We start from the raw sequence: 60,948 nt of genomic DNA, 5'->3' as shown, positions 1-60,948 counted from the left end.
ATATAATATATATATCCGGATATAAACCATTCTGTTCCGTAAATACGTAATATATGGACCTGTAAATTATATTGACATCGGACTTCGTCCGAGGTCAATTTAATCTGAACAGGTCTATGTATAACGTATTAGCTTTGTTAAAGTCCATGATTGATAAATATTTATGCTTTCTCATATTTAGTCGCTCTTATAAACTCTAAATTTATAACAATGAAATATTTGATTACTCTAATTTTACATGTATATCTCGGTAAAAGGCGGTAAAGGCGCGTCATATCGTGGATTGTAGTGCTGTATTCTTATCTGTCACCTGCCTGCTGATAACAAAAGTACAGGTTCTTTTGACGTCTCTTGTAGGAACCGATACATATACTCATTAGTAAGGACAAAGATAATATTCTGCAAAATGGTAAGATTTATAAATATTTTCATAGATGACAATTAATTCAGTTACCGCACTAGGCACTGGTATTTAAGAAGAAAGATGTTCTAGAGAGACGTTTCGATATTTCGTATTCAAATTTTATATACAAAGGTTTAAAAGCATAATATTCAACTATAGCACGCGAGTTGTGACTTGAGATACAAAGTAAAAGTGAGATGATAGGTTGAAAACCAGGCAGTGTCAAATCCAGATGGTTTGGGGTTAAACTCCATCTTTGAAAAATGGATTACTTTCGTGCAAAATTCAGGTAAAATTGAGCAAGAAATTAGCCCGGAACACCTTATTCAAAATTACTAGATCTACCCCTGCATGGAAAAATACATGATTAAAAGAAGCCATTATAAAAGAAACATCACGCTCTAAACCTTTCCCATTTTCTACCTAGCATAATAGATGAAACTTGCTTCATGCATCTTACATATGCATGTTTTTAATTCAGAAAGTTCGAATGGTCTTGACCCTGGTAGCAGCCACTTGTATATACGCAACTGAGTAAGTACATATTACATGTATAAGTTTCTGTCTTAAAAGTTTTATAATAAAATTTGAATTCTTCAATTCAGATATTTCATGGCGGATATAGTTTCTGATAGGGAAGTATTCTATATGTAATGGGGGATTTCAGGCTTTTATGTGTTCATTTTGTGCCAAAATTTTAACAAAAACAACATTTTCCCATAAAATATGTGTTCAGACCGGAACTCTAACCCTTTGGATCTGTTACTGCATTAGACACAAATTTTCATTATCCTCAAATAACAGACTTCACGAAAAACAGCATTAGACACAAATTTAAGTCATCAAACAATGTAACAATTGAGCTAGGACCCATTTTAAAGTACTCCCTTTTTTTATTAAAATATCAACCGCGCCCGCTTAAATCATTAAAATGAAGTAAAAGGCATCAAATTTATTTTTCAGTATTTAATATACGCGCTTTAGTTTTAAAGCCAATCGAAAAGTTTTAAAGTTCAAAGCCGTTTACGTGTATATTTTATATTTCAAGCGTCAAAACATATAGTGTACAAGTGTATATTGTATAATCTCGTTGATACATTTCGTTTTTAGTGTCGTAGATATGTATGGTATCATAAACACACTCTATATGAAAGCAGATAAAGATGGCGACGGTACCATTACTATATCAGAATTAAATGGTGTTTACCAGGGATTTGATACAAATGGTAGGTTTATTTAACACTGCGTCAAGTGTCTGTCTCTGATTCTGCATTATGTCGTTATGCAGGGCACCAATAACTTGAATAAGCACCTGTCTCCCCTGCTTTTCATTTCCCTGTTTACTTTTTTTTGGTTCTTTTGTTTGTTTGTTTGTTTGTTGGTTTTGTTTTTTTTATGCTGTTGCACGTTTTTTTCTTCGAGTATTGTCTGTTGATGTTTTTGGTGCATGTATGCTGTCTTGCCATCTTTTGTGCCTTCGTTATAATTATAATTCCTTATATAGACACAATCATACTGTCCTAGATGTGAATTCTTGTTGTTGTCACAGGTTCAATGTCTATCATGATAGATGTTTATCTGTTTAGACAGTGCTAACTCATCCCATTTACAAGTGTAGGTTCAAATGTAGACTTAACGTGGAGTTTATGCATTGGAAGCGTATCTATCTGCTCAAACTATATTAAATTAAGTAGCATTCCATATAAGAATCATGCAAAATTTGATTCATGAACCCTACATATTTTTATGTTTGATACTTTGTTCAAAATCTTATAGCTAACTGAAATTAACATGTGGCTTTTCATATAAACCGTGCTCTTTGAATGAACTGTAGAATTCAAAATTAAGGGATATAACTCTGTAAATGACACTAAAATACAACAGAAAGCGTTGTATTTCAATTTGGATTATCTCATAACAGCGGATGGATTTGAATAAATAATTACACATTTCATCATATAGACCTGAAAGGCAACTTAATAACAAAAATGAAAATATGTAGACTTGTTTTAGGTGTCACATTTTTCACAATTTGCATGATTCTTACAAAGACTGGTACTTAATAGAAAATGATCATTTATTGACGTAACGCATGTATCTCACAGAGTGACACTGTTTATACATATGATATATATTGTCTTATACCGATGCCTAGATTAAGTTCGTTTGTTACACTAGCTTAAGGGTTGATAATGGTTATTCTCTAGTCTTCGGTGGCCTTTCTAAATGTTTGACTTTCGTATGATATTTAATTATCGCAAAACTTCACACAAATCTTTTTCTTTTATAATTGGAAATTATTCCTATAGGTGACGGAAGCATCACCAAAACAGAGTTCGTCACTCTGTGGCAGTTGCTAACCCACCAAACAAAAGAGCATGCTGAAGCATTTTTCTTTCTTGCTGATCTCACTGACGACGGTGTTATTGACCAGAAAGACTTAGGTCCAATGTACAATGTATTTGATCTCGATGGTAAGTTCAATAAAAGTTGCAAAGTAATGGTTGTAATTTTAAACAAAGGCATGACTTTAATTGGAACGAGATAACCGATTCACTGGAATACTATGTTACTTCCGCAAACAAGTTCAAATATTCATCGATATCTCTACTCCTCCATCGAACTTTACCGATCGATATAATCCATTAAATATACCAAGAATGGATATAGTGAACATGTTAAAAAGACCACATCTCCAGCGGAATGAAAAATGTCAGCTCAAGGCCATCCATGGGTCTTCAATGAACGACGAGGAAAGTTTAAACCTCTCACCACAGGAAAGACTGAAGCTGGACTCAAAACAACAATATACAAAAGTATAACGAAATAGTTGCCCCGATATATTCCAGCAAAACGAAACAGTACATACAGAGGCCAGAAATTCCAGACTTGGGACAAGCGCAATCAAAATGCAGCGGCTTTAAAGGACTTTGATCACATGATCACAACCCTCCCCCTTTTAAATCTGGTCACTGTGGAAAAAAATACTACAAAATAAAACCCACCTAAAGTCATTTTTGTTCATGAATGAAAATAAAAAGGCACGATTGTAATTTTCAAGAAATAAAAATTGCCGGTTTGGCCATAAGTAAAAATAAAATTGCCGAATTGCCGGTTTGGCCATAACAAAAAATAAATATGCAAGGTTTATATTCAACAATAAATTCCGCGCCGAAGAAAAAATGGCAGGACCTGTATTATCTTAAAATATAAAGGTAGGGTAGAAATTTTCACCCTACCTCCGATAAAAATAAGGTAGTTGCTCCCTTAAAAGTTATTTTATGCTTAATTTTAGGAAATGGTAAAGTGACTGCACAAGAGTTCGGGCAGAAATGGCTAGGGGTACGTACATACTAATATAGGTAATAAAGCAGCAGAATTTGGCGCGTTTTTTTTTTTTGTTTTTTGTTTTTGTTTTTGTTTTTTTTTGTTTTTGTCTGAATGTAATATTCCTTTTGGTTTGTTTGTTTATTTAGAAGTAAATGTACTCCAACTACATTGTATCTAACAAAGAAGATGGTTTAGAACAAATCACATGTCTTTGCTTAGTTTAAGCACAGGTGCACCTGGTTCATGCTTCCAGTTTTTAGTGGAGTCCGAGTTGCTCATTTGCTTTTGTTACTTTATATGTACAATTTTAGTTATTCTATGTTATTTGTTGTGTATGTCTGTTTGCCATATCTGGTCTTTGTCCCTGGATTTCATTCTTTTGATTACCGCTATAACATTGGTTCCCTTGGTTACTCTTTAAATTAGAGAAAAATATTATTGCATTCCATCCTTATAATTCTTCTACAAATGAAGATTATTTTGCTTTTAAATTTTTTTTTGCGATCGTGTTTTATGGAGGTTGAGTAAAAACTTGTTATAGGAATAAGCGAAAAAACCTCGACCAATCAAAAAAGGCGTAACATTCAAAATGAATCGAATTTTGCAAACGTTATTCCAGATTATCAGAGAGACACCTTTCACTGTGTTATTTGTACGATCAGATGCAGACAAAGATGACAGACTAACCAGTGCAGAGTTCAGCAACTTATTCATTTCATTTGATACAGACCGTAAGTTCAAGGAAATACAGGAAACATATCCATCTATCTTTTATTCTGAAATGCGCAAAGTTTCAACATATACATGTGGGAGTAAAACTTGCTATAAAATGTCTACAAGAAACGAATTCAACGATTCGTTTTTTCTTATCCATTTCTATGTTTATGTTTATTGGTTTGGCCTGTTCACCTGTTACAATGTTTGTGTTGTTTCCGCTAGTGGTAACGTTCTTTTTTCATATTTTACCTCTTAACTGGTGTTTTTTTTTTCACATTTGTATAAAGCCCAACGTGTGAATGTCATTATCAAGCGCGACACGAGTCGGAATGTAACGGCTGACTAATGAGGTACGTAGCCGCGGGTTTCAACGATGGACAGAAGTCCAACACTTTCAAATTATATAGGAACGAGTGAAGTTGAAAATATGACAGAACCTTCATTACTCGTTAGTACATGTACTCCTTACTGTACAGTTCTTTATGTTTTCATGCTTCGAATACGTTACAGATGACCAGAAAGTAACCAAAGCTGAAACTGAGACAGCATGGTCGACAAACGGATTTGCCGATACTGTTAAAGATGCCGATGTTCTGTTTGCCAAGCTTGATTTCAATCATGATAGTTTCCTGACAGACCAAGACATGAACCATTGGTTTACCCAGTATGATAAAAACCGTGAGTAGAACGACAAAATCTGCTTCGTAGAATCAAAACTTTTACTGTATAACACCCAAATATAATGGTCAATTTACAGTAAAGTCAAATGTAAGTTAGCTTAAGGAGGTAGACCTAGGGTAAGAGACACAACTTTTATAAATCATTTGAACGTTTATATTTACCGTTTTACATCAATCTCATGTATGCATGTAACTTGGACTGATTTCATCTGTATCAAAGGAAAGCTTGAAAAGGCTTTGGTGAAATTGAATATAATACAAACATATCACTGATTTCAAACATATGTACCTACAATAAAAGGAGTTAAAGTTGATAATTTTGATATATTATTTTTACTTACATGTATACTAGGAGTTTTATGAAAAAAAAATTTTCATATTTCCAGATGATCACAAGTTAGATATTATAGAAACAGTCCAGGTGAGTTTATTTTAAAGGTACAAAGGATGGTATAAACATAATGGCAAATAAAAGGAAAATTGAAATTGACCCGGTATAACATATATTTAAATGAAGATTTGCAGTTTACTTAAAAAGAATTGTAATCTTTTATTTGTTGTTGTTGTTGAAGGGTTTCCCTTTCTTTTTGCTGCTGTTGTTTCTGAAGAATTGGAGATGTGTTCCATTAGCTGTTTTTTTTTTTTATTTTGGTAAATTTGACTTTTTAGTTCCCTTTTCATATGGCCGTCAATTTTAATGGGACGTAATATAATGGTATATTGTTTAGTTTAAATATATTTATTTGCTCAAAAATACAAGCAAGTGGGTTGGACTCAAGTTATAACAACATATTATGGAGGTCCTCACCCATACAAACAATCATGATTACAAAGAATGCATAATGACGGCATTTAGATATTGCAATAGAAATGAAAAGGTAATGCAAATTAACATGAACGATATGAAATTAAAACAAAGAAATGGAATAAAAGGGGGACCTGGCAATAGGGCGGGGTGGGAGTAACGTGAGAGGTAGTCATTTTATATATACATGTACATGCAGTAATATTCAAACCTTTTAGTTCGTGTGATTAAATGATGAACACAAGCAAAAATATTCATGTTTTCAGCGTATGTGAGGTTTTCGTCACCAGTCAATAGAAATTCTATTGTTACGTTAAAACCGCCTAACCATGCGAACAGAGAATTTCTATGTTCATTATACAAATTACATTCCACAAAAAAGTGGATGCAATCTTCGAAAGGATGTCCACAACTACAAGATGGGGTTGGCACTACATTTATACGATAATAAATCAGCATTTAGGTATATTGTTGTTGGTCCGTCCGTCAACACTCAGTACAGTTACACCAAAACGCTTTTAGCTATGTAAATAAAACTTTGGTTAATTGCTCATATTGATAGAAAAATGTTTCCTTTAATTTTGCATTAATTTTTAACATTTAGTGCTTGAGTTATGAGACTTTGCATTACAATGTACATGTTCATACTTAGGCTCCCTTTCATTTTATAAAATTTCTGTTTCACGTTTTCAATTTTTTGTACTTTTTCTTGAAAAAGTTGGGTGTTTCTCTGTTTTAGCGTTCTAACTGAAAAATACTTTCAGCCGACGGGCGTATCATACGCTCACTGCGCAGCTCTTCAGTACATACAAAATTGAGTGATCGAACGAAGATTTTAAATGAGTTTACAGTCAAATTGTGGTATACTGTGTGATCAAAAGGATGGGCTTATAGTTCACTACAAATTGTGGTGGAGGAATTTCTGTCACCGCTGCTAAATGTACACCTACATGGATTTTAGCCGATTAAGTGTTTTATGTGGTTTCTTCATCTTGGTTTCTGCATCTTACATGAACTTGTCTTTTAGTTTAATACCAACCGATTCGCAATTTACATTCTTTGATTAAAAAGACAAGTTCTGGAACAATATTGTTAAATGATATAATTTTATATGTACCGTTTCGGAAAAAAAAGTAGGACTGCATAGCATCGGTGTATTTTAATCAATCCATTGTAGATGTCTCAACTGTTACCGCCAGTGAAACTAGACTGAAGCGATCCTTCATTACGTGAGTTTTTTTATTACATACTAACTGATACTACTAACACATTTCACGCAAACTGTGATTTCCTTTGTCTTTTATGGTAAAATTTAAATATTTAGATTGAAGGCTTTCAAAATACGACAATAATTTTTAAAAAAATAGCGTTAAAAATGTCCCCCCGCGAAAAAAAAAAAATGTGCGGAAAACTTTAAATTTACTGAAATTTTCTAAGTCCAAGGGCCATAACTTCCTTCAAAATCATTCAGCCGTAACCAAAGTCGATATTTATCTAATTTTTATAATAAGGCTACATACAAAAACAAACTTATTTGGTAGGAGCATTACAAAAAAAGTGGACGGACGGACGCCCGGCATTTCCATGTCCCCTTAGGGGACAATATAATCTAATAAAAATGACTGGTTGGCTGTAGAAGTGCTTTTAACATTTGTTTTAATGCTAGTCAAAATCATAATTATGAAGTTGAACGAACTTTATTACTCATATTATTGGAGCCGATACCTTCATGTCTTCAATATCCTTTTGTATATTAATTACGATATTTTTTTACAGATACGCAGGTAACCGTCCTGGTAGAAGAAAGTTGGGTTTTTGTAAATGTGTGGAAATATATGTTATAAAAAATCTTCATTTTTGTTAAATTAACTAGTGAAAAAAATTGTGCTATCTATTAAAATCAAAGATTGAAGTCTTCAAAATCGCTAATCGTCAAATATTCTTTGCCACTTGATTTTGGCTTACAAATGTACTTTCAACAACCGAATTGGCACGAATGCGATATGCTATAAAATCGATTGACTTCCGCTAGAATCTTTGTTCCCTTGATATGATTACTCTTTCGTAATCGTAATGATCCGGGTGATTTCAATCAAAACAACTAGTTACCAGGAACCAGATTAAACAACTTGCAATGGCTATACATGTACATCTATATAGATATCGGGCCCTGATAATATAATGTATATGACCTATATAGTCAACTGTAACGAGCCCTGTGTTTGAATCGGAAAAACTGGGTGATATTACATTAATTCAATGCTAACCAATTATTTCATCTTTAAATGTAAACTTTCTGTTCTCATACAAGCCAAAAAACGCATATAGAAACGTGTATGATATTTTTAAAAGAGGTATATTTTAGCGATCTTTGGGTCGCTTATGATATTGACTAGGGAACCAGATTAGGAACCAACTGCCAATTAATATTTATTGATATCGAGGCCCTGCTAATGTATATAACCTATGCAGTCTTGTAACTGCCCCTGTGACTGAATCGGAAACTGGGTAACGTTCAATGCTAACCGACCATTTCATGTTAATTTCCCGTTATCATACAACTTGACACAAGAAACACACGTAGAACACATGTGCATGATATTTAAAAGGTACATTTTATCTGGTATGAAGCTAGAACTATGAGGCTATGGTGGAAAACACGGCACAGATCTGCAGCATAACTTGGAGTTGTAATATATAATCAAATCATATGCAAATCATATGCAAATCATATGCGAATATAAAGTACTGATATTACGAGTGCAAGAAGCCGCAAACAATATTAGCAACTTCAAAATGGTATTGGCTGAATTGTTTTAAACGTGTCATGTCTTATAAGAAATCACAAAGATGTACATTAGGTATAATATTTTTCCTCATGACACAAACAAACTAGAAAAACATGTTAGCAATGTTGAATGAATTGATACCCTTCATTGCATAACATGCAACTTCTGACCACCTAATTGATTTGGATCAAAATCTGAAAAAAAGGATGCACAATGGTTATTTGTAATAAAGATTCTGTAAAAGTTTCATTTGTGTAGAATGAGTAACGGGTAAAGATGGGTACCCTAACGTCAGGGAACAATAAATGTTTGCTGATTCGAGGACCTGCCCCCTAAAAAAACAAAAACAAAAACAAAAACAAAAATAAAAACAAAAACAAACAAAAACAAAAACAAAAACAAAAAACAAAACAAAACAAAACAAAACAAAAACAAAAACAAAAGAAAACAAAAACAAACAAAAAATTAATATCAAAATTCTAATATTCAATTCTTACTAAAAATACTGTGAAGTTTCATTATATTCCATTCAGTGGTGTAGGAGGAGTAACGGATAAGAGATGTCGACATAATGAATACACAATATACCTAGTATGGTATTCGATACATGTATATCAATTATTTTATAAAACTATTTTAATAACTATTTTAAGTGGGTACTAGACTTTTTTCGATGACGTGGCGCCACGTTGCTTTTACAGCGGTTGTGTGCTCGTATAATGCGGTTGATGTTATCGTCAATATAAAATATTGCAAAAATTTAAACCTAAAAATTATTTTAGTCCATATCATTTAACGAAACATATATAATCCAAAATTTCGATTTATTTCATGAATATCCCAAATGTGTTATAATTTTGGTGGTTTTTTTTGTTTGTTTGTTGTTGTCGTTTTTTTTGTTTTTGTTTTTGTTTTTGTTTTTGTTTTTGTTTTTTTTTTTATCGAATTACAGGATATCAGGATATTAAACTGACCTACATGTGTTGCATGGTCTACTTCAATGCATGTGAAGATTTCTATAAAATTCTTTTATAACTGTAAGACTTTCCAGACGACTGCTGTGATTTTACCCTTAATTCAAGGTTTGCTTAACATTTTAAGTGAACTCTAAACCAGCCTAATCGAAGATGCATACACTGTAAAAATGCCGCTTAGAAATTAAACACATTTATTACATGTTTAGCCCTAAACATGTTTAGGATTGTGTTTAAATCCTAAGCGTCTACGCGTTTCATTCGTAAACGCGTTTAGCTTTTAAATGCTTATGATAATTTGTACATACAAGTAGAATACTATAGTAAAGATTAATAATATAAAGTTGGATCTTTATGACAAGAAAAACCCAATAACTTTCAGACATGTTTTTCCATATGTATATGATTTTGTATGTACATCAAGGATTTATATATATAATATTATATATTTAACTCCTTGTATACCTCAAATCATAACTGCATTAATTACAGGTCTATGTTTAAATTATATAACCCATGTTATTTGAATCTTTTTAAAAAAAAGAAAGGATTCATAGATATGGCACATTATGTTTACGGTAATGAAAATCCCATTTATCCTAAATAATTGTTGACTTAAGTAATCTTCCCATAGCGATCGAGGGTCCGATAACAACGGTCGACCGAATATGGAGAAACCGAATATGGAGAAAGCGAAGATGTCTCCCTTTAATTATACAATAGGTGGCGTGCACTCTGTTGTTTTGATAACCGCCAAAATGGATGCAATTTCAAAAGCCTGCAAAGAAATAAGTGATGGATCTTCAACTCCTGACCTAATTACCTTATCTACAGAACTGAATTTGCCTTCTGCCATAATTTCTGCAGTCGAAGTTTCGTATATTGCACGATTTAGTAACTTTTTACGTAGAAACAATGTGATGTTTTGTTATACACGTGAATGTATCGGCGCTATCCATAGGCATTTGTAGAACTTTAAATTTTACTCGTGTAAGCCCAATTTTATGTAGAAAAAAACATTTGTTTTAATAATCCACTGTACATAATTCAGGATTTTGATTTTTAATTTTAAAATAACTCGTTTCTTGAATTATGAACTTAAAAATGAAAAAAAGGGGGTTGGTCCTGCTCTTTTGCAGACCAGTATTTATGTTCAAGGTTTTTGTTGAGAGCTGCTAATGAATCAGTTCAACTGATATTGTTAAATATTTTCATTTAGTGCTGTGAACACTGTACATGTATTTATGCAGTGTTGTTTTGTTTGTGTTTTTTTTGTAAATATTTCAAAAGAATGCCTGTGCAGAATAAATAAATTCATCGTTTATGATTAAGTGGTCAAACTTTAATGAAAAATTGACAGTATTTTTTTTATGCTTTACTTGTTACATTGCACTTGCATGTTTGTTTTTATGTATACATAGTACATGTTAATATGTGCAAATGCATGCTAAATACATGTACGATGATGCAGCTCCAAGAAAATAATATTTATATAAAACCCATTGGAAGGTAACATTGGTTTTTCATTATGATTTCTTAAATTCCAGGGTGATGATGATGTAATGAATGATGACGTAGAAATTCTTCAAATTTTACGTCGTGTTGAGCAAAATGTTAAGTTTTTTTTTCCAAGAGCAAGGAGACAGTTGGATTAATTACTCAAGTTGATGCAAGTTTAATCTTTCTTGGATTTTTGTCAATATAATAATAAAGGAAAAAAAGTTCAATTGTAAGCATAGCAAAACTCAACAGCATGTAGGATTAATTAAAGTATTCAGTGTTAATTACTGGTACATGCACTATTCAAACTCATTTATAACAGTTGTTGAGCACCCCCCCCCAAAAAAAAAAAATAAAAAATAAAAAAAAAATAAAAACCCTCACCAAAGGGTAAGTAACTGTTTTGTTAAACTCAGAATGTATTTATTGTATTTATCTTTCAGGCAAGAAACATCGACCTGAAGTCAAGAGCCAAAAGTTCTCCCCGATCCATTGTAAAATCAGAAACTGGTACTATCAACAACATTTATTTGGTTGGAGACACTATAGACATTTCTAATGGCGATAATGTACGCACAGCCATTGAGAGGCTGATAATGAGATTACGCATTTGATCTATCATATCCAAAATGCTACCAGCTGCTAGGGTTTCTTCAAATTGCATTATTTGGAAATGATGCACCCTTTCACAGGGGAGCAGGATTGTGCAAATTTGAAAAACAATATAACGATTTGAAAAATGTAAGTAATTTCATTACCACTTTTTTGTACAATGTTTGTCTTCATTTAATAATTTATTTGTAAATTGTTTTTTGCTTTTAAGTCTTTGGGCTTTAAGTGCAAAAAAGTGATGACTTACTTACCAGTATCATGAATGCACAGGATTGAAGCTCTAATGTACTGCAGTAGTAAATTTTCCACACTTGTAGTATCAGATGTAAGTTTATGAACTTAGATTTTTAAACATTTGAATGATTTTAGTTAAGTAGCTGTCTTTGTAAGAATCATGCAAAATCTGAAAAATATGATACACCCCAAAAAAAGGCTACATATTTTTTTTATTTTTGTAATTAAGTTGTTTTATGGGTGTATATTATGAAATGTGTATTTATTCATTCCGATCTGTCTGCTCTTAGGGGATAATCAACATTGAAAATCCAGTATATTCTATTGTATTTGAGCGTCATTTACATAGTTATCTCCCTTAATTTTGAAATCTTCAGTGCATTCTATATAATTATTATCTCCTATGAGCAAATCAAATGAAAAACCAAATATTAATTTCTGTTTACTAAAGCATTTTAAACAAAATATCAAAAATAAAAATATGTAGGCTTTCCAACCATGTATCACATTTTGCATGATTCTTAGCTGGAGTGCTACTTAAATTGTCCCATGATTTTTATTCTAATATTCTCCAAATAGAACATATTTTTGTTGTTTGATTTATAATTGTTTATGTGAAATAATTAGAAAAGGTAATTAAATACATTAGGTTAGAATTATTGCTATGTACTTGTTCGTTCGAATCTTGAAAAAAAAACAGTTTTTGGAGTATATTTGTTCGAAATCAAGAAGTGTCTGGTTAAGACAGTTTTTATTGTTTTGGGTAATTCAGGTTTCTCTGTACATGTAATGTTTATTTGTTTTATACTATTGTAGAAACATGCATACATATATATACATTCATTTGTTATCTGAGTTAGAAAAAGGAAATGTTGTATTTTGTATTTTTAAGTAAATGCAATCTGCTTAAAATCAGCTGTTAGGATACGCTACACTGCCTTACGCTCCAAGGCAGTGTAGCGTATCCTAACAGCCGATTTTAATCAGATTGAAGTAATGTAACCTAAAGACTGAAAAGTCATTTGAATGTTTTAACATGAAAACGAAATTGTGATTTATTTCTTGTAGTGCTAAAACTAAGCATTGTAGTTCCAAGTGAAAACTGTATTATTGTCTGACATTTATGTAATTTTACAATAGTTTGCTATTGAAGGAGTTCACGTTTGTATTTCTTAAATAAAACATTATTTGAACAATCAATTTGTTGATCTAATTCTAAACAATACTCAATCTAGGATTCGAAACAAGAATATACCTTTTCCTTGATCTTGAAAGGGCAATGGTATGTAGCATTCATGAAAAAAAAAGAAGTCCTACAGAGTCCTTTACCTCATAACTATGCATTGTATACACATTGCCTAAAAAAAATGTTTATCTGCACAAATATATCTAAGCACTAAAAGTCTAAACTCGAGCTTATCTAAGCGTGAAAAAGGTAACCACGTTTAGGTTCTAAACGTGTTTAGCTTTTTTGGTGTCACCAAAAGCGGGACAAAAATGTATTTAGTATTGTATTTAGATTCTAAACGCCATTTTTAGAGTGTACCATCGGTAAAGTAGATTTTCACTGTGTGAATGAGATGTACGACTATGGCAGATCCAGATTTTTTTTTTTCAAAAAGGAAGGGGTCCAATCCAGAAATTTCTAAATGGGTGTTTAAAGGCTATCATTTGCTTATTTTTCCACACTTTAAACACAATAATCCAACGAAAAGAAAAATCCAATCCTCGGACCCCTCCTTTTGAATCAAGCTGGTACGGATCAAAATAGGTTACAAAAATACATTATATGTGTAACTTTTTTGGGGTTACTTTTGAGTAGTATTTGGCCCCGAGATTGTACATATATAAGGTCATCGTTCATTTATACCCTTCTCACTATTAACATATTCACTCAATTGAATTACAGACTTTTTGACGTTTTTTGAAGGCGACACTGGTAAAAAAGATAAGAGGAGGGTGTTCATAATAAAATAGAAATTGTTCTTTTCTACACGAAGGCGATACATTATGCAAATGAACATGTACTATTTAAGTTTTTAGTTTGGGTTCATACAGCTTATATGCATTCACATACTCGTGCAATGAACGTTTGAAGTGTTTAGACATGCAATGTTTAACTATAATTTCAAAGTCGTTATTCGTTTCATCAAAACAGAAAAATATAAAATCCATCTCCATCCTGCAAAATAATGTATAATCAAACGACTTCGATAAAACCATAACATGCACCTCTAATTTACCTTTAACTATGCAGATCAGAGAAATAAAAGAACAGCATTCCAATGTCCCCCGCATAAAAAGTTTCACTGAAATTTTCAAGTCCAAAGGCCATAACATCTGTACAAATCATTCAACCATAACCATAGTCGAACTTAACGTGTAAATTCTAATAGTAAGACTTTATACAAAACATAAAATCATTTGATAAAAGCATTACAAAAGAAGTGTGGAAAACTTTAAATTCACCAAGATTTCTTAGTCCAAGGGCCGTAACTTCTGCAAAAGGCATTCAACCATAACCAGAGTCAAACTTAACCTGTAAATTCTCATAGTAAGACTTTATACAAAACAAAATCATTTGATAAAAGCATTGCAAAAAAACTTTATATTCACTAAAATTTTCTTTGTCCAAGGGCCGTAACTTCTGTAAAAATTGTCAAACCATAACCTAATTCGGTCTTAATCTGTAACTCTTTGGCTACATACCAAAAACAAACTAATTTGATAGGTGCATTACAAAAAAAGTACAGAAAACCCGGACGGAAGGACGCCCGGCATATCCATGTCCCCTCGCGACGCGTCGCAGGGGACAAAAAGAGTTTGGTTCATGTGTCTTGCTTCATGTAATTTTATAAGCATAAACACCATGACTTTTCATTGTTATTCATGTCGTTAAACAATAAAAATTAACCGTATTTGCGACAACATTTTTGTGCTCTCAACCGCTTTAGACTATCACACCAATCACATTAAAGGCTACATATTGTCGGCCTAGGTGCTTTGATAAAATAATTGTTTATCACTAAATGATTTAAAAACTTGGCATTGATTACGTTTCTAGGAATTGTTTTTTACAAGAAATGAAAGTCATTTTTGTGTTTTTAAAAAATAAAAAAAAAATATTTGTGAGGAGTTCAGAAGCAAAAAAGGAAATTTGTTGCTTTGAACTAGAAGTTCTTTCAATCTACAAGAATTATTTCCATATTGGAATCATTTGCTAATGAGAAAACGCTTAACCAAAGGAATCGTGTAAGGCTTACAGTTACTTGAAAAACAATCATCAGTTTTCCTTATGATTCATATTTTGTACTCCAAGTGTCCGTTTTCGGGAACTTGTTTATCAACCGCATCATTTGCGATAAGCACCGCTTTGGAATGGACGGGGTTACCCGGTGATGACGTCAAACATATCGATCACTCAAATGGACTCTTTATAACGTAATCTCAGTACGACGTTTAGATATAACTATTCTTGTAAATAGATATTGACTTAAAATTTCTATTCATTGGGCCTTGCCGAAAAACACTCTGCTTTACTTTAAAAAAAAGAAATACATAGAAAGAAACTACATTTATCCTGATCAGGTTATTTTGAAGTTGAAGCTTGTGGAGGCATTGTACTACCGGGATTCCCAGTTCCGCTTCCTGTGGCAGCCAATGTTAGAATTCCCCATTGTGTTAAGAACTCATCAATGCTTACATTTCCATCAGCTGTGAACAAAAGATGAATATGCTGAATAAGTAAACCTAGCATTGCTCTCCAAGACACTTAACTTAATATCTTTGTCGAAGTGTGTAAAAAACTAGGTACACACTAAGATATGTGCGGTGACTGATTATTTTGCTCCACACAGATGTGAAATAAACAAATAAAATGCAACTTTGCTGTACATTTTGAATGGTATTCCACCAAGGGAGAAAAGATAGCCTTTTTTGCTACATTCCAAGGATTTAAAATTTAATAAAACGATTGTATGTGTATGAACAAAGAGCCGATATTCCTTTTGCTCTATGAAATATTCACGTTTTCCGACGCAGTCAATATAGATTCTTTTTTTACCCTTTGACCTTAATACTCTTTTCCATGGCAACGCGAGTTATCTGATCGTAGTTCTATTTCCCGGTTGGTCAAATACTGATAACTTAGTGGCGTTCGAAAACAAAGCTATCGAAAATTGAAATTACTCGCGTGTTACATGCTGGGGATGTCAGGCCATAATACAGAAAACCTGACCGCAAACCATAGTGGTGCACCGTGTTGGGAAAGATGCCACGTTCCTCGCATGTTAAAGAACCCTACTGTGGTATTCTTCCGGAGTAGGAACCATAGGGCTCCGCCACAGGAGGCTAAATTGCCCGACCCTACCCACCTCTCCCTATTTCCAGTGGCAATCAAAATTTGTCGACCCCATTGTCCTTGTGTCCCATCCCTTTTTCATTTCATCATCATTTCATGTTCATTTTATCATCAATTTCATGTTCATCGTCTGAATATAGCTGAAATATTGCTGCTCGGACGTTAAACCCCAACAAACAAACAAACAAACAAACAAACAGACTTATGATAACTTATGATATGTTACAGAGACGTACATGTAGCATTCAAAATTGGATTTTTATGGCGAGAATTCTGTGGGGAAAATGTGCCAGATTTAAGATCAATGATTTAAATAGGTACAGTGTAAATGTAAGTATAAATGTAACAACGTAATTTTATGTACTAATTAAGTGGAAGCCAAAAACAAAACTAAACTAAACAAAACAAAGCGAAAAACAAAAAAAAAACAAACAAACAAAACACACACACACACACACACACACACACACACACACACACACACACACGTACATCTCATTAAACCCATTGTTTCAAAACGATTGAGTTTGTGTCAGATCTTACAGTTCGCATTTCACTTAAATATTTTACTCACTGTTTGTATCGAAATAGAGGAAAATAAGAGGTAAATCTTTGCTATCAATAACACCATCATCATTTACGTCTGCATGGTCAAACAGTAAGTTTGCCTCCTTCTGTGTTCCTATCTTTAGAAGAACTACCCAGTCATTATCGAACTCAGCTTTTGTGATGGTACCATTATCTGCATAGAAAAAAATATATATATTGATATGTAATGAACCAATTTTGCCATGGATATACGGAACTACACGGCTAAGTACGTTCACATCTGAAAGAGGAATTATTACTGGATTGGGATCAGATTTGTCAGAAATTGATCTTGTCTAAATTTTATTGGAATAGTAATGAAGTTTTCCCGAACTGCCAAGTCGACGAGTTATTCCAATTCTTCTGGATGGAGGTAAGAACAGATCCCCACTGTACCACTGTAGTTCATACATTAAGTTATGTGTACATGTAACAATATACGATGACATGGATGTTACTCATCTTAATTGGCGAATAATCCCGCGAAAATGTTTTCCCAATATATTTTATGCACAACGGGCCTTAGAAGCCTGAGCAACTCGTCAATTTCTGAAAAATATTCTTTTGTTCTGTGATATATACCTACAAATATGTACGTGCATGTATGACTTTTACTGTTATCTTATCAAATGTTGACTTACTATCAATGTCAAACTTTAAAAACAAGGAGTCTAGTTCTGCTCTTGTCAAATATCCATCAAGGTTTTTATCAACTCTCTCAAATAATATCTGTTCTCTTTGTGGTTCGGAATCAGCAATACTGAAGATAGAGACAATCTATGTTTTATAAAGCAATCTGAAAAACTAAAACGAATACAAGGCAATTCCTGAAAAGGAGGGGATTGGGGTTTTTATACATTACCAGACACTGTTTCCGTCCACTGCGACCAGAATACTTTTTTTTTCTATACGACTAAAACAAGAAAAATATTTTGGTATATTATTTTCCCACGGAAAAATGTAGATCGAAATACTTTTCTTCCGTTGCTGCCCCTGAGCTTCTGAAATATTTTATGCTTAAAATAAATTAGACGATAACTTGTTTGTCTTATTTTTTTAATCTAGGAAAAAAACACAAAAATTAACTTATTTCATTGTACATTTTCAAAAATAATGTACACAAGGTCTTGAGATTTCTTTATGCTTCTAAACGTTTTTTTTCTATGCTAAAGTTCTTTGTTTCCGTCTTCGTGCTTTCCTCCGGACTTCCTTATATCTCGGTATGACTTAAACCAATACTACCCCTAATTACCTGAAACTTATTATTCCTGATATGGGAAACTCAACTTACATTGTTGTGGTCAAGCAATGAGCCACAAGTAAAACAATAATCTGAAATATAAAATGAAAGGTTGATACTATACATTAAACACACATATATACAAGCTCCACGCAGTGGCAGACGTCCGTTTCCTCTCTTACTAACCGCTGCAGATAGGCCTTTCGGGGACACAAGACACATCAATCGTCGTTTTACCATCGGATAACGTTGCGTAAAATCATTCACATTTTCCTGAGTTTGCAAGATTTTTGTATTTTCTCAAGCTCCGAAACAGCGTCTGACATTCGAAATCAACTCTAGACGCTGCAGCCAGCCTCTATTAAAATTCAAGAATCTTTAATCTGGTTCCCCGGTCAATATCAAAAGCGACCCTAGGATCGCTAAAAATAAAGACTAAGTTCCCCCCCCCACCCCCCGATGGATATTCAAAATATTTAAGTAAATTGCCGCTTACGAAATCGAATAAAAACAAAGAAAAAATTATCTAAATTAACTTTAACATGAAAGGGATAAAACCTTTAAATGCTCCCGAAGAAATATATGAATTCAATCACCTTAGTCCTTTCAGAATTTTGTTAGCCCTGTTATTATCAACTTCCAAATTTGTAACGAAATACATTGTAGGGTTTCTCATTGTCCTTATGCATTCTCCTATTGTCATGATCTGAAATTTGTATGGGGAGAAATGTCCAGTTTTAGTAAGGAACTTTGGGTTGTCATGGTACAACATGTTTTTGGGTCGAATAATCCGCGGTATTGATTACGTCATTTTCGTAAGCATTCCTGTGCCATGTGCCACGTTTTGACCATCCCTATCATAAATAAAGGCTCGGTTTGGATTTATATTTAATCATCGAAACTAGTTTATGTTTCCTAGACTGATGTGATCCTCAATCGCATAAACCAAGTATACGAAAATGAAGCTGCCTTTAAACTGTTTTCAAGCTCCCGATTTTACATGCACAAACCGGATATTTATGCTTTTTCTGCCCATTAGTATGCATGACCTAGTTGATAATACAGCTATTTACGCTCCCAAATAATGTACATTTGTATCGAAGATGATATAAGTAATTTGAAAGAAATATCTTGATGTTTCTTTTTTAAATTACATGTAATATTAGAACGTATAAAATGACAATATATCTGCTCAGCCAATCAAAAGACACTGGTGACAAGGGTTATGTTTGAGAGAAACTTGTGAAACGCAAATATTAGCCGGCAGGCTGCAGGTTAAAAAATCTTGAAAAGTCGGGAAAAAGATAATGATTTTCCCGGCGTTATCCGATTGTCAAAGACCTGTCTGCAGCGGTTAGTAAGAGAGGAAACGAACGACTGTCGTTGCGTGGAGCTTGGTATTTTGTAAGAGGGCTGGCTGCAGCGTCTAGAGTGACTTCGGAACGTCAGACGGTGTTCGGAGCTTAAATGTTGGAAGAGGAAACATTGCACACCAACTGAACCATCTTTCTTCATTTCTACACTTTCGGGTACGTTTAAAAGTTTATTACATGTACATACGTCATTTTAATCCATGCATGTACATGTATCCAGTATGCATGTATATAGGTTAAACACTTGTGTAGTATTTTTTTTCACTTGTTTCGAGTATTGTGTAAATCATAATTTTTGCATGCTTTCAAAGGGAGCTAAACAGTAGGAAAGTAAAAATGAAAGTTAAAGATAATGTCTGAGATTTTTTACTAAACCTGGTCCTGTTATACTAAGAGCCCCAAAATTCTGCGAGATGTTAGATTAAAGGGACTGGTACCAGCACTTGAATTGTCTCCAACGTCCGCAATCATCAAGTGAAAAGTTGAAGCAAAAAGGGTGGTATAAATATGTTTCATCGGGAGCAATTCAGGTTTTTCCAGACTATTATTAGTCGTCAATTTTTTAGAATTTGAACAGTGAAATTATATGCAATAATTGGGTCCTAATCGTACCCTCCCAAACAGTGCACCTAAATTCTCTATTTTCGTTTTGTTCTACTTGGTCGTACATGATGATAAGAAAGGTTTCGTCAATGAACATTTAATAACAGAGTACCATATTACATAATTATAGGTTGAGCGCCGTATGTGATTTAACAGAAGGTAAGATTGAATAATTGTGCAGTGCCTACCTTGATCATGTCTCGCCCAAGGTGAATGGTTATCTCTTCTTGTCTCAACTTATATCAAGGTCATGACTTTATCAGTAGGGGACACCAAGTATTTTGATGACGTATAATCATTACAATATAAAGTTGCTATTTGATTAAGAAAAGTATTTTTACAGAGGACGAAGACCTCATACTGGTATACTATGCGAATTGAACCTTTGACCTAAAAAGCAATTTTGCCCGAGAAAGGTATACTTGTCACCTTAATGGATAACATAAGTACGTGCAGTAAAATCCCGGTCGGCAGCAAGTTACATGTATATGACGTATAAAGATCTTCATTTCGTATATTTTGTATATGAAAATCAAAAACACACACCTTTGAATTTTAGAATTTTATGATAAAAAATCCTAGTTAATGTAAAACTGTACAACTTTTTTTTTTTAATGCAAATATTCAACTTCGTTCTCTTGCAGCTTACACTTGCATTATATTACATTTATATCATTAGCATGAATATAGTATTTGTATGGCTAAGAGCGACAGAGCTATTCGAACTAAAATGATGTGGGGTTATGGGTGATGTCTCAACATACTTGTCACATGTTACGTGATTATCCGAAATTTCCTAGAACACATCTTAAATTTTTTTAGAAATACTTCCGATTTACGTACGTCATTTCTGACAGAATGAATTTCAGCCATAATGATTAAGGCACCACTATTTAGTTTGCATAGGGTTGGGACCCCCCCCACTCAAGATAGAATAGTCGGCAGTTTTATTTGTCTGGAAAACAATCATAAACATTTTCCAGAACTGCCAGGATTGCTGCCCAATCCAAATAGTCACTATTCAATGGGGCAATGACAAATATGGTATAGATAATTTAAACAATAGTAGACACATAATAGAACACATCTTTTAATACATTACAGAATTATTACCATAAATTGTTAGCAGAGTGTAATATAAATACTTAAATGCTGGCAACAACATCAGCGACTTTATCGTTAATAAAAAAAAATAAAAATAGAAGAGGACCTTGGATGGAACCTTGAAATATACCAGTATTTAAATGTTTTCATTCTGAGTATTAGTAGCCTCCCTGTAATATCACCTTAACTTTGAACTCTAACTGGACAAAAATTTCGAGCCGTTTTCACAAGGAAGGTAAATATATAAAAATTGGTATTTTACAAAAAGTAATAAAACCTTCGAAATAATGTTTAAAAGATAATGGTAAGCGTCTTTATTACTGTTGGGTAGGGTAGATAGGTCTGTGTCTGTATAGGAATGCATGCTATAAATAATTTATAATGAGTTTCAATATTTTCAGGGAGCGTTGAACGAAAATTCATAAAAGGTATTTTCCCGATCCAGAAATTTAAAAAAGGGGGAGAGTTCCAGTCTTTAAATCTATCTTTTTGCCAAAATTTGCACAAAGTTTACAAAATTTTACAAAAGAGGTTCCCCTGCATTAGGGCAGTTACATGTACTGTTGTTCAAAGCAAGGGCTGGACTTATTGATCACTTTTTATGTATAGTAAATAAAAACTTCTTCGGGGTAGAACCGGAATAATTTGGTTTAAATGTAGGACACTGTGTATATATATACATATAATATATATATATACATGATAAATTACAGGTCAAACGTCTTCAAAAACGCTCAGGTGTTAGGCGCTTTCTCTTCAAGCTAGGTTGGTAAGTTTTTTTCTCTTAGAATTTTGCTCTTTTATTTTATTTTATTGACACACGAAAACGGAGTAGGGAGTAATATGATTACATCGGAAAAAGGAAAGTCTGGTAGGTTTTTGACATGCATGAATCACATCCGGTCTGCTGCTTCTAAGCTGCAAGTGAGTAACGCAATGACGTCATGAGCTATTGTACTTGGCTGGGTTGTCGTCCCTAAATGCGTTAAAGTTCAGGATATTTAATTGTTTTGTTTTGTTTTGTTTTGTTTTGTTTTTTTGTTTGTTTTGTTTGTTTTGTTTGGTTTTTTGTTGTTTTTTGTTGTTTTTGTTTTTTTTGTTTTCGTTTTTTTTTTGTTTTTTTGCTTTTGTTTTGGGTATTTTTCTATTACAAGATTGTAGTCATATTTGATAACTCTGTAAAAACTAGTTTTGTTGAAATCAATTATAATACGTTGCACTTTGAAAAACGATACCTATATCTATACTTTTAACGTATACATATATTGTTATTATTATTATTATTATTATTATTATTATTATTATTATTTATTCGACTGTTTTAAACTCAATTCAAAATATAACCAGGCATATGCTAACATAGATTCAAAGACATAGAACCGTCCATGTCAAGATTTCGAAACCCATTCTATATTTAGATTTATATGGTTACGCCGGAGGTCACATAGAACAGGTGAGCTCTAAGTTTACTTGACAACATAACATCGAATTCTAAAGCTGTATGTTCTTGCGAGTTGACAAAAAATCATGAGGTCATACACTTTGAATTTTACATGAACTACATACTCTAGTATAACTATTGGTCTGTAACCATAAAAAATTCTTTGACACAATTAGGAATAATTTTACATGTACATGTATATTTGTCGAGTTAACCAACATTTCATTATTCAACTGTCTACCGGTTTAAATGTCCACAGTGTCAAATATAGCCCCAGGACAAACAAATGTTCCAACATTTATGAAGTATTAGCGTTTCCATGACAAGTGAGTGTTCGATATAAATTGACGCGTATTCTGTAAATTCATGTATCTCACTCAAATGATCACCAAATGAAGTACCGTAGTTTTGTTCTTCTGGAATAGTGAATCCTCATTATTTTTATTTATAAATTCTACAGGTGTTTTCCTGATAGAGCATATTAGAAATAGAAAACTACATGTGAAAAAAGTATGATTTTTTATGACAGGTGTCTGTAACGCTGTTTTTTTTTCTGAAAACAATTTATATGTAGTCGTATCAATTGATGCAACATGCATATAGAACATGTAGCTTGGTGTTATGAAAGATACTTTTATAATTGCAGGTTGGAATGCCATGGACATTTTGGGTAAGTTTCATGGTGTTAGTCACCTTCGGCTTCGCATTCCAGCCACAGCGATACCCGAACAATATGGAAATTCCGTTCAATCCTAACCAACAACAGATTTTACTTTCATCTGGAATACCACCCCCTTTCATCGGAAATCTTCCAAGTGGCATGACTCCCTCTAGGCAAAATATGAACTCAAGAAACTTACCTCAGCAGCAGTTAAACCAAGGACGCCAATTACCTCAGAATTCAATTCAAAGTAACCAACAATTGATCTATGAAGTCCGTGAAGAAGACGAGGATCGGATACCTTCTCCAATAGATATGTTATTTCCTGGACTTTTTAATGACCACGAAGATGTCGAATGGAAGGATTGGAGTAAGTGTACTTGTATTTTTTATCTTCAAGTATACCGGTATACACAAGGGCAAATCCAGAAGCTTTGGGGGTCCATGGTTTTATTTCCTCATTTTTGCCCAAATTTTGCAGAATATTAACTAAATTTACCAAGAAAATAAGTTCCGACCTTCTGAACCACCTGGATCCTTCGCTGTATACATGTAATATAAAAAATTATAACCCCGTTTTTTTTTTGTAAATTGTAGGGATGACCGTCATTTAGAAAAAAATATCTTTCTATCACATGTATCCCTCTCATGATTTGTCTTAGGTCTCGTTTGTAGCAGCTGCAACTATGCCCCTCCCCTGTATACGTGGAAAGTCTGTAAAGTGTTATGATAAGCTAATTAAAAGTTGGAATCAGAAAGTTCAGCGTTACAATGTATATGAGTCATCTTCAATTTTTGCTTCTCTTGTTATTCTGTATTATTTTGTTATTGCATGTAAATATCTATTCATGGTTTAATGTCTAAATTAAATGTAAGATTCCGGCAACATTGAAAAAGAATCAGAAAAGTGCGTGTCAAAAACCCACCGATCTGACCATATAATTCCACTCAAGAATGCTTTCTGTATTTAAAAAAAACAACTTTTCGATCTCTGCAATCAATTTAGTAGATTTGCTCATAATTTTTAACAATAGAATATTAGAACAAACTAGGTTTCTACCCTTGAAATGTTCATTTTCATTGCATTTCAATGACGAAATTATAACTTAGTTTGCCAAAATGATATGGAAACTCTCGTCTTTATTATATTGATTTTGATGATGCTAATAGTAAAGTTAAACTCTCAAAATGGTGGGTTTTTCATATCATGTTTCACCCACTGCTTGGTTCTGCCAGAGACTGATACTTTAAATATCAAATTGTTATTCTAATTTTGCTATAATGATCTTATCTCGATTTGCACAAATCCCGTTTTGCATGCTATTCTCTATATTTATTTGTACTTTTCTAAATGCATTGTAACGTGACTAATTTAACGTTAAATATCAGATATATTCTTAAATTTAGAAGACAGAATTGAAATTTCTAAAAGCAAACGTGAGAAAGGTATGGTGGTAGCTGTGAATACCGGGGGATATACCACATAGACACACAGCTGACATACATTCTAATATAATCAATAAGTAATCAAATTTATGTAAGATAAAACAAATTGGAAGACCGGTTATGCTTAAGATTTTCAAATGTAATTGGAAATCTATTTCGGTATGCAATTGACAGGGGCGGGTTCAGGTGAGGGCGTACTGGACGTACCTCTCTTTTTTTTCAAAGAAAAATAAAACCGAAAAAATATCGTTATCTGCTTAATATTGTATTGAATATGGCAATTTATCATATTCATTCATTCATAAAACATGTCAGTTTAATAATTTCCTTTTATACTGATTCTTGTAATTATGCATCAATGTCAACATAATTAGACAATATATTTTACCCAGTGGAAAAGCTTCTCAACACAGGTTCAAAATAATCTTCTTGCAAAACGAGGTAAAAATCAGTTTCTTTACTCTTTTGTTATCACGCATGGGCGTCACTGTCTTAATTTGAGTAAAGCTTACATGACGTCGGTGATGGTCATAAAAACTCGAAATTCCCATGAACACAGGTTATATAGTGATAAATGATAGGGCCTGTGCCATCGAGACTGAAAGTGTCAAGAAAAACATTAATATAAGGATAGCAGATACATCCACTTAGAACGTCACAAGTTGGTTACTCATTTACATGTAGTTTTACATGTCACACAAGTCTTTTACGATTATTCACAGTGGAAAACAGCATTCCATTTGGATCCTGTGAAGCATTTCTTAGGGGACTATCTTTTATTCCCGCATTCATGACTACAGGTGTATTTGGAACATGGGCCTTAGACCAATTTTGTCAAGAAGGTAAGTCTTATCTTAAATTCCCATCTTTTAAAAATAATCGACATAAGCGCCACACACCTGCAATTTTACTTACCCATTACTTAATTCGTTATGGGATGATATATCTGAAAACTTCGAGCTGAGCTGTTTGTACATTTATGACGATGAGCCTACTGGATACTCTGGGGAAGTGTGGACTCAGGTGCTAAACACGTTTCAAACATATCCGTTATATTAATATTTCGCAGTGGTTGTCACGATATTTTTAATTTTTTGGTCATGTGTTTATATAATTTGCATTTGTCATAAACCTCATTTGGTGAAGAAGTGAGAAGTGAAATAATAGTGGAGGAATAGGCTCAGACCATTTTCTTCTCGAAAGGAGGGGAAATGCTGGGATTTTTTGTTTAGATTTTTAATTTTTAAGTCGGTAATATTGTAAGTGATTTCTTGCACTCGTAATTTCAGTATTGTATATTCGTATATGATTTGCATAATTATATATTACTACCCGATCTTTTGCTGCCGATCGATGCCGTAGGACCGTCAATTCTAGCATCATACGAAGTCAAAATATGCCTCTTAAATGCCATATGTATAGATGTGTTCTACGTTTGTTTTTTTACTTATATGAGAGCGGTAAGTTTACACTAAAAGATGAAATGATCGGTTGGCATTGATGTTTCTGTAATATAGCTGAGAAACGTCTGGTCTCCGAGTTGTTTTGATTGAGAAACATTCGAGTCATCACGGTAACGGAGTCACCCGATTTTAAACAGAGCATATCGCAACTTCGCTTGAAGTTTGCGGATCTTAGCCATTTGACGAACAATTGCGTTACACAACTAAGTTGAAAAGTAAAGTCGGTGCATAAAAAAAACCATTACAACACAAGCTCATAAGCTTTTACAATGTAAAACGTCCTAAAATGTCAGGTAAATTTACGAAAAAGGAATACACTTATAATATACAAATATCAATTGATGTGAATTAGAAAAGAACAAAAATCTGAATATCTGCTCAAATTTTTTAAATCTCACCTCCCTCCACACTTTTCGCCAATAAATATACGATCCTGCATTTGATGTTTAGTTTAATACCTAAGTGTGAATCTGGTACAGATCGAGAAAACGGGAAACACAACCAGTGTACATAAACAATGTAACGAACCGGATAAAATAGATTACATATGAAAAACTGTAGACATGGAAAACATTACGTGACACAAAAAGCTAAAGGTCTACCCCCCCCCCAAAAAAAAAAAAACAACAAACAAACAAACAAACAAACAAACAAAAAACAAAAACAAAAACAAAAACAAAAACAAAAACAAAAACAAAAACAAAAAACAAAAACAAAATAAAAAAACAAAACACGAATGACATCAGATTATACTTTACAGTTTTCTTCCGAATCGTTATTCCAGTCATGGGGAAAACAGTTGGTCATGAATATAAAGATTGGTAAGTTAAATGATGTCATCTTACATATAGATATAGTTATATTGATACAGTCTGTACGTACATGTAACTATCAACTCTTAAATGAATTCACTTTCATTATTAAAAAAAAATTCTCAAGTAATTTCATTTATTAATGTTCGAATTGCTATAGGAAACCACGGTTGTGTTATTTTCAACTTCCGTAGATTCTCCAAACATTTCAAAACAATGGAACCTCTATATACCAAACCCCTATATGATTGTAGAATCCGTGTAGTTTATCCATGTTCAAAACATATTTAAACTGATATCAAAGGGGATTTTTTAAGTGTCTGCCCTACTAGCCTTACTCTAATAGCGTTATCTTCACGAAACCTACATTTTGCCAATACATTTTGGTTTCATTTCAGGGTTTTCTGAAGTGATTGCAGAGATATGAAGACTTTTTAAAGTAAACTAATTAAAAATCATAAAACTTCATCTTGTATTCATAGTATTTTTTCTAACTGTCAGCATAGACGCGTTTTTTTTCTGTGTGTATAAACTGTTGTACATTGTATACGTAGAGTTGGAAAATCCAGTAACCGTTTGTAGTCAATTCAATATCAGTTCATAGTACTAGGTTCTATATAAAGTTTCTGTATATATGAGCGAATCAATTTTAAATTAAAGAAAATGTTATCATTAAAGATTTGACAACAATATCATAACTGTACCCCTTACGAATGAACTTATTCAACAGTTTGGTTAACTTATTGGGTGAGTATCGAACTTTCCGTATTTTGTGTAGAATATTATCGTAAAACAAGGGGCGAGAGATACCCGCACGCATTAATCCTTTATAAGTACATCTATATTTGAGAGTGAGTTCCTTGTATCGGTTGAAAAAAAATGTGAATGTTTTTAAAACCTTGGTGTAGTAATTTCTCGGTTACATAAAGATCTCTTTCGTTAAAATCCGAAACATTGTTATAAATACGAGCAAATTGAACAAATTATGATAATCACCGTATGATAGTGACAAGGGGGCGCCACCATCTACAAAGGATAGTTGACAATATGGATTTAAAAAAATCGGCCCTTTTATCGTAAATGTTAGTATTACGTTTAACATTATCGATATAAATACTAACATCAAGAAACGGGCATTCTTTATTTCAATATAAGATGCATCGGTTGGGTAAATGTACCTGGTGATATAAAGAAGAATTGGAAGACGAATTTAAACGATTTAGAAAGATTTGTGTAAGCCAAATAAACAGTAAAGAATTGTTTATTCCAAGACGTGACAGAAAGCGAGTACTTACTTTACTGTGCTTGGAGGAGGCGGACCTAGTGTAAGGGATATAACTCCTGAAATCAGTGATATGCTTGTATCTTATTTAATTTCACCAAAACCTATCAAACATTCATTTGAAACAGAATAAAATCAATCTAAGTTACTTTGATGCTTATACGAGATTGATGTAAAATGCTGAATACAAACGTTCCACTGATTTGAATGAGTTGTGTCCCTTAACCTAGATCTCCATAAAAAAGGATTGTAAACTATGTTAAGTCTTTCGCTGCCTTCGGTCAAAGTTACCAGTCATTGAATGGATTCCCGATTCCTCATTTACTCAAGTTTATGTGTGTTAAACAGTCATGCTATAAAGTTTGGCACAAAGGTTTATTAAAAAAAGATTAAATCATATGGTATTTCAGGAAATTTATTTAGTTGGTTTAAAAGTTACTTAGATGGTAGACGTCAAAAGGTAATGTTGAATACAGCATCCTCAGATGATTGCCATCTTTCAGCTGGTGTTCCACAGGGATCTGTACTTGGACCTCTTCTTTTTATTATATACATAATGATATAGCAGGTAACTTGACATCCTTGTGCAGACTTTTCGCAGACGACACTTCCTTCAATTACTCAGATTCTGACAGTGAACAGATCCTCTCTGTAATCAGTCGAGATCTGAGTGAATTGGATGAATGGTCCAAAAAGTGGCCGATGTCCTTTAATCCAGATAAAACCGAAATTTTGATATTCTCCAATTATGAAACTCACAACTTCACGTTCTCCTTGAATGGAATAGACATTCCAATCAAAAACCAACATAAACATTTAGGAGTAACATTTAGCAGTAATGCCAAGTGGAACGACCATGTAGAAAATATTATAGCTAGTGTTAAAAAAACATCTAAATATTCTTCGGAAGTTGAAGTATCAACTTACTAGAAACACTTTAGAGAAGTTATATTTAATATATATAAGACCTTTACTTGAATATACACCTGAAGTTTGGGATAATTGTGGTGTATATAATACCTCCAAATTAGAAAGACTTCAATTAGAAGCCGCGAGAATTGTCACGGGTTTACCTATTTATAGAAAAAATATATCAAGAAGTTAATTGGAAACCACTAGATGTTAGACGCAAAAGAAGAAAGTTACAAATGATTTATAATATTGAACATAAAAATGCCCCATCTTATTTGCTTGATATAATACCACCCAAAGTACAATCCCTTACTAATTATCCCCTTAGAAACGGAGATGACATATTACAGCTATTTTGTAGATTATCTGTAACAAGCGAGTCTTTTTTCCCTGCTACTATTAAAGAATGGAATAAACTTGATGTATCCACTCGACAATTAGACACTATTTCCAAATTTAAAACAGAGTTAAAGAAGGATACACACAAACCACTAGTTCCTAATTATTATTCTATTGGTGAACGAAAACTGAATATTATTTGGACGCAATTATGATGTTCTGCTTCTTCTTTAAACCATGACTTATGTAGAGTCAATATCGTAAGTAGTTCTTTATGTAGATACGGAGATGTTGAGGATGCTCATCATTTCTTTATTGACTGTCCCTTACACGAAAACACTCGAGTAATCCTTATGAATAACATTAGTTGGCTACCCGATGATTTGCCATTGAATGTAAATCTTTTGACTCATGGAAATCCAAACTTAACTTATAATCAAAATGTTCGTTTAATAAAACATGTCAATAGATATATCAAAGAAACTAAAAGATTTTCTGTTGTTTGATGAAATTTGATGAAATAGTGATATGCCCATGTTTTCTTCACCATCACAACATTCCTCTCAACTGTCTTATTTTTTCTTTCCTTTTCTCAAACTCTTCTCTTCTAAGTCTTATTTTTCACTTTATTTTTTATCTAGTGTTTGAAAAATGTAATTGATGCATGCTTTTTGACAAAATATTGTACATTGCTATTGTATATGGGAGAGGACCTCGTAAGTATGTTTTACTTTGGTCCAATCCTTTTCGTTTATTACAAATAAAATATGTTTAAACTAAGTCATGCTATGTTTGTTTCACTTTGTTTTACTGCATATTGAGTTTTTCTCCTGTGTCTTGTGTGAAATGTTTTTGATTGGATTCCTTTGTGACTTGTGTAGAGGAGCTGCATTATTGTTGATAGACTATTACTGAATTTTAATTAACTTACAATATGACGGATGCGGCTAGCGGAACAGAATATTCTTACTCTTCATGGAGACCTTTTTTTATTTTATTTTTGTTATTATTATTATTTTTTTGTGAGAGTTCATATAGCTATAGTGCTTTAGCTTTTGTGTCAGATCTTGTTTTCCTTATCTTTAGCATTTATATGGTTCGCTACATTTTTCATGTAGGTCGTCTTTTTTTCCTGTTCTTACGTTCTAACAATGCACTTTGATTTAGACGTAATAAACAGTTAGGTTTTATTTGAATTGTCCCATTGATAACACTTCGATATTTTTCGCCGATATTGTAAAAAAAACCGGGAAAAGATTAAGTGAAAGTCGATGATGTTACCGGCTAATGGAGAAAAAAAAAGCTTGGAATGCAGTAGTATTTAATAGCGGAAGAAAACAGTAAATTTGTCTATAAACTAAAAGCATGCTTATAAAATATCAGAAATAAAAATTAAAAGCGATAAATCAACGGCCATGTCTGTTAAATTATTGATTACACTTTCCTTTTGTCAGCTTAATATTGTCCAAATAAATTTTCCAGCCTTTCTTCCATTTTCCAACTATGTAAATCTGCAAAAAAATGCGAAAAAAAACGGAAATATTTGTATTGTATGATCGTTTGCAACGCCGGGTATCTTCTACTTTAAAATTAAAAGATCATGAGTAAATGAGTATCCCTATAAACATTCTAGAAAGGATCAAAAGTTTCCTGTATTTCGTTGTTAAACTTATCCACTGGAATTCACTAGAAAAAAAAACAAAATGATATGCCCTAACGCAAACAAAATGAAAATCATAGATTTTGATACTTATTCATAAACGATTTTCTCTGAGTTTTACATACACAAAACATATATCAACTGGTATTTGGATTCTTTCAATTCAAAACTTATACAATTTGAAACAAGGAATATAAAGAATTATTCAGTAAAACTTCAATTAACCGAATCCTTTTCAGAGTGAACTTTTGTTCGGTTAAGGCATGTGTTCGGATTATACAGGTAATGAATGCTCTAGAACTGACATGAACGAGATTGCTGTAATATCGGGTTTAAACAGGTTTCCGGTTTATTCAGGGCTTGGATTAAATAGGTTTCTATATCTGAAAATCAGTCGTAACTGTTCCTATACTTAAGGAGGTAGACCTAGGGTAAGGGACACAACTCTTAAAAATCATTGGGCGTTTTTATTCAGTATTTGACGTCAGTCTCATGTAAGCATCAAAATAACTTCGACTCATTTCATTCTGTTTCAAAGGACAGCTTGAAAGGCTTTGGTGAAATTGAATTTGATACAAACATATCATTGATTTCAGTTTGATTCACTTGAATTGATCAATTATGTGCATTCTTACAAAAAGAAATATCGTTTTATTGTATATGAAATCATAACAAAACTAAAACTTGAATGAAACTTTTAAGAATGTAGAAAACAAAAGAGAAAATCTCATACCACTGGGTCTATCAGCTTCGATATGGTTACTTCTGCTTTTTTAAACCAATCATCACGGTGGTTTCCCTTTCCACGTCTTTTCCAAATAATTTTATACGACTTGTTATAATGATAATCTTCTTGAATAACATACAGTGTGCTTTTACCATTACCCTTTCTTGAATACATGGCGTAGTAAAACTCTAGACAATAGCCTGCAATATCATCATCTAAAAAAAAAGGGAAAATATATTTCGATGTTGATATTGATATTTGTGTATGTGTGGTATTCTTGATCTTAGTTCTTCGGTATTTGGTCAAAGGATAATGCTGTTACATGTATAAAGGACAAAATTAACAGCCGTTCTCAAATCACGAAATATCGACACACCAAAGGCAAAACTATAAAGTTTCTAGAATATAAATGGTGGTTTTCTTTAAAGGTTATAGCCCTCAATTGGTCAATCAGTCTCTGCCCTTAATCACTGGATACACGCAGCTTTGATTAATTCCACAGATTTATTTTTTTATGATACGGTCAATGAAACTGAATATTTTAAAGCGAAAATTTTACAATTTCACTGCTATCAGTAATATGTTTGTATTATATTCAATTTCACCAAAGCCTCTCAACCTTTCGTTTGAAGCAGGATAAAATGAATCCAAGTTAATTAGATGCTTACATAAGATTGATGTAAAATGCTGAATACAAACGTTCCAATAATTTTTAAGAGTTGTGTTCCTTACGCTAGGTCTACCTCCTTAAATACTTGCATAATTTTGGTATACCTTGAAGGGAGTATCTCATTGTTGATAGCACGGCCAATGATTTCTTTTTCTTATAGCCAGGATTCAAAGATAAGGAATAGCTTCCATCGTACACCTTTTCATTTTCACTCTACAAAATATCAGAATGCATTGTAGCACTTCCATGGTTTTACATTTTGTTTATATTTTGTCGATTTTTTTTAAAAGTAGCAGTCTTTGTAAGAATCATGCAAATTTTGTAATAAGTGATTACCCCTCCCCCCCCCCCCCCGAAAGGCTTAACATGTTTATTAATTTTTTTATTAAGTTGTTTTATGGATCTATATGATGAAATGTTAAAATCATTCATTCATGCTCTTGAGAGAAAATTCACACAAAATATTCACTAGATTCTATTATGCTTTAGCGACATTTACAGGGTTATCTCCCTTAATTTTGAATTCTATAGTACATTCCTTATAATTTATATCTCCTACGAACAGGGGTCATATGAAAAGCCGCATGTAAATTTCTGTTTAGTATTACATTTTAAACAAAATATGAAAAAAATATGAAGGCTTTCCAACCATGAATTACTTTTTGCATGATACTTAGATGGAGTACTTAATATCAACAAAATCATACAAATAGCAAAGTGTAAAATCCAATAGGCTCCCAGGAGCCTGAATCGCTCACCTAGTAATTTTGTTGTCTTTCAAGGCAACAACTCTAACACGGAGCTGTCCAACAATTTTGACTCGCAGTAGACTTTAGTAGGCCTTACATAAGGATCATTTCATAAATTGTAAGTTTCATTCTTTCTATTATAGTTTTCAAGATTTTGGCTGAAAACTGCTTAAATACACTTTTGCCTTTCACGGACAATAACTCCAACAAGCAGTCGTCCGATAACTTTGATCCCCATCACTTATGTAGGCCTTGTCATAAGAATCATTTCAGCAATGGAAAGTATCATTCTATCGATCATAGTTTTCAAAATATTGAACCGTCATTTTTCACCTTTCAAAGAGTCGTCTGATAATTTTGATCCCTGGTGACTTTTGTAGGCCTTGTAATTAGCGTCATTTAAAAATAATTTGGCTTAACCTAACGTTTTTGGAGAAATGTGAAAAAAAATTTCTGACTGATCCCTTTGTTCTATTTTAAGTAAAGGCGACCATGTTTTTCTGCGAATCAAAAATCCCTTCGTCAATTTTATGAAAAATACCCTAAGAACATTCATACCAAATTTGTGATTCCAATTGTTCAAGTAGTTTTAGAGGAAAAGATTTTTGAAAGAAATAGCATTAAAAATAGCAAAATAAATGTCGAACAGGGGCAATTACTCAAAGGTAGCTTGTAATTATCAGATTTAAAACGCAAATTGACTTCATATAGATCTCATCTTGCTGAACACTTTTACCTATGTCATAATTAGGCTAACCCTAATGAATTTGGAGATACATACGAAAAACTACTGCCTGACCCATTTGTTCCATTCTTAGTAACATCGGCCATGTTTTCGACGAATCAAAAATCCCCACATCATTTCTATGCAGAAACCCCAAAGGAACATTCATACCAGGTTTGGTTCAAGTTGGTCAAGTATTGTCAGTGTCAGAAGACATTGTTAACGACGACGACCCAGGCCAAGTGATGGAATGAAATTCAGTTACAAAACAGCATTTTGCCATTGACTAATTTCTGTAACAACTTTGGTAATAGATATCTTTTGTTAAAATTGCTTTCTTTGTTAAAGGATAGATAATAGCCACGACCCGTTCGTTCGACCATGAACCCAACTCCCTTGAAACCGCTGCACGGATTTTCTTTAAAATTGTACGATTGTTAGATGCAATGTCTGGTTAATCATATCGCGCCGCAATTCCGTTTTGAAAAAAAAATACGGAACTTGAGAAAATTTGACAGTTTTTTTTACATAGTTACAATAGAAGGATTTTACTATCAGTGCAGTTTGTCCATGCCCCCAGTTTTTAGTGGAGTCCGAGTTGCTCATTTACTTTTGTTACTTTATATGTATTATTTTAATGTATTTTGTCGTGTTTGTCTGTTTTCCATGTCTGGTCGTTGCCTCTGGATTACATTCTTGTGATTTCCGCTAGAATCTTCGCTCCTTGATTACTCTTCTAGCGCAACTCCTCTGAAACCGCTGGGCAATTTTTTTTATAATTTTGTACGATTGTTCGATACAGTATGTAGTTGATCATAACGCATCACCATTTCGTTTTGAAAAAAAAAATATTCAGGTTTAATGGGACGTTTGCACTTCTATTTTGTTTGAGCAGCAGCGGGGAACGTGTGGCTAGTTGTGTCTTTCGGTTGTTACACAAGTGAGATAACAGTAACATGTATATAAACTGTAAAAAAAATAATAATTTGCAGGAGTCGGTTGACGTATGTGAGAGGTAATAGTTTTCAAATGCAGAACTGCATGCAGAAAAAAATAAAACTATAGTTACATGTAAGTAAAAATGAAGACCAATACCAAAACAAAACAAAAACAAAAAACAAAAAACAAACCGTTGACAGTTTTTGAACCTTATACGGACCAGCACTTAATTACAACTATAGCAATCTGCAATATGCAGTTGCTGGTTTTATCTTATCCCCATTGATAACATACCTTACTAACAACTTCCCAGAAACCGCCAGTTATTCCCAAGTCTTCAAATATGCAGGGTGTGTTCGATTGATCATCAGTATCTTTTTCGAATCCACAAAATCCTAAAACAAACACCATATTTGTTTCTGTTTAATTTGCTTTGCACGATGGATCAAAAGTTTGAGTTCACATTTACATTGTAAGCGTCATTTCAAAAATAATATTAACTTAACTAGAATATAAATCTATCGTGCACTTTGATTTTTAAATTACTTTATGATAATGACTTTAAAATGAGTCACTTTCTTGCTACTTTCACTTTCGAATTTCGATTTTTTTAGATTCAAAACTCAACTTCTAAATTATACGTACCCCAACTCCCAATTTAAATAAAACTTCTATAAAATATAAATTTATCATCCCATAAAATAATTGACCAAATCCTCGATTTTCTACACACCACAGCATTTAATGCGTTTTAATATGATTTAGTATGTCATCGAATTCATGACTTTTATCCTTGTATTATCGATTGGTTTAACGTCTCTGATTGTTGTAAACGTTAAAACGTATATTATGAACATATGTATGGTAGTGACAAATTTGCGGTGGCTTCAAACTGTCCGGACAATGTAAAAAATAAGGGTGTCATTTCTTAAACTGAAACTGCATCTAACTCTACATATATAACATTCCGTGGATTTGATTGTTTCCTTTCCATTTGATTCAACATACTTATTGTGGTCGTTGGTGTAGTCTGTGTTGACGTTGTTGGCGCAATTTCTTTCGTCGTTGTTGGTTTTGTTGAAAGTTTAATCGGTGTTGTTGTTGGAGTAGTTGGTTGAGCTGTCGTTGGCTTTGTAGTCGTTGACGTTGTTGTTGTTGGAGTAGCTGGTTGTGTTGTCGTTTGCTCTGCTGTAGTTGGTTTTGTTGTTGGTTTTGTAGGTGGTTGCGTTGTTGTTGGTGTCTCCACCGTTGTCGTCTGTGTAGTTGGTTTCGTTGTGGGTTGCGTGGTTTGTTGCGTTGGTGGCACTGTTAACGGATTGTCTGTAAAAAATGTGTATACTGCACTGCATGCTTGAATCACTAAAATCACTTTTACAATGTCAAAATTGTACACTGTTACATAGTATTTTTATGGGGTAACTATTTCTGCAGTTTCGGCAGTAGGCTTAACCGTAAATTCAATTTAATATACGAAATGCGACCTTTTGATTTAAAAAGCAAATTGACATGAAATCTACGCGTCAGTGGCGAACCCAGAATGGGTGCAGGGGAATGACAGCTCCCTCTTTTTATTGGAAAATTTGTTACTTTGCAAAAAAAATGGCAAATAATGTCCGAACATCCCCTTTTTCTGACGAACACTGGAGCAATAACCAAAAGCGTGAAGTAAGTTAAAAACTAACATGTACTGCAATTATCAAGAACGACAAGTAGATTCTGTTATTAATGCAATAATGAAGAACATATTGCAGATAATTCGTTAGATAAATTTTAGTATCATAAAAAGATGTTCTCCAAAACTTAAAAAAAAAGAAAAGATCTAAAGATTTTGCACTTTTAAAATTTTTTTTTACTCTGGTATACCATAGATGAATAGATTCCTTATACAAATATTTTCCAAGAAACTATAATCGTTTCCTGATTACCTACGCATCACTCCGCTGGCCTCTGCTATAGAGATGTGAAAAATCAGATGATATAAGCACTACTCATCATAACAAATACGCGATGCCATTTCCGGTGTACTGCATAAATAGGACGGGTATAGTACTGTGTGTGGCAGGGGTATAAAGCTTTGAAATGGCGAATATACTATTTGTTCAGGAGATTGTCCTTATAACTCGACAATCTAAGTACCATCATACATGTTTTATGTGGTCTGTGTGGTAGTAATTTAAAGCTTTAAGACATGTATATGTTATCACACCAAATTACATGTATGATGTTTTTTTCATTACCTGGACGCAAAGGTTTGTATAATATATGTTCAAATACTTATATCATTTCACAATGGAGTTAAAAATAATCTGGGTGATTGAAAAGTTCGTTAATGGAAAATTAATCGAACCATACTCTATTAGGATGGGTATATAATGTGCATGTTAGTCTCTAACAAAACCCAGGATTATCAGCAATGCTTTTGAAGAATATCGTCTTTAAAAGCATGCTTAAATTGATTATCTTCCACGTGACACCAGGAACATTTGCACATTATCCATGTTTATGTAAGTAAATGAAGAAAAAAAAGCATATAAAGGTAACAATAGCAATTTAATAGCAGGAAATACAAAAGATCTACACAAAAAAGATAAATTATCTGAAGGAAGTTCTTTGATAGACGTTCAAGATGAACATAACCAGGTGCCATTTCTTTTCAGTTTCGCTGTCCTTTTCTTAGTGCGATGTTATCCAAGTAAATAGTGCCATCTGTATTTCCAAATATGTACATCTGAAATGATGGAATATAACGTTTCGGAACTCAGCTTGATAATTTAACAGGTATAAGTGTTAGAATGCTTGGATTTAAACAAAATAAATTAATAAGTCAACTTGCAATATTCGCATTTTTCGTTTTCATATCCGGAAAGCATCTACAAAAAAACTTATGAGAGTTTTAAAAACAAAGCCCGTATTAACATATACGCCATTACATGTAAGGAATTATCAACAAACACATGTTTTGATAGTGTTATGAGATCCGTTCTAATCTCCCAGGGGAACTGTCAGAGAAGCCGACTCAATGACAGTTCTAAAAGTGTCATAGGACAGTTATAGAACCAGCTCTTCTGACAGTTCTGCTAGCAGAACAGTCTACACGAGAATATGTTTGCTACTAGCTCTTTTGGCGGTTCTAACATAGTTGGCTTCACGAGAACAGTTCTAGTGGTTGAGCCAACTCTGCTAGAACTATCAGAAGAGCCGGCTCTAGAATTGTCCAAGAACTGTTCTAACCTGTTATAGAACAGTTCTTCTGATAGTTTTAGAACAGTTTTTTGAGAGGTTAGAACTGATTCCATCTTTAGGTTATTTAATGCAAAGACAATAATAACCACATTCGCTTCATTTTATTCTATCTGACAATATCAGTTTTCCCCATTGACAAAAAAGTAACATTTGTTAAACATTTCATTTAACCCTTACAAAACAAAAAGTTAAGTAACACGCTTTCTGATTGGATAAACAAATTGTCCATCACCTCTAATTTTGTAATGTAACTATGACGTCATTAACCTTTTCAAATGTATTACTTGTCGAATTTTGATACTAAAATCAAATTATAAGGAATGACTTTTTTCTTTTCTTTTGGTCTATTTGAATTAAACTCAATCACGTGGTGCACACTAAATAACCTGCGAATCTTAAATAACATTACTTGAAACTGCCTTTATTTAACATTTAAAACCTCACTTTTGTAACATTCAGACCCTCACTTTCCTCATAAAATTTGGGGCCAGTATATTCAGTGCTGATATTTCTTTTATAACAAAACTTAGTGTAATATTTTGGAGGGTTTTAAATAAAATTATATCGCAAATATTGGCAAACAATGTTTCTCATTTCAGATAAATACTTTTTTTATATTCATATAATTTAATTTCAAAAGCAACTAGCTTCCTGAATGCATGAAAAATATTCATAATCTCATAGACCAATGTTTGTAATGCGACCGTGACGTCATCAAACGTTTTTGATAATTTACACGTTCAATTTGAGACTAGAATTAAATTGTAAGGAATGACTGCTATATTGTTCCAGTTTATTTGAATTAACCTCAATCACATGGTGCACACTAATCGTTTGTTTGTATACCCCTCCGAAGATTAATAGATCTATATATTTATTCATTTTGGTGTTTATTCCTATTTTATTGAAATGAACATGCTGTATATACTAATGAAAAAGTGAAATATTTAATATTTAACATGGAAACGTGATTAAATTATTCAAAACTCAATTGTTTCAAAACTTCTTCTGGATCTAAAAATTCCACATAAAACCTAGAAACAAACGTGTCCCAAATACTTTTCTTAACATAAATTTTACCAAAGATTATCATGAAACTTAGGTGTTCCAAAATTTTAAAGATCGTGGCCCACAGTATTTTTTTTTGTTTTTGTTTTGTATTCTTTTGTTATGTTATGTTTTTTGTTTTTATTTGTTCTTGTTTTGATTTGCCCTTCGATTTTAAAAATATAAAATCAAAACTTTTAAGATTATGATAAATGTCAAACTCCTTCACAAAGAAGCATTAGGAAGCTTTTAATATCATAAAATTTAAAACTGCGTACACAGTCTTTCCGAAAATATATATGGAACATTCACCTAAAAAGTCACTCATATCGAAGAGTGACAGGACTATGTACGTGATACTTTAGCAGTCGCTTCTACTAACATCGCCAAAAAGTAGGAATACAGACAATTTATAATTTTTTAAAAATATGTAACAAGTAAAAATATGAGGATATCGAAGAGCCTGAATTGCTCTCCTGGCAAACTATGCACCCAAACGGTCGTTTTGTGCAGGTTAACATAAAGAACAACCATTTTAAGTTTCATTCAAATCCATTCAGTATTTTAAAAGGAGAAGATGGTTAAAAAATTGGTAACGACGACGACGGACTCCAAATGAAGACAATAGCTCACACTGTCTACGGTCAGGTTAGATAAAATGTCATAAACTACCTCTGGGTTTGTAAGTTCCAATACCATCATCCTTGCTTTATGCCACACTATACCCTCACTTTCAGTTTTTTTTCCAAAATGGAATAATAGTCTTCATATTGATCATAGACATCAACATACAATCCACAATAACGATCCGTGTACTTTACGGAGTTTATGAGGAAATCGAAATCTAGACAATATGCACTTTCATTTCCTAAAAAAAATACATCCAAAAGGTGATAGTAGTAATTTATCTTTAAGTTCATTGCTTTTCGTGTATTTATTATGACATTCCCTTAAAACTTGATTATTTTTATATTATTGTAATACTTTAAACATTTATATCACGAAGCATGATTGATATTCAGAAATTATGAATTGCAATTTAACTGCGAGATGATTAAAAGGGGAACATTTTTTGGTGAACACTATGTTTATACTCAGTTCTTGTCTAAAAGCCTTGTCCAATTGCAGATATGAAAATGCATTCCTCTTTCTGGGTTTTGTCAGAATGAAGGTTTCTTCATTCTAATTCAGTTCACTAAACAAAATACATAATTAGTAGCAGCCTTTATAAAAAGTCAGCCAGGAGGTGCTTTATGCATGCCAATATCTCACCAAATTTACTTTCATTTCATATTCAGAATCGGTTTCAGACCACATTATCAATCTTTAGGGTGTTGCACTCTTGAGATATAACATATATAGAATGTGCATGAAATTAACACCTTATAAAAGTAATCGTTCATTGTTAACTGTGATTTGGTTGATTTTAGTTTGAGATAAACGTATGATTTTCTCACAAAGTGCAAATCTGAACACAGAAAGACAAAAGTTTCCTAACAGTATAGCATCTTAAACACCAAAAATAGGTTGTTTGTTCGGAAGGTTTGTCTACATCATGAACGACTTATACCATTGGCAGTATCTGAATTTTATATGGACTCGTGCTTTTGTTCAAGTACCTTAGTTATCCACTTTTGTATACAGTTCAGCCAACCCATCCAGAGAATCCGCATATAAAACATGGTTCGCATTCTAAAAATAAAAACATTTTTTTTCATAACACACATTTTTATTATGACTGGTTAATTTACAACTAGTTAGGAAGCAATGGAAAACGGCTTTGCTTAATATGGAGTTATTTTTTTTTCTTATCCCTAGAATTTTCAATAATTAAGTCAATATACTTAATCAGTTTTTTGCGCACAGAAACAATATTTGAATTGTAATTATCTTTTTTCTTACTTGCATAAACTTGGAAACAGGAATAGGGAACCACCAAATAACGTACAAATGCACTGCTGCACATGTTTCAAAAATACTGATAAAACATAAATGGTATTCCAACTCTATTTAACTTTCTATGACGTATAATGTTATGGTTATGAGAATATATTCAATGGAAAATATCTTGAGACGATGAGGAAGTATGATAAGTTTATTATGTGACTTTTCATAATATTATAACCTAAAATTAATCATTCAAAAATCAAACTAGCAAGTGAGCAATGTCAGATCATTTCTTGAATATTTCTTGAAATTTAACTTGTTAAGAAGGAGATATGGTATTCTAACTAGCAATTAATGGGACTATCTTTACCATATGAGCTAATAACTATGGGGTTACCCTTGCCATATGAGTTAATAATAATGGGGTTACCCTTGCCATATGAGTTAATAATAATGGGGTTAGCCTTACCATATGAGTTAATAACTATGGGGTTACCCATACCATATGAGTTACTAACAATGGGTAAACCTTTACCATGTGAGTTAATGACAATGGGGTTACCCTTACCATATGAGTTAATAAGAATGTGTATCCCTTACCATAGGAGTTTGTAACCATGGGTAAACTAAACTAGGCATGCGTCTAAACTAGGCATGCGTCTAAACTAGGCATACGTGTCCTACATGTCTAAGGGTAAATCCATTCAATGTTTGAAAAGGAAGAGCGCATACAAACTGGTTATCAATTGCAACCATCTGAACCTCATCAGAATAATTGATAAAGTTACAATTTTAAATACTTCAAATATACAAATGTATTTTGAAATTCAAAATAGGAGATACATGGTATCAAAAGTATCTTCAAAGTCCATGAAATGGATTTTGAGGAGTTGTGGGTACACACGAGTGACTGGTGGACAAATAGAAAGACGAATAAAATGAAACGAAACCTTTCTTACTGTATACCACAACATTTTAGTAAACATTGGAAGTATAAAACATTATCGTTTCTGTCACTCTGCATGTTTGTATTACATCAGTTATGTAAATCATTTTAACTAAATGTCTGTTTTACCTCGCAAATTGATTATCAAATGGGTAACAAACTTTAAACTATTAATGGGCAGTGTTTAATTTTAATCAAACAGCAAAAGAGTATGCTGCTCATGACTATTTACTTATAAAAATATTCACTCAAGGAATTAACCAATAAAGTCAGATAAATATATCAATAACACGCCCAAGCTATTTGATTTGTCGTCTTTAACATGTTTGTATTATACTGTGTCTAAATCGAACCCAGAATAAAGTGATGACCTGTCCAAACCGGATTCCTTATCTAGGCCCTTCATTTCCATTCAATAAATTTCAAACATGTATAAGCAGGTTTCCCTGTGTTTGTAACTTACCACTGCATATGGTTTTGCGTCTCCACATCCCACCGACACACTCTGGTACATAAAATATGCAGGGTTTGCTTGAATGGTCATCATCTTCGAATCCACAAAACCCTTGAAATATAATATAAACGTATAAATGATAACACTATTTTATCATAATATTCTATTAAATGATAGATAATACATGAAAAATCCATGATGCACCCTATGAATGAAATCAAACACATATATCGACTTTTTATTTTTAAACGCCAGGAAGATGGGTTTGGTTTGATAGAAAGATGAGTACAAAAGAAAAAGAGAGTCAGCATCTCATTTAAAAGACGAACATTTCTGACACAAAACCATTGTACAGCAAATTAATGTGGTTCTGCTTAAAAAACCCGACTAGACCTCACATTTCTGAAAAGAGAGAAAATTGCATAAACCACTTGATATGAGCTGATATCAATAAAACACTCGTAGATTGGACAACCTTTACATATAGATCTATAACCTCACACGTAAGTTACCATAAGGATATCAAATGCACCCTTGACACCAGGTCGAAAAGATAATATAGATATAGACATCAATAAGGCAGAACAGTCAATACAAAAATCTCTGAAAGATCAGATATCACGTAACCAGCATACCTATAAAGGAAGTACATTAAAATGTACTAACTTAAAAACGTACGATACAGAGAATATCAATTATCCACCATGTTTATGTAACATCATCATCAATGAGTCTCTACTATATAATAAACGGTAGCCATGATATTCTAGATACAATTAAGACAAGTCCTAAACTGAAAATTGAAATACCAAATGCCAAGTTTTCCATTTCTGTGGTATAAGGAAGAGTCATTACAAAGGGATGGATAATGACGTATGCAAAAATAGCAAATTGGTCCTTAATAGAATTTCAAACAACGACGGGTCTTGGCGAAAAACAGTTGAAAACTAGTTAATCACAGCAAGATTATAGCTGTGAACATTTATCCTTTTAATTTCAGGTAGTTATAACAATCAGAACCGATACTAAAGTATGGATATGTACAATGAACTGTTTATACAATGTACCTAACCTCATTGTTGTTGCATGGTGTCATACATCAGTAAGAAAACATTATGATGTGTAGATATCGATAGGATAATTAACTGCAAAGAGTGAATAACTAAAATATTATCACGAATGTCGAAGAACGCCTTGATTTAACGAGCGTGCTTCCTCAGGCGTTTTTGGTAAGACTAATCATATTTTGGTTATTCAATATGACATGCACAACAAAGAACATAAAGTAATTAAAATCATACATACAAAGTAACAAAAGCAACTCGGACTCCACTAAAAACTGGGAGCATGGACCAGGTGCACCGGTAGGGTAAGCGTCCTCTGCTTTTCATAAATATACAATAGAATAAACGGAACATACTTTGTTTTACCATATAACAGCTGATTTACATATCAGTAGAAAATAGGTTTAAGAAACTAGAAGTTATGCTAAATTTCTAAATAAATAGAAACTGTCGATTTTAAATAATAACAAGTCTGCTCAAAACAAATGGTTGTCTAATTCGTTAATACTAAAATGCTTTTCAGGTTATTTCAAATTTGTTATATATATATATATATTATATTGGGTTGATCAAATCTACAACATACCAATCAAGGATTCATCGATTGACGTCGTTGTCATAATGGTTGTCGGTATCGGGTCTGCTGTCAAAGTTTCCTGGGGTAAAGGATTTTCTAGAAAAATAAACTTCCATTGCATTTCATGTCACATTTTGTCCTGAATGTCTTTAAATTGAAAAAACAAGAAAAACATAATTTTCATTTAACCCACAGCTAAAATAAAATTAAAGGAAAAAACAATTCTTTGCAATAATTTGAACAGATATTCACAAAATACAGGCGTGTGCATTTCAGAAATGGTAAATGTAATTCAAAGTAATTGTTACCAATTTATATATGAATTAATTTTACAGGTTTTAGTACACAATTTGTTTTTAATACATTAAAATCCAAAGCTTATTTTGAGCGAGTTGATAAATGTGAAGCCAACTTACAAAATATCATATTTTAAATAAATATGCCTAATATTGTTTCATTATTTATTTAAATAATTCATTCAATAATTACCTAGTCTAGATTTACTGTGAAGGGTATTCCTGTCACCAAAAATCAATAACACGGGAGCTTATCAAAATATCCGATAAACTTCTTAAGACAAGCTTCTCGGGAAAGTGCCATTATAAAACGTTGAACTTTCCATGAACAGGAAGCCAAGAACCGAGAAGAGTACCGCAATGTGACTTCCAACGTAGTATTAACACGAGCCCGGGGTTCATTTTGACGTTTACATCCATACTTATTGGTAAATATTATTATGCAATCGATCTAATGAGGTGGTTAAAATGTTGCGAATTACATAACTGAAACACGTTAAACTTGTATGAATGCACAGTATAACAACTTATATTTGAGGAATGATTGTTTTAATGTTCTACTTACAATTTGATTCGATGGAGCAGTGTAGTGAATAGAGTCGTCTTATTATTAGACGTAGTCTATATATAGTTGGAATTCAGCACTTGAGGTTTTTTTGGGTTTTTTTTACCACCTCCGTCAAAACGAAACAAAATACTCCTGCGCTGAATCTCAAAAGGGATTAGACTGTAGACTAAGTCTATTACATGTTTAGTCTTTGCATATTTGGCTTTTATTGTATCTTCATGACTTATTTCATTTAAAAAAAATATCAAATGAAAAAAACAATCCCTACCAACCGACCCTACACAGTTTTAGAATGGTGCTCGGAAACATAACATTATATTTTTCGGCCTCGTAAATTTCTCATCAATTGACTGACATGCACCAATATCTGTCTTACATGCACTGGAAAGTGTTAATTTTATCCCAAAATGTATTTTGCTGGGTTAAAGATTCAGCAAATGTTGTAGGCTATACAACGCTTAAAATATAGCGTGTATATTACAAATTGAATCACTAGTTCACGGATCGACATTAAATCACGTGATAATGCATTACCTTTAAAGAATTTAGTAAATGAACGTGGTCACATGACAACTAATTTCCCCGAATACACAATGACCCACATTCACGGATTTGACTACGCCTGGGACTGTGTAAACGCTTTGATACTTCAAACCGTCCGTGAGAGACCCAAACGATAGCAAAGGACGTTAAGAAACACCTCAGTCCGTCAAATATTACACATATGAGTGTAAACCGGGTGTATCAATATTGAGTATACATGTTAGCACGAAAACGAAAATTATACCAAGTGAAGGAACAGTCAGCTGATTGTTAGCGTCACTCACGTGCAAATAATTGGCTAACACTGTGTGACGAGATATTATTATTATTATTATTATCTTATTTTTTTATTTATTTGTTTATTTATTTTTATTATTTTGTTTGGGTGGGGGGGGGGGGGTTAAGTGGTTTATATTCACAAAGACAGTCGAATTATCTCCTTGAAGCAACGATATTCTAGTTTTATAATGCACAAAATGAAAGATGTAACGGATATACGGAAATTACTATCATTTTCAACTTTATTGTTACAGTGTTATTTAATTAAGAAACTAGATTTTAAATTTGTATCACTTGTTTTGGACAAACAGAGAGAAGAACTACTTAAATGACATAGAAATATTAGATTTTAAGTTTGCATCACGGGTATTAGACTTGTTTTGAATAAACAGAGAAAAAGAACAGTCATCCCACTTAACGGTATTACGAAATTGTTGATGACTTGATAGTCACATAAAATTTTGTCTATTAGATGATAAAATTCAACCAGAACACGTAAAAATTTTGAGACAAAATCAAAACAAATAGTCATACAAGGTAAATAATAATTATTTTATTATAGTGTCATATATTCGTGAATAATAGAAAGTTTACATATCGTTTCGGTAATTTTTTTTTACTCTTTATATAATAATGCTTATCTCTTGTGAAAACCGAAACAGAAATACATATCGTTTCAGTAATTTCGTTTTTACTCTTTATATAATAGTGCTCATCTCTTGTGAAAACCAAAACAGAAGTCATACAAGTATCTAGGTAGGGTTATGTCATAGCCACCAAGTTTAATAATGAACTTCCGTCAGTGACATCATAGAGACACAAACATGGAAATTTGTGATTATGTTTACGACGTACAGAAGGTTGGGGATGTATTTATCAGGCGAGCAAGGACGATGTGTACATGTACAAGCCAAAATCATTTCAGTAATCAATTATTTATACATTGTGCCTGCAGTTGAGGGAGTAATCAAGGGAACCAAGGTTATAGCGGTAATCATATGAGAGTGGCATACTAGATTACCACACGTAGGAAGAATATCTCCCGAGTGATATTATTTTCTGTGTGTGGTGATCTAGTATATTATACTTCATATTAAATTCTAGAATTTTGATTAGATAAAATGATAAGTGGTATTCCAGTGTACCACTCTTCCTTTGAGGATACCACCCTTTCTTCGAGTATACCACCTGCTCCGATCGGAAATGTATCTTGCCCTTACCGTTGCGCAGTCCGGTATTACTGTACATTTTCTAATTTCCACTCAAAACAAAAACACCAGACGACAGTTACACCTGACTACCAGAATGAATAGCAGACAAACATTTTTAAGGGTGGTTTTGCATAGGGAAAAAAACACTTCACAATGAGAAATATTAAGTCAATGGATCTTTTGATATTTCTTACCAATATCAATAGAAGGATAGTATACTGGTTAAAAAGATATTCAGTATGATATAACACATACTGCCTGCAGTTGAGGGTGGTATACTAAATCGCCACACTCAGGTAAGAATATCGCCCTCGACTACGTCTCGGGCGATATTCTTCCTTCGTATGGTAATCCAGTATACCACCCTCAATTGCAGGCAGTACGTGTTATATTATACTGAATATCATTATTAAATTCGTAATCGATATTTTACTTAAACAATCTGATGCACCGTTCTAAAAAAAAGAGGTGGAACAATCTCACTGCTCTTTGCACAATCGATCCAAGTGTCTTCTTTGTGACATTATTTACAAAAAAATCTGATAATTTGTTCATTTACGTTTTATTTTCCCATTTTTTTTTACAAATTATCGTCTGATGTTTTTGTTTGAGCGGAAGTATGAACAAAATGGACAAAAGAACGGTAAGGATAAGAAATATTTCCGGTGACATTCTTGTTAGAAGGGTAGCATCATTCACGATTAGGGTGATATACACAAGTATACCATATACAAAGATACCAACCTCCTGAACTTGCTGAGGAAGCTCGATATACTTGATAAGGGTGGTTTACGGGAATAATTCATCTTTGTAAACCAATGAAAAATGTAGAATTCATTTGAGGTATAATATATTCACATACCACACGTTCCAGGTGTAAGCCTGATGTCATCGATCGCCATATCCGACTGATAATCGTCTCCTTTTATGCCTTCAAATATTATCTTAAAAAATAAAATGATTTATATCATGGCATATCAGTACAGAATTATATAGAAAGGAAAAATGAAAACTATGAAAGAGTTATCGAGGGAACCAATATTCTAGCAGAAATCAAAAGAATTTTATCCAGGGACAACGCCCAGACAGCAAAAAACAGACACACACATCAAAGAACATAAAATAACCAAAATAATACATACATAGTAACGAAAGTAAATGAGCAACTCGGACGCCACGAAATCTGGGAGCATGGAACAGTTGCACCGGTATGGTAAGCGTCCTCTGCTTTTCTAGAAACACCTGCCCAGTAGCTAATAAAAAGTCTAGAGAAGACGAAAGAGGAAAGAAAAACTATGACACGTTGATGAAATCATCGTTATATATTCACATGATTTCGAAATGTTGTTTCACTCAGTGAAATGCTATGATTAAACATACCTGCTGTACCGGGTGTACCACTTGCAATGTAGATTCAAGTTTTTCAATAAGCAAAAGGATACATTGTTTTTTTTATAATTAAATCAATTTATGGTTAACAACGTAAGAAAATATAAAAATCAGCGCTGCCTGTAATGCCGTAATTACCTAATACCTCCCAAACAAACAGCAATGTTGGTATTATCTTTACGATTAAAAATCTAAGATTTGGTAAGCTTGTTACAATCTTAGTTTATACCCCCCCCCCCACTCCACCCCCAAAAAATACTGTCATCAGGCACTGTCAACAGAAATACTCCAAGAATTATATAGCCAATTGCTTGGAAAATGTATAAGTAAAAAAATCAAATACCGGGAAGGTACTTTAATTCGTAGATATCAATTTTCGTGGATCAGGGAAGAAACACAAATTCGTGGATTTTAAGTTTTCAGTATACACATCAATGGGAATCTATTTTTCAATGGGAACTAAGATTGACTACCCACGAAAACCATGAATATTGGTATCCCGCGAATAATCGTACTTTAACAGTAAGCACGAAGAAGAAATTGATATTTTAATAGTGCATTATACCTTCAAATTATCAACAGCATCGATATCTATACGTTCCTCTAGCCAAAGTTTACCCTGGTCTTGTGACTTTGTAAATAGAAGTTCTTTATTTGATGACGAACGCTCCATGTACACATTTAGGGTGCCCATACTTTTGGGATAGTAACTGCGCATGTGATACCAGAATGATAAGCACCGTTCTACCCCTAAAATATTAAATGTAATAAAAAGTTAAATAGGGTTAATGGTATTTTAAGCAGTTACAGCACTGAAGGTTGATTTTACCGCATTTATTTTAAAGTAACACTGTTCAGAAACAATCGTGAAGACTTTTAATCATTGGCACGCATTACACATGTTACTAAGTAATCGTAAATGCAAGTCATTGTTATAAGTAGTAATTTACAAAAATCTTTAACATGTCAAAACTTATCATGATATGTTTTTTGTAAAGTTGGCTTAGATTATTACTTTTCAATCTCTAGAACATTGAACATCAATACTTATTAAATTTGTTGCATTCAATTACCATTGAATTGTTCTATCCAATTATGTTATTAAAAGATATTTGACTTGAAGGGTTTCTGTACTAACTTTTTGCCAATTCCCGGCCTAGAGTTCCTAATGTTAAAGATAATTTATTCTATTTGCGTTATCATTCGTGCTTATTTGTTTACACACTGACATTCTTTAGGTTCTCTAGCTTTTTCATTGTGTATTTGTATATTAACTTATGTTGAAAACTTGTCCTGCATAATTAACATTTCATTTGTATATCGTGTTTTACACAACAATCCTTCACGCCTGTTTTCATTGTAGATTTCCGCTCGGTATTTTGGTTCTCAATTCGATCAAAAATTTGTTTTCAAAATACCCTTAAACTTGTCTTAAGGTACCTATCAAAAAAGAGAATAGATATGGTCACATTTAATATAGAATCCTGATACAAGGGTTACTTCTACATAATAATAATAAATAATAATACAAGATAGTAAACTCTGAAAATTGCGCATCATATTGATGTGCCCGGAAGTACCAAGCTAATAACAAAACGGTCTTCGGTCTTGATTACTTTCAACGGTAAAAAATCCGTATAAAATGTCGAAAACGTTACAAGCCCAATTTAAGGGGATAAATTTAAATTATAAACTTAGTACTCGGAAAATGAATCTCTGTATATAATGTTGCATTTATCCGATTTTCCTTCTGATTCCCAGATGACAACAAATAATAGTTGAATCCTTCCTTTGCTCCAGCTGGACCTGTTACCGCTTCAACTTCATAGGTGTTTGTTTTTACGATGTAATTGGGAGCATTTCCCTAAAAAGTAATTAATCACTGGTTTTAAAACAATTTTAGCATTATTCCGTAGTTAATCAATTTAATACTTATTACCTTATTGAATATAAAAAAAAATTCATGAGAAATGTTTTCTAAAATGCTAACCAGTCACATATAGTCATTTTGAAGTTTTTATTTATAAATTTGAAACAAGTTAAAGTAGCCATTTAACAAATTAATATCAATCAGAAGAATTCGTTCTCGACATTTGATGTTGTTTTATTGTTGTTTGACATCATGAACTATAATTTAATATTGTTTTAATCTAAGAATATAAAGGACGGAACTATTTGTTCGTAAATAATTATTGCAACTTTGTATAATGCATCGGTACGTTGTAATATCGCTATATACTGCCTCGATCAACGGGAAGATGCAATACTTCCTATTATTATATAGTAATGAATATTTTCCTATTCAAATCAATAGAAAACAAAGCATGCAATATATTCCGGTATTTGCACGCAAACTTTCATTCGTATCCGGACGTTCCAAATACGTTTTTAAATTTATTGCTCTGTTGTCGTCTTAAAAAAATGTCTGAACGGGATATTGACAGGTTGTTATAAAAATGGCAATGACCTCTTTATATGGGTCAACATATTTCCGTGTTTGGTGACAGTTATTGTGATTTCATTTTTCTTTCAAATAATACAAACAAAAAATGCATTCCTTTCAATTTTACTACAATTTATCAAACATTCATAAATTCATTTTGCACTAGTTCATATATTTACTAAGCATCATCTTTGAAGTAGTGCAATAAAACACATACAACGTTGTCAAATGCATTATATCCAACTAAGTAGTATAATGTTAACTGAAATAATAATTACTATATAATAAAAGGGTTATTGCATGAATACTGATGAATATTGTCCCTCACCAGTATTCATGCAATAACCCTATATTACAAACAATCACTTCCTAACTGCGTATGTCCCTTCCTAAATACGACACTACCGACTGAACGATTTTGAGCAATTCAGAGCATCTACATATATACAACGTCGCTAAAGATTTGTCCCTAATGACGAGGTTCAAATTAAGAGCATAAGAACAATTGGAAATTAATGTTTAACTCAACTTACGAAGGCAATGGTGTTGTCTTGAAGATTTTCCAAGTTTTGACAGACAGTACATATTTACTTGACCATTTCCCAAAGACACGCGTTTGCCTTTTCCATGTTCTTGAGAAAATGGCAAAAGTTTATACTGTGGGGAAAGTTTTTTTTAACATACTTGTGCTAGATTCGTCTATTGTAAGTTGATATTATGTGATACTTACTGAATAAATATCCCAATCAAAGTCATCATTTTGTTTCTCCTGAACCAACATACAATACTGGCCGAACTCTGCAGAACACCCAACGGTCCCATACACTAAAACAAACAAAGACAAAATCAAAAGTAAACTGTCTTTTTACATTTGTCAGAGTAAAAAGTTATGAAAAATAGGCATAGTTTACTTACTTGTCAATTCTGAGCAGTTAACTCCGGAAAAACCAGGATTGCAAGTACAGAAATAACTCGTGGTGTCCAATGGACTATTGCAACTCCCGTGAATACATGGATTATTCACACATCCTGTTAAATTAATCAAAATAATGCATATTATTATTCTTTTGCTCTAATCTGTTATTAAACGGAAAAAATAGCAAACGTTTTGAATTTGTTTAATGTAGATGATAGTATTTTATGTCTTTACTTAAGTTGGTCGTCATCATGAACTCGTGGATCGTTATGGTGTATCCATCAGCACCATGAAAACTGATTTATTCAACGTGTCATAGTTTTCCTTTCCTCGTTTGTCTACCCCGGACTTGACTTTTTATGAGCAACTCGGCGGGTGTTTCCAGAAAAGCAGAGGACGCTTACCCTATCGGTGCACCTGGTCCATGCTCTCAGTTTTTAGTGGAGTCCGAGTTGCTAATTTACTTTTGTTACTTTGTATGTATGATTTTAGTTACTTTATGTTCTTTGTTTTGTATGTCTGTTTTCCATGTCTGGTCTTTGTCCCTGGATTACATTCTTTTGATTATCAGCCTTCACCGTAGGACATTTATGTTGTCAATTAAAAAGGTATTGTTTTAATAGGACAAGTCAGTTGTCAATTAAGATAGTACCTTCATGATAGGTTACATATAATGTCAAATAAATTGGTGTCTTCATGGTTGGACAGTCATATTGTCAATTATCGTAGGACAAATAATTGCCAATTTAATGGTTCCTTTATGACAGGACACATATATTGTCATTTAAAATGTTCATTTCATGATTGGGCAAATATATTGTCAAATGATAATGACACCTTCACAAGATACAACTAATATTGTGAATTGAAATTAATCACTTCAAGCTGCATGATACTTTTGTCTATTTTCAGACAGGAAATGTTTTTGCTTTATTGTAATAGAAAATATACAAGATTAAAATTGTGTTTTTATGTTTTTTTTCTTTTGTTTTGTTTTTTGTTTTTGTTTTTTTTTTATTATTTCTTTATGTTTTTCATGTTTTTTTCACAGGTTTTGTCATTTATAAAAGTAAGATCAAAAGAGAAAATTTTGAAATAGATCCTGTTCTTAAGTTTATGATGTTTAAACATACCAGTGCCAATAGATTGAACTGTTAACTTGAAACCACGTGAGGGTTCTTTGTCACTTCCGGTATAGCTATCAAATCTTATAATCATTTTATTTGGATATTCATCCATGGTGGTGTCCCAAACTTCATGGTTCGTGGTACCACAACGTCTATAACAAATAACTCACTTAACAAAAATCCAGGTGAGATTAATGAAGAAGCCATTTACGGCGGTTGAAAATGAAAACAGGTAATAAATACATATTAAGATTCAATCATTAGGTGAATAACATAAAAAAGGGGAACATTATGAAATCATGTACTACAAGTACTGCGAAATTTAGATGCATGAAGAATATATTTTTATTAGATTCAAGTTACAATTATAAAAAAGCTACATTTTAATGGTACTGGAAATCATAACGCATTTCATAACGAAATGAAAAGATGCTAGTACTCAATACATTCTACATGTTGATAAATTATTATTTCGAATCTTTAGAAAGCATTATTCCAAGAACACGCAAGTTTTAACTTACTTTGGACCTTCCTGTCCAAGGAGGTTATATCTAAACTCCAGCCAGTGGTAGCAGGCATACTCATTGTGACTTATTTCCATGTCATTAATAGTCACACGAACAATGTTATTGGCCTGACCCTGTAATCAATATTTGTTTTTAAAACCTACATGCACGCTCAATATTTTCAAAGTAAAATTCAAAACATTATTTTGGAATAAAATATAGAACGAAGTAATAGGATATTGCTTTTAGAATATCATATCAAAAGAAGTTAATAGGTTCAATGAAATATTCCGTAAGAACTTCTAATCCTGTTGAAAATGAGTTGTTTAAACCATTGGAATCCGTAATAAAGTAAAATAAAAACGTGTAAAAGAAATCAAAATGTAAATTTCCTTAATATATATCAATTGCATGTATTTTACACACAATGCAATATGATTTTATAAACAAGTACAAATAGCCCAATAAGTTATTTTGATAAATTGTTCTTTTTGAAGAATTAGTTAGTGCTGAATCATGATAGAAAGATAATAAACAAATTTTTACAACATTATGATACGAAGTATACCCGATTGTTTCAGCACATATTAATAGCAACATACCATACAAAACCTCAGTATTGTATTTAGTTTGACCTAACGATTATAAACTTAACCAAATAGAGATGGATACCCTCGTTTTCATTGTTTCATTTAAAATGACGGTATTTGAGAGAAGAACATGGAACAGTCTAGATAAGTACAGATATCTACGATATTCAATTTTATATTTGATGAATACGGTACTTGGACCTTAATTAGCTAAACACAGATAGCTACGAAATTGAGGTTTTTGTATGGTGGGTATATGGGATCCAGTCCCTGAACCGATCCACCCAACAATTCAACGGATCGTTGACCGCTGACTGATTAATCGCTTACGGAACGGTAGCTGATGACTGGTGATCGATCTGATCGCAGTTTTGTTATGTAAAGTGACCGATGATCGGTTCGTGTAATTCAAAGAATTTCCATTGCAACGAATCCAAAATATAACCATATCAATTTTAATTTAAGATATTAAATCCACATATTGCATTTTGTTAAAAATAAAACAAATGTAATATAAAAGTAATTAATTGATGATTAAAATATTGCGTTATGTTAACTTGGTAAAAATTGACTGAATCAACTGAATCCAGAAGATATATGATGCGATCAGCGGTTTAATGAATCGGTTTGACGGATCAATTACTGATCGGGAACTGATCGATGATCGATGACCGATCGCAATTTTAGTTGCACGGATATGTCCAGGTACTTACCATGGATAAGAAATGGTTAATACAAGACACGGACCTTAAGTAGTGGATACAGTAACGATATTGTGGTACATGTTTGGTAAACGCAGGAAACTTATTATTCGCCAATGAATAAAGCAGCGATATTATAATTTATGTTTGGTAAATACATGAAGCGGAACTTTCAGCCAAGACATAAAACAACTATATCATAATCAATGTTTTGTAAAAACAGGACAGGCAATTCCATGACAATGAGTACAGATAGTAACGATACTATATAGTGAATACAATGTAACAAAACACTGATAGCATATGGTGAATGTAGGTTAGAAATTATCAGCCAAGTGCAGATAGCTCATGGAAATGCAGGTCGGGAATCATGATCAGCCAAGTACAGATAGCTCATTGTAAATGCAGGTCGGGAATCATGATCAGCCAAGTACAGATAGTAACAATGATATAGCTACAATGTAACAAAACACAGATAGCATATGGTAAATGCAGGTTGGAAAATCATTATCAGCAAAGTACAGATAGCATATGGTGAAGGCATGACAAGATTATTATAAGCCAAGTACGGAAAGAAATATAAAAATAGTGAAAACAAGGTCGAAAAAAACAGATAGAATATGGTCGATGCATTTAAGGAATCATTATCAACTAAGTACAGATAGCATATGGTGGTGAATGCAGAATATAGACCTTTATCAGCCAAGTGAAAAAAAGCAACGCTAATATGCACACAAGTACAGACAGCATTTGGTGGATGCAGAATAGAATTCATTATCAGCCAAGTACAGATAACATTTGTTGGATGCAGGACAAAAATCATTGCAAGCCAAGTACAGATAACATTTGATGGATGCAGAATAGAAATCATTATCAGCCAAGTACAGATAGCATTTGGTGTATGCAGAAGAGAAAACTATCAGCCATTTACAGATAACATTTGGTGGATGCGGGATTAGAAGTCGTAATTAGCTAAGTACAGATAACATTTGGTGGATGCAGAATGAGGAATCAATATTAGCTAAGTACAGAAACATTTAGTTGATGCAGAATTAGGAATCATTATCAGCCATTTACAGATAACATTTGGTGGATGCAGGATGGAAAACATTATCAGCCAAGTACAGATAAAATTTGGTGGATGCAGGATAGAAACCATTATCAGCCAAGAACGGATAGCATTTGGTGTATGCAGAAAAGAAAAATATCAGCCATGTACAGATAGCATTTTGTAGATGCAGGATTAGGAATCATTATCAGCCATTTACAGATGGCATTTGGTGGATGCAGGATTAGGAATCATTTTCAGCCAAGTACAGACACCATTTGGTGGATGAAAACGTTTAATTAATGCTGTGTGATCAAAATAATTGAACAGGATACTTAACCCAATTTGCCAGGTACAGGGAGCATACGGTTAATGCAGCTTTGAAATCATTATTAGCCAAGTACAGATAGCATATGGTGAATACAGGATACGAATCATTATTAGTCAAGTAAAAATAGAAACGGTTTAATAATAAATATTGGTGATTAAAAGAAAATGTACAGGATACTAACCTCTATTAGCCATGTACAAATAGCTTCATTTTCATAGTTATATGGATAGTTTGGTGATGTAATTTCCTTCACTTCATTTCCAGTAAGTGATATAACTCCACCACAATTTTCTGTAAAAGTTGAATGAAATGAGATATAATCAACAATGAAGGAAAACTTGTGTTTGTTATAAGAAGCTTGATTTGTCATATTGTTATGATTTTAAATTATCGTGGCGTCTTCTTGTACTTGTTTGCAATCAACTACACAGCCTTTGTTGTAGTATACTTGGATATAAATAGACACAAACAATATTTTAAGCATTCTGAATATTTGTTTTATCGATATTTGTTTCGTTTATGACATTGACTTTATTTTTAGTACAATGAGAAAATGCATATATAAATTACATAAATCATAATTTTGTTTGATTTTTTAATTATATATTTTACTAGGAAATAATGTCATACCATCCGTAATAGGTGTTTCACATAAATCGCCTTCTAGTGGGTCAGGGCAATAACACTCACAACTTTCCACCTGAAATCCTCCATTTAAACAATTCTTTGCAGGACAATCCTCTGAAAAAAAATTACTGTATTTCGGTATTCAAATAACAGGTTATGAAATCTTATTTGGTTACATTGTTTAAAAAAGAGTGCTGCAGTTAAAATGACGTAATAACAAACGATTAATAGATTGATTGGCTGAATATAGTTAATACCCGTGCTGGATATCAGGCATTTCATTATAGGACGTAAACATTTGACCAAACGGACGGACCATGCTATGTTCTACTCCGACATGATGAGCCAAATCTTTATTGTGCAATATAACAGAAGAACAGCGGGTACAGTTGTAGGTGGACATACTGTCCCACTTGGGCACTTAAGTCTAGACTCTTAATACCGCGTGCTTTGCGAAAAAGCAGCGACAACCATTATTGAAATTTATTGAATGCCAGGAAGTAAACCAACGACCTACCGCACTGACGTTTAGCTGTTAATGTTATAGAAGAACTAGCAATATTGAAGGACAATCGATAGTACTTAATGACAGGTATATGAATAACAAGCACATCAACTAAAAATAACCTTCAAAATGTACTCACAAGAAAAAAACGAACAGTTAAAACCCGACAAAAGACCGGAGATAAAATCAAGTGGCCCGGAAGGGTTAACAGTTCCTGCTTTTTTGTAAAACACCAATCATGTGGCCGAAAAAGAAATTCTATAACTGAATGTATAATAATTTGCAATATAAATGATAGGTACTTTTGTAATTTATCACCACTAGGTCGATGCCACTGCTAGTGGACCTAAGTTCCCCATGGGTATTTACCAACCCAGTTGTCTGACTTGTCTTATATTTTATATATCTTATTTATCAATATTTCCAGTATTACAAATTTCAAAACACATTGTAGATAAAACACTGTAGATTCATTCCTTGTATTACACATGGTAGAACATCTTGGTTATAGATTTGGCTCCTTATTTCGACAGTTTTGATACTTCTTGTATACAATTAATGTTTGAATTTAGATCTTCCTATGTATTTAAGGCTAATACTGCTGATAAATAGCTACTCCATGGAACACGTTTACCGCATATCACAATTTATAATATACGTACAAAAAATGAAATAGACTGAATGGGTAATGAAACAAACTGTTTTTTTTTTAATTTAATATTTTATTTATTTTTTATCAAAACAACTGCTTACCTGTGCATTTATAATAATAGTTCAATTTTGCTTTATCATAAAACATTATTCCATCAGCCGAATTTACAAGAAAGTTAAGTCGCCAATCTTTCAACTCCATTGTTCTTTGACCGTTTTTTGAGAAAGCCTGCAATACAGCAAAGTTTTGATGCATGAATATGTTTTGGAAGCATACTCTTTTTTATGTCGTCACATAATAATTTTTTTGTAAAATCTAAATAGTTTTCCTGACTGCCACGAATCATCTATTATAGTAAAAATTATATAAGCCTATACCTCGGTAGTAAAAAGGCAAAAGTAATTCACAATTAAAAATCATCATTTCGAAAAAAAATTTTATATCGACTACTTATATATTTTGTATAAATAAGATGGTAGGAGATTCTTAAACGTGTTTGGAAATTTAAATAAGTGTCTTGTACCAAGCTTAAGGAAGAGCTTTATACAAAATCAAGAACCAGGCTTCATAATTCACATGCACATACATCTAATGGATAATGTAATACAGACGACAAATCATAAGGGTAAGGGTTCGCGTCATCGCCCTCGTCGTATGGCTGAAAATTGCTCTCTCTGTCAGGTTGTATGTTATCCCATATTATATTCACATGATCCGAAACATCCTTTCTTTTCTGTTCATGTGCTGCACCCATCACATGAAGCATTTCATGGACTATGAGTTTTGTCTAAAAAGTAAAATACATACTAACACATTACACACGACCAGAAACGTATTAAAATATGATCACAGTTCAGCCTGAAAATTAGGCAGATATTTGTTAATAAGCGTTCATAAAGTGAAAGTTTGATTAAGTAGATATTTTTGAGTTCATTTACAACGAAAAGCTACTTGAAAATTTATTCCACGCCTATATTTACACACATTACAATATCTCTCAAAACTTATCTTGCAATAAACATCATTTATTAGCTGTTTATTCCATTAGTCCTATATATACATTTATATCACTTCGGATTCAATGTCAAATAAGTTATTAATTTTGTGGTGACAGAATTATACTGAAATTGCCAAAGAAAGAATGCAGCTGTTAGATGAATGGCATTTGATTTTGAGGGGGGTGGAATATGTCTTCCGATCAACATATAAATATTCATGTTAATCATATCAACGATTTACGTGTTCATTTTTCATAAATATCGATTTATTCATTTTTATTATGTAAAGGCATTATATTCGCATTTGAGTGTTTTGAAAGTAGCAAAATATTTTTTCTCCCATATTCAAGATCAACCTTTTATGAAAATCAGTCCATACATTTATATCAAAACTATTCCAACCCTATCAAAAAGTAATCAAGGGAACCAAGGTTATAGCGAATTCCAACCCTCGGCCTATTCCCTGATATTAAAATGGTCGTACCCTTGAGAACAACTGAATTAAAGCAGGAAGTATTCGTTTGAGAAAATACCGTTAAAGCCATATCAAAGTACCCAAAAGTGTCATAATCCCCTTGTTTGTCATATAACTGAAAATTGATTCTTACATATAAACAATTTTCTCCAAGAGTGAGTTTCTGTTCGTTGCCTTGTTTTCCAACATAAGAGTAGCAACCACTGAAAATAATAAAGCATGACATTTTTTTTTATTTCCTTTTTTGATACCTTTAACTAACTTGTTTTATTAATCATATATTCCTTACATCTGAATTGTTCTGTCAAAGTATATCTGATTTGTTCTGACCAAGGATATTTTTCATGTTCAAACCGAGAATATATGGCTTGTTCTGTACAATTATATTTGAACTGTTCAGGTTAAGTACATCTGACCTGTTCAGTCCGAGTATATCTGACTCATTCTCTCCAAATATATTTGAACTGTTGTTCGAACATATCTTACTTTTTATGTCTTAGTATGTCTGACTTGTTCTGTCCAAATCTATACTAACCTAATTATATACAGCTTGTCATGCTTATTTAATGTAATATAAGGCTATTATGAAATAGTTCATGTGTCCTGGATAAAACTTTTCTCATCTCATTAATGAGGTGGTTTCAATCGGAAAAAGTCGCCTTACATAGCCCAGCTACAAAAGTTAATAGTGAATTACCTATCTAAGTAATGTACATATCTTACAATATTAACAGATTAAGATACATGCATTATTTGTTCAATAAAAAAACTCCAGAATTTTAAAGATTACCCCCCCCCCTAAAAAAAAGAAACATTGCAGGTCATGTAGGACTAGGTCAATAGCAATTCTTATCTAATAGGATATTAAGTCTCCTCTTGTAACCCCGTTAAAAATTCCCCCCCCCCCAAAAAAAAAAAAAGAAAAATCAGGTTTGCAGGTCATGCAAGACTAGGTCAATAAATTCATCACAGTTATGCTACTGTTATATTGGCTTGAAAGGTTTCCTATACTTTTGATGTTGTCATTGCACCCGTAAGGTATTGCAGTACCTAGTCTGCGTATCTAGTACTCCTCTCTTTCCGTACGATAGTTTTTACGTAGAATGGGACTGTTCGTAGGATTGGTATTTTTTTTCTAAAATACGAACTTTCACGGAGAGGATTGAATGATCTTGTTGATAAAAGTGTTGATAAACTGTCGGGAATTTGGTGGTGTTAATTCCCGAACGATGACCGCACATTCTTTTATTTAATCGTTCTTGCGTTTCTCCGACATATATTAAACCACATAAGTTGCATTCTAATCCATATATTAAGTTTGTTGGTTTGCAACTTAAGTCATCGTGACTTCTTGTATGGAGGGTTTTGTTTGTAAGGGAACTGGAGAA

At 32.8% G+C, this 60,948-nt stretch overlaps 4 protein-coding genes and 1 pseudogene across 13 annotated transcripts; 3 read left to right on the top strand and 2 right to left on the bottom strand.

Moving 5' to 3' along the window:
* Positions 1 to 254: 254 nt before the first annotated feature.
* Positions 255 to 7,789, top strand: LOC148611990 (uncharacterized). Its single transcript, XM_088593047.1, has 10 exons — positions 255 to 409; positions 885 to 937; positions 1,514 to 1,629; positions 2,713 to 2,877; positions 3,699 to 3,745; positions 4,353 to 4,464; positions 4,961 to 5,128; positions 5,517 to 5,551; positions 7,113 to 7,164; positions 7,712 to 7,789. Exons 1-9 carry the CDS (start codon positions 407 to 409, stop codon positions 7,146 to 7,148), a joined length of 735 nt encoding a protein of 244 aa, XP_088449173.1. The 5' UTR covers positions 255 to 406; the 3' UTR covers positions 7,149 to 7,164; positions 7,712 to 7,789.
* A 2,667-nt stretch (positions 7,790 to 10,456) lies between these two features.
* Positions 10,457 to 13,191, top strand: LOC148611989 (uncharacterized; annotated as a pseudogene).
* Positions 13,192 to 15,603: 2,412 nt separating this feature from the next.
* LOC148611988 (uncharacterized) lies at positions 15,604 to 20,485 on the bottom strand. The gene is made up of 5 exons (XM_088593058.1): positions 20,397 to 20,485; positions 18,284 to 18,324; positions 17,634 to 17,752; positions 16,979 to 17,146; positions 15,604 to 15,758 (listed from the first exon to the last, which is right to left on the bottom strand). Exons 1-5 carry the CDS (start codon positions 20,403 to 20,405, stop codon positions 15,634 to 15,636), a joined length of 462 nt encoding a protein of 153 aa, XP_088449184.1. The 5' UTR covers positions 20,406 to 20,485; the 3' UTR covers positions 15,604 to 15,633.
* Positions 19,205 to 27,603, top strand: LOC148611987 (uncharacterized). Of its 10 annotated transcripts, none has more exons than XM_088593051.1 (7): positions 19,205 to 19,761; positions 20,339 to 20,367; positions 22,026 to 22,077; positions 23,400 to 23,784; positions 25,583 to 25,702; positions 27,084 to 27,144; positions 27,534 to 27,603. In XM_088593051.1, exons 4-7 carry the CDS (start codon positions 23,406 to 23,408, stop codon positions 27,541 to 27,543), a joined length of 570 nt encoding a protein of 189 aa, XP_088449177.1. In that variant the 5' UTR covers positions 19,205 to 19,761; positions 20,339 to 20,367; positions 22,026 to 22,077; positions 23,400 to 23,405; the 3' UTR covers positions 27,544 to 27,603. The 10 variants fall into 10 exon arrangements, with proteins under 10 accessions (XP_088449177.1, XP_088449176.1, XP_088449175.1 ...); XM_088593050.1 differs by having other exon boundaries at positions 19,206 to 19,761; positions 22,026 to 22,081; XM_088593049.1 differs by lacking the exon at positions 22,026 to 22,077 and having other exon boundaries at positions 19,206 to 19,761.
* A 3,388-nt stretch (positions 27,604 to 30,991) lies between these two features.
* On the bottom strand, positions 30,992 to 49,384 carry LOC148611986 (uncharacterized). The gene is made up of 7 exons (XM_088595436.1): positions 49,207 to 49,384; positions 48,115 to 48,196; positions 36,146 to 36,457; positions 35,432 to 35,532; positions 32,830 to 32,938; positions 32,062 to 32,270; positions 30,992 to 31,179 (listed from the first exon to the last, which is right to left on the bottom strand). Exons 1-7 carry the CDS (start codon positions 49,357 to 49,359, stop codon positions 31,096 to 31,098), a joined length of 1,050 nt encoding a protein of 349 aa, XP_088451562.1. The 5' UTR covers positions 49,360 to 49,384; the 3' UTR covers positions 30,992 to 31,095.
* Between the last annotated feature and the right edge of the window lie 11,564 nt (positions 49,385 to 60,948).

Source organism: Perna viridis, chromosome 7 (assembly GCF_037379345.1).
Source record: "Perna viridis isolate PV_CMFRI_1.1 ecotype Kerala chromosome 7, ASM3737934v1, whole genome shotgun sequence".
Taxonomy (NCBI): Eukaryota; Metazoa; Mollusca; class Bivalvia; order Mytilida; family Mytilidae; genus Perna; species Perna viridis.
This window is presented reverse-complemented; position numbering and strand designations above follow the sequence as displayed.

Coding starts and splice junctions, on each gene's coding strand:
- LOC148611987 (XM_088593048.1), top strand. CDS start 22,201: ATGAATCACATCCGGTCTGCTGCTTCTAAGCTGCAA. Junction 22,237..23,399: donor CTGCTGCTTCTAAGCTGCAA/GTGAGTAACGCA, acceptor TTATAATTGCAG/GTTGGAATGCCATGGACATT. Junction 25,703..27,083: donor AGACCAATTTTGTCAAGAAG/GTAAGTCTTATC, acceptor TATACTTTACAG/TTTTCTTCCGAATCGTTATT.
- LOC148611990 (XM_088593047.1), top strand. Junction 4,465..4,960: donor CATTTCATTTGATACAGACC/GTAAGTTCAAGG, acceptor AATACGTTACAG/ATGACCAGAAAGTAACCAAA. Junction 5,552..7,112: donor ATATTATAGAAACAGTCCAG/GTGAGTTTATTT, acceptor AATCCATTGTAG/ATGTCTCAACTGTTACCGCC.
- LOC148611986 (XM_088595436.1), bottom strand. CDS start 49,359: ATGCGCAGTTACTATCCCAAAAGTATGGGCACCCTAAATGTGTACATG. Junction 36,458..48,114: donor GCTTACACCTGGAACGTGTG/GTATGTGAATAT, acceptor CATTTTTTACAG/ACAATCCGTTAACAGTGCCA. Junction 32,939..35,431: donor TCTGGGAAGTTGTTAGTAAG/GTATGTTATCAA, acceptor GATATTTTGTAG/AGTGAAAATGAAAAGGTGTA.
- LOC148611988 (XM_088593058.1), bottom strand. Junction 17,753..18,283: donor CATTGCTTGACCACAACAAT/GTAAGTTGAGTT, acceptor CTCTATCTTCAG/TATTGCTGATTCCGAACCAC. Junction 17,147..17,633: donor TTTAAAGTTTGACATTGATA/GTAAGTCAACAT, acceptor TTTTCTATGCAG/ATAATGGTACCATCACAAAA.